The sequence below is a fragment of the Perissodus microlepis genome, chromosome 22, assembly GCF_051167445.1.
Source record: "Perissodus microlepis isolate ML-2025 ecotype Zambia chromosome 22, ASM5116744v1, whole genome shotgun sequence".
NCBI classification, from domain to species: domain Eukaryota; kingdom Metazoa; phylum Chordata; class Actinopteri; order Cichliformes; family Cichlidae; genus Perissodus; species Perissodus microlepis.
The window spans coordinates 33,850,252-33,920,184 of NC_140481.1; the positions used below are offsets into that span (position 1 = coordinate 33,850,252).

Sequence of the window (69,933 nt, forward strand, 5' to 3'; positions counted from 1 at the left end):
CCCTCAGGATGAAGGCTTAGAAGTGTGAAATCCAGAGCATCCACACTCAACAACTCCATCTTCCCCACTGCTATCAGACTCCTGAACAACTGACCTATTTTAACAGTCATTTTTACATATCAGGTCATCTTGCATATCAAGCTCATAGCTCCTTTGCAAATACATCTACCTCACACTTCATTTTGGTCTCCATTCATTTATTTATTCATTTTTATTTATCTGATTATTCATGACACTGATTACATCTGAAACCATCAACAGTAACATGTAGTTCTCCTTCATCTTCAGCTCTGTGTTTCATTATCTGTCATGATGTGACAGATGGAAACATATGATGAGTTCAAGCATGTGATGACAAAGGCCTTCCACTGTGGTAAGGCACTTCATCATGTTTAGGTGCACGATCATCCAGCCACATATCTGATTGTTCAATGCAATATTAGTATTGTTGCTTTGTCATTGTTAGGCATTAGGTTCAATGAAATCATTACAAACCGTTTTTGTCAGATTTCTTTCCCTCCACTATGTGACTGTGTCAGCTTGTCAGCATCAATATGGGGTAAATGAAAAGTACCAATAACAGCAGGAGAGGTTCTTATATTACAGAAGAAGGGATTGTTTTAAAAAACTATCTCAATGCCATGAATGATTTAGGAACCCGACAGAGGACGTGGTAAAATAAGACGTTCTAAAAATTTCTGTCAGGGTCCTGGGTCTGAGCAACCCAGGGTCCCTGTGCAGTTATGGACTTGTCTTGTATGTTGTTTACCCTGCCAAACCGTGACAGAATGATCCCGCCAAGCATGGACCCAGCGGTCTCTGAGGAGAGGCTCAGGAGGGAGGCGATGGACAAAGTTTACCGTCTAAGTGAGTTGTGGAAGGAGAAGCCCGGGGAGGTGTTGCGTCGCGCCGTGGAGAGGCAGCTGCAGGAAACGCTTTGTAAATTCCCCTGGCTGGTGGACTCCCTCAACCCAGTCGTCCTGGACTTTCTGCTTTCTACCCTCCACCTCCACTCTCCTACTCAGGCTGCTCATCAGCCCAGACAGCTGGTGGATTCACAGCCTGACACGCTGGCCCCGACGTCTACACGGAAACGACGTTCGCTCTGCCGGCGTTCCTCACCGCAGCCGAATTCCCGGACGTCTCAAGAGCCGGCTGTAAGAATAAAAATAAGAAGAACTTTATTTTTCCCGAGGGAAATTCTTTTGTCATGTACATGCTCAAAGCAGCAGGAGAGACAGCGGAAACAGATAAATAACATATACAATATATACAATAAGAATAGTAGTATACAGTAATATACAGTAGTAGGATAGTGCAAGATACAGTATCAAATAACTCTAATGAAGTAATATAAATGACTGTATCCTGGAGAATAAATAATTTAACTATCAGTGCAGGCGATTCTAGAAAGTGACAAAGTATTGTGCAATAGAATAAAGGGAGTAGCAGCGTATGATGGGGGGATGAAGCAAATATTCAATAAGGTACTGTTGGGTAATATTGCACAGTCTGAAAAGGAACAGAATAACATTGGTAATAGTCTCAGGAAAATCACCTACAGAGTGAGGAAGAGTTGTACAGTCTTATTGCCACCGGCACAAAGGATTTACTGTGGCGGTCAGTTCTGCATTTTGGGGCAATGAGTCTTTGCTGCATTTTCTCCGATGGTCCACCATGGGGGCGTGCATGGGGTGACAGGGGTTGTCCATGATAGAAAGAAGCTTTTTTAGCATTCTCCTCTCAGACACCTCCTCCAGGTTCTCAAGTCTGACACCCAGGACAGAACCAGCCTTTTTAATCAGTTTGTTCAGCCTGTTGGCATCAGCTGTCTTCACCCTACTTCCCCACCACGCAGCTGCAAAGAACACGACGCTCTCCAACACCGAGTGATAGAACATGGTCAGCATTTTCCTACCAACATTGAAGGACCTGAGTCGCCTCAGTAGGAAAAGCCGACTCTGCCCTTTTTTGAAGATAGCATTGGTGTTCTTGGTCCAGTCCAGTTTACAGTCCAAGTGTACCCCCAGGTACCGGTAGTCCTCAACGATCTCCACATCAGCCCATCTGATGGTGACAGGGTTAGGAGGAGGAGCATGCTTCCTAAAGTCCATAATCAGTTATTTTGTCTTTGTGATGTTAAGTTGTAGGTGGTTTAGCTCACACCACTCGACAAAGCTGTCCACCACACTCCTGTACTCCTCCTGTGCATCCCTGATACAGCCCATGATGGCAGAGTCATCCGAGAATTTCTGCAGATGACATGACTGAGACTTGTACCTTAAGTCAGATGTGTAGAGGGTGAAGAGGAAGGGTGATAGTACCATCCCCTGCGGCGCCCCTGTGCTGTTCAGGAAGTTATCTGAGTGGCAGCTCTTCAGTCGGACATACTGTGGTTGACTTGTTAAATAGTCCGTAATCCAACCTACCAGTGGGGCGTCCACCTGCATTTCCGTGAGCTTATTCCCCAGCAGTGATGGTCTGATTGTGTTAAAAGCGCTAGAGAGGTCAAAGAACACGACCCTCACAGTGCTCCCAACAATGTCCAGATGAGAATAAACCTGGTCCAGCAGGTAAATGATGGCATCCTCCACGCCGATACGAGGTTGATAAGCAAACTGCAGGGGGTCCAGCCAGGGCTCCACGAGCAGACGCAGAGTGGTGAGTAATACGGACAATTTTTCATTTCCCTCACCATCTGTTTTTGTGTCTGCAGTGGATGATGATGCAGCTGACGCTGCTATAAGTCAGCCGTCAGTGCATGTAGCATCACCTCGGTCAGAGGTCTCCACACCACTCGCTGCTTCACCATCTGTAGCAGTGCCACTGCCATCTCATCTGCCTGCAGCCACCTTTCTGCCATCCTCTTCACCACCTGCTACGACGCCACCCGGACCTGCTCAGCCTGAGCCAGAGGAGCTCGTGCAGCCCGAGCTGGAGCTCATCGAGCCGGAGGAGCCACCGCTGCTGCCGGAGGAGCTCAGCGAGCCGGAGCAGCCAGCGCTGCTGCCGGAGGAGCTCAGTGAGCCGGAGCAGCCAGCGCTGCCACCGGAGGAGCTCAGCGAGCCGGAGCAGGAGCTCAGTGAACCGGAGCAGGAGCTGGAGCTCAGCGAGCCGGAGGAGCCACCGCTGCCGCCGGAGGAGCTCAGCGAGCCGGAGCAGCCAGCGCTGCTGCCGGAGGAGCTCAGTGAGCTGGAGCAGCCAGCGCTGCCACCGGAGGAGCTCAGTGAACCGGAGCAGGAGCTGGAGCTCAGCGAGCCGGAGCAGGAGCTCGTCGAGCGGGAGGAGCGTGTGTCGCTAGCCGGTGAGCTCGGCGAGCGGGACGAGCCCACATTGCCCGCGGAAGACTTCGGCAAGGCGGTGGGACCAGCACGACCAGCAGGGCCGCCATGTCCGCAACCAGCACGTTCTCGTCCAGCACTGCCGGCACGTCTGGGATCATGTGCCACATCTCGCTGTTGCTCACTGGAGCAGCAGCGCCGCAACCGCCGGACCAGGGGCAAGCAGCCGGAGGAGCTACAGCGCCGCCACCACTGGAGGTGTGGCAAGCCGCCGGAGGGGCAGCCACTGGATCAGTAGCGAGGCCACCAGAACCGTTTCGCCGCTGCTGCCGGATCTGTGGCCACCCGCCGGAGCTGCTGCGTTTCCATCAAGGGGTTAGAGGTAGGCCACTTGAACTGTTTTGCCGCCACTGCCTAACCCACAGCAGGTCCCGCTTGTTTTGCCGTCCTGCGGGTCGGCGGCCAGAACTGTGTTTGCTGCCACTGGACCGGCGGTTGGACTATTGAACTGGGTTTTTCTTTTGTTGTTTTGTTGTGGCTATTTCGCGGAAAGGTTTTGGGGCCCTCCACCCTGGACCCCCCACTGCCCGCCCTGGGTTGGTTGTACTGTGATTTTTGATTTTTGTGTTTTTGTTTTAGGGTCGTCGGGAGCCGACCTTTAGAGGGGGGGTACTGTCAGGGTCCTGGGTCTGAGCGACCTAGGGTCCCTCAGCAGCTATGGACTTGTCTTGTATTGTATGTATACTTGGTGTTGCTGTCCCTCTTCTCACTGTTTGCGGATGTGTGTATGTGTTTCTGCGAGCGCCGGTTTGAAGGAGCCTTCATGCCTGGTGGGTGTGGCCACACACCTGCTGTTGATCAGGGCTCGTCGGGGGAGCTATTTAAGAGACCGATGGAGCTCCCACCAACACGGGATCATTGCGTGAGACTCCACGTTAGTCATGCAGTTTAGGTTTAGTCTTTGAGTGCATGCCTGCTATAGTTAAGTGTCCTGACAGCTGCCGCTATTATTTCCTGCAGGAGGAGCGTGGGAAGCCTGAAGAGCAGCAAGCACAGGGAGTGCAGACACACGGGAGCAGAGAGTACAAGGAGGACACGACACGGGGGTCTGGGGAAAGCACGGGGATTTATTGTTGTTTGGTTCCATACACTGTTAATAAACACACTGTTTACACACAGAGCACCGCGCCTGGGTCCTCCTTCCCTACACCCCCACGGTTTGCCCTGCCAAACCGTGACAATTTCACCCTGTGATGGGCCAAGCTGCGACTATCAGGGATGGTGATGTAGGTACAGAGCATGTGAGAGTGTGGTCAAGGAAATGTCTCTTCCAAAACTAGATGAAGGCACAAGGGGGTCAATGTCAAGGCGTAGAGATTCGAGATCTTCAGCCTTCAGTGGAGACTCCATTTCCGGCACCAAAACACCTGGGTTGGTATGATGGCCCTGAGCTCTCCCAATCAATGCCCTCAATTTGGATTTCCTGACATCAAGAAGCATCTGTAAATGATTTTTGTTATGTATTTAGTAAAATCAGTTTATAGTTTTGTGGTACTACTTTCTGTGTAAAGTAGAGAACACCAAGTGTGGTGTATGTGCGCATTGATATGCCTGTGCCTTCCCATAACATGGTTATTAAAGTAAGTTACTAACAACCAAAAAGGTGTTGTTACTTTACCAGTTAAGTTATGAGAGCGAACATAACAATTTTCAAAACATATAAGAGTCAAGAAAAGAAAATCCTGAGGATTATCGGAGGGCCGGTCAACAGTTTCTCCACCAGATTGTTGTGTAATCTTTATATTAGTCATTAGTCCTGTTGTAGTACAGCTGGTGTGTATCACTCACTTTGTGAGGCTGCCCTGTGCCATTCATGATGTGACTTTGACTGTGATTTAAATACTTTCTGATTTAAATCTCAATGTTGGAGTTATTTGACAACATGTATTCCACCAGTGTTGATTTAACTCTTAATAGAGAACATTCTAAATACTGTAACTCTGCACAGAAGCTGGTTAAAAATGTTAACTCTGTCATCAGTTAATTTAATAACTTTAACTCTGTATAGAGTTCAATTGTAACTCCAGTTAAGCCCAGCCCTGCCAGACACCCCCAATGCGGCATTTTACTTCGTCGGTTGAAGCCTCATGGAAGAACGGCACTGATTTTGCACCTGCATGCACTTCTACAGGGTAAGTGGAATTAAGTCAAACTTACTAAGATAGTTAGAGACCGGTGCTATAAAATGTATTTCAGGGTTCTAGAGTGCGACCAATTTGGTCGCAAATGCGAATGGGACTGGGGTCAGACTAAAATAAATTTATTCTCCTCAGATAGGTGTTCTTCAGTAAACTGGACTACCCGACAGAAGGACCCGAGGCCCTGCTGCACTTGTTCGGTAAGTTAAACGTGTTTGTAAGTTATTAAACCCCGATCCTTTTATCCCCATGATAGAACAGAGAAAACCGACTCATAGTGTGTTAAAACATTTATATTTCTTTTTATTCAATCATCTTCCGGAAGAGAGAGACCCCTGCACAGCTCAAACGTCAGTTGCAAGAGCTCTAACATCAGAATCATAAACTGTGCCTCATATAGGTTTTATTTTGGTACTTTACACATCACACAGTTTCATTACCAGCGAAACTCCTATTCAGTTCCTCTTTTCTGTGTCTGATTTATTAATATGCCTGTGCACTAAAACTTCCTGTTTTTCAGTCTGGCTGAGCACTTAGTTTGTGAGTCAAAGGTGGCCTTGCTCTACAAGCCTTCATTATTAAAGTACATAAAACAATATAATAAAAAATAAGGATACTAAGGATATTGATTTCCTGACAAAGCTAATCCGTAACTACCGTCCTTAGCTAGGTCCTGAGACCTAGCTAGCTAAAATGAGCAATCGGCTGTCAGGGTTCGTTTAGCTAATCTGTGCAGGTGAATGGATTTACTAAAGAAATCAAGAGAAACGCCCCGGCTGCTCAGTCACTAATTACTGTTACTGTACTTTTATTACAAGTATTATACTGTAAAAGCAACAGGCTGCACTCTGCTTCAGCTCCTGTGCAGAGCTGAATATTAAATATGTGCAAACAACAGCATGTTTTCAGTCTCTTGCCACATCTGTAAAGACAGTAACACTTTTTAAAAGCTTGTACTTCAGTCACTCATTAATCAGGAACTGTGGATTAAAGTACTGTAGTGTACTGTAATACTGAAAACAAATGTAAGAGAAGAACTTCAGATCCTGAGTGTGTGAGGACAGAAGGATCAGCTTTATTTCAATATTGAGGGATAAAATTTATATCTGAGTTTGATGGTTCTGTTGTCTTTGTGATTACAGGAGCTGCCCTCAGATTCAGACCTCAGCACCACCCAGTGACAGCAGACAGATCATCCAACGTGTTCATATGTTAACTGCAAAATGAACTGATGAAAACAGTGCAAAGGTTAAAGTACCACACGTGCTGTAGTGAAAGCTGCAGTTTTATTGATAAAGTTAAAGATAAAAAAAACAAAAGGATTAATCACTCATGTAACTGTGTCACTATATATCAGCATTAACAGGACCTCAGTTTGGTGTTTCAGAGAGCTGCTGATCTCAGACCTGCACAGCTTCCGTTTTAAACACTTGATGTACTCAGCTGCATGAAGAGCATATGAGATTTTCTCTGACACAATTAAATAAAACCTGATGAAGGTCAAAGGTCATCACTTGTATGTTGAACTACAAACTTGTCATCTGGAATTTTTTCACAGTTTTTTTTTTACACATAGTGTGTTATTTACCATAAAGTGATTCAGAGTTATTCATACCAGAGTAACCAGAGAGGATCACATATTTTTAAATATATAACTTTCTACAGGACTGAATATAATATCTTTATGTAAAAGTCTGGAGCCTCTGGGGAGTATCCGAGTATTTATAACATTACACAAACCAAAGGTCTCCATCACAGTGTTCATGAAATGCTGGGTTTATCCATCTCCTGGGGCGGGCCTACAGAGGAGTGCTGAAGATTCAGAAAATGGTTCAGATACCGAAGACAAAACCTTGGGGGGGAGACAGGTCTCCTCAAAGAGTACTGCCGGAGGAATACGGGTCTCCTCAGAGAGTTCAGCAGTCCTGATAATGGTGGCTGACTTGGCATTGAAGAATGCTGACAAGACAATAAATGCCTTGCCATATCCCCACGCCGTATGATTATAATCTTACAGACAGGGCAGTGAAAGTGTCCTGTTGTCCTACAAGGCAGCCTGCACCGGCATATAATTTTATCTGTAAGAGAAAAAAACAAACAAACAAACAAACAAACAAACAAACAAACAAACAGATGTAATTTAAATGTAGTTGTATAGAATGCAATCAATTTATCTAACAATCAGATTGTACATGTTAACAAAAACATCCAAGCCAACCTCAATAATGAAAGCAAAATGGTATGGATCACAAACGTTATGTCAAGAAAAGTGGTGAAAAGTAAATAAAAATATATTTTATAAAAACACTATTTTTGTTGCAGATGAATGCACTGAACTGTACAATATCAACAGCAACTTTTAAGTCAACAAAGATACTGCAGAAGTGCTTTAAAAAGTGCATATTTATAACTATAAAGTATATTTAATACAAACATACCGTTGAAATGCAAAGCATTTTTTATATGCACACTTAGATGCTCCTCAATCTTTGCCCTGACAGTAGGGCTGAAAGTGGGGCACAGAGGGCAGTGAAAGAGTCCTCTGCAACACGTGTTGCATTCCTGCAATTCTGGCTTTAAGCCCGAATTCCAGATTGATATGTGCATCTAAAACAGAGAGAGAAACAGATAAACACCATATACACATTTAAGTTAAGGTTTTAGCAGAAATAACAATTTACAGTTGGCATGTAATAGATTTGGGAAGAAAATTCTTGAAAAAAACAAACAAATATTTTACAAGACACTTTAATTTGTGGGATATGTTTCTATTGACATATAACAGTCAATTGAACAGGGGCTAACTAAAATCTGGGCAATAAAAAAGCTGTACAGAATAGAATAACAAATAGAAGTATTGATAAATATATAAATCTGTTTGTGACGAAATTTACAGTGTTGACCAAAGGTGTCACAAGTACACACGTTCCTTACTACAGTTTAGATACCTCTGTTTAAAAAGCACCGACTCGACTTTTTAGTCAAGTGGAAATAAGAAGTACAGGGTCTAAAATATAATTTATGTACAAAATTTGGAAGTAATCTTGCGTCCAAAGCACGCGTGCGGGGGACTGATTTACAAATGTACGGATTACAAAGTACAGATACGCGTGCTAAAATGTGAGAAGTAGAAGTATAAAGAAGTATACAGTAGGCACAAAAAAGTACAGCAGTAAAGTAAAGATACCAGAAAATTCTACTCAAGTACAGTATTGAAGTATTCGTTATTTTGCATCTCTGATGCCAACAATAAATCATATTCTAATGCAAAATGTGTTTTTTTTTCTTCTTCTCGCCCACAGAAGCCGTTAATCCAGCTCTCTTACTTAAACCAGGCCCAGGAAAAAGCATATCCGTGTGTTTCTCTGCCATGGAGCACGATGAAAAAACATTAAAATAAGAAGGAATGTTGTTGTAACGCAAAAAAAATTGGCAACATGATCATTGTAAGAAAAATAGACGATTCCTAGAATTATGAAATTACTAACGGCAAATTTATTTAATAAAGACTCGGTCCCAACCTTTGCGATCCACTTGCAAGACTTCCACGGTATCCATGCGTGTTTCTGGCTACTGTGGCGGTCATGTGTGTCCGGTTACTGTGGAGCTCCACAGTGGCTGCAGCCAGACCCTTCTCCTCTGAATTGGGACACAGCCAAAGTGTCGGCTCTCTGAACACGGTGCAAGATTGCCATCTGCAGGACAAAACTAGTTTTTCTCGTCCTCCTCGTCGACGTCAAGATGATGTCATCGTACAGCAAAACGTGCAGATCAGGTGACATGACTGTCTGAGAGGCGGAGTTAAACTGTGGCAGGTAAGCATGTGGAGGAGGAGCAACAACATGACGCTGGAACATCATCATTGCATTATACAGTTTCCTCTCTAACTGGATGATGCTGTGAACAAGAACAGCTTTGGAACCAGGGTCCTGAGTGTCATCTATTGATGAATGCAGGTCAGTGTGTTGCTGGTGATGAATCACAGTGTCCATCTCACAGTGGAGTCAGAGCTTTTCTTCAGCTGCTCTGCTCTTCAAATGTTAGGCATCGACGGCTCTCCTTTTCAGCTCCGTAGGAACATCACCTTCTTCTGTCTGAGAAATGTTCATGAAACAAACCTGACAAAACAAAAACAGCAGTAGTAACAGTAAATTGTACTTATAAACTCACTGAAAACCCACATTTGAACTCTACCTACTTGTTCATCAAGGCATGAGTACAAGGGCAAGGAGACGTCACAGACATGTTGAAATTGTCCTTGTGATGTGAAGACGGTGGACTGTGGTGGCCACTGCAGACTGTTGGACTCTGTTACAATCTTCTTCAGTCTCTGTTACAGACGTGGGTTTGTTTGGACAGCCTGATAGCGACTCCCTGTCCGTCTGGAACAAAGCATTTACATTAAAAAAGACATTTACAGAAAATACAAACACCAAGATCACATGATATTTTATTATTTATTAAATTATATATTATTATCATCTATTCATATTTATTTTTCAGTGAAGATGAACAACCAACTGCAGCTTGAATCATTGAATTTACACCAAGCACTGCAGATATATTTGAAGACTTGTACGTTTTATAAATAATGAAAAAAAAATGCTTTGTGTTGTCAATAGACACACATTAAACAAACTTTGCTCGATGACAATAAGCACAGTTAAATCAGTACAATAAGTGTGGAGCCCTTCCTTCAGAACGTGTCTGCGTAGGTTCTCAGTCATCCAGGTCATGATAGTCTAAGAAGCAACCACACCTGCCCTGCACAACATTTTGCAAAGTGAAATTTGTTTATTGTACCATGTCTGTGAAGGTTCTCAGTCATCCAGGTCATCGTAGTCAAAGGAGCTTGCAAAGAAAAGCGTCTGGACTTCTTTAAGTTGCTTGAAGACGTTTCACCTCTCATCCAAGAAGCTTCTTCAGTTCTAAGGTCAAATGGTGGAGAGTCCCAGATATAAACCTAGTGGGAGTTTCCCCCCACAGAGGGACAAAAGGACCTCCTGATGATCCTCTAATCGCCTGAGCCAAGGTGTGAAAACGGGTGTGGGTCACAATCAGCCAGGGTTTCGGGTGAGCTCATTGTGAAACCTGGCCCCACCCTATCATGTGATTTCCTGAGGTCAGATGGCCCAGGATGTGAGTGGGCGTTAAGGCGTCTGGGGAGGGAACTCAAAACTGGATTATAGATGGCACACAGTTGGTGTCGTAAACCACCGCCTCTGTTCAAAGATGGTCGCTCACAGTGGACGTAAATGGCTTCTTTCACTCCTCTTTCAAACCATCTGTCCTCTCTACAACTGTTTATTGTACCATCAACAGTTTACCTGCAGAATCTTCTTTGCAGGAGTACAAATATCTTTACTGTGAGGAAGTGAGGCAGAAAATACAACGTTTCCTCTCTGTGACAATGAAACAGTGCTTGTTAATATCAAAACGCAAATCGTTATAATGGCCATAATGAATATAAATAACAACAAACAAAACAAGCACCAGGAGATTTTCTTTTGAGATTGAGTAGAGCGATCCTTCCTACTTCTTCATTTCGTGCTCGCAGAATCAGTGTCACGGTCTACGGGACCAACCGTGGGGGTGTAGGGAAGATAGGACCAAAAACGCAGGACTCTTCACCACAATGGTGCGTTTATTTACAGTGCAGGAAAAAGAACAATAAATCCCCGTGTGCTCCCTTGACTCCCGTGCAGTGTCTTCTCCCAAAATCCGTGTCTTTGTGCTCTCCGCTCCTGTGTTTTCGCAATCCCCGTGCTCACTGCCCTCCTGTTTCCACGCTCCTCTTGGGGGAAAGAATACCAGAGGCAGCCGTCAAGAAACACGCTCTTGCAGGGATGCACACACTGATTTAAACCTTAGTCTAGACACTGACGTGGAGTCTTACGCAACAATCCAGCATCTAGAAGCGCTCAGCCAAACTGTTAAATAGCTCTCCAGCTTGATCGACTTCAGGTGTGTGCGCTTCTCCTCAGGTTTGGCCAGGCTCCTGACCGCCACGCCCACCAGGGCTGAAGAACAGGTGTTCTGCCACACCCACACACACCCACCTACACACAAACATAAGGAAACAGAGGACAGAAGCACCAAAAATACACATGTCCATGCTTATTCAAAGACCGTGGGTCCTTCAGACCCAGGTCCGTGACAATCAGCTGACCTCTGACTTCCTGGTCAAGGTCTCTCAGCGTTGACTGGAAAATCAAATCGGACTCACACCATCTTCTTGTAATGTGGTTGTGTCTGCCAGTTGTTTGAAGAGCATCTCTGGCCTAAACACAACAGGAAGAACAAACACCCTAGATTAGATGAAGGGCACCATTATTGGAAATAGTAACATTAACACGTTAACTTCCTGTGTTTGGTCTGCAGTGGGTGACTCATGATTCAGGGATCTACATTTAAAACGCACATGTAAAACTGACAGCAAGGTTTTACCATCATATAGTCGACATAACTAAGCACAGCTGTTAACCTGTATGTTTGCTAACATTTGAACTCTTACCATTGGAAATTCTATCAACAAAACACTAAATATAGTTTAATGCATGAAGCTGTTGCAGGACCTTAAATAGAAATGTGTCTTACCTGAGCTGGTTGAATTTAACCAGTTTCATAACATACTTCCTCTTTCATCTGGGAACAGAATCTAAAGACAGGAAGTATCCACTGTGAGCTTCCTGAGTACCCAATAAGAAACAAATCTGGCCAAATCAACAAACCTTTGGGTCTCGTTTTCAAAAGTGCATGTTTGGCAGCTTCTGTCTCTCTTTCCATCCACTGTTGTTTTTCTTGTTCTGAAATAGTCACTTGGACAAACATGGAAGAAAAAAATAAAAAAAATTCACTTGCGAATATAAACATACATTCCATTAAAGTCGGGTTATTTGGGGATTCTTTCAGGATGGCAGAAATGTCCTCCTCAGCAGACTGGTGATCTTCTCCTCTTTGTCCCATCTCTGAAGGAGCTGCACTTCTATAAGTAGGAACTGTCAGCTCTCTCAGTTTGAATCTAAATGAGTCATTTTAACTACTAATACAGAAATATGTAGACCTAGATCCGATGACTTCCTCCTCCCATAATGCAATAATGCATCAGTCAGAAGGTCCAGTCGATGGAGTCATCTGTTTGTGACTCGTGCAGATCTTCTGAGGAAGGAGCAGAACCTCTCCATGCCTTCTCCATCTGTCAGCCCAAACCCAGGAAGCCTCCGTGTGCTCGATCTGTGATTAACACATATTTGCTGACTACTATACAAGTGTTTATCAAAGAATGGACTGAATAGTGTGTGCATGTGCTTAGGATGACATGTGTGTCAGTTTGTGTACAACTTTTAGATTTCACTTATCACAAGTGAAATCCAAGCAACTCAGCAGGAGACTGTTTAAGACCATATTCCAAAGCTCAGCGTCTTGATCCATCTTATCAGCTTCATAAATACTTGTGTTTAATGTGTATTGATGATGGAAATCAATAGATAACACCTCACAGACTGACCACCAACCCACTCCAGTGGACAGAAAAGTAGAAAATATGATCTAGTGTCAACATTGAAGGACTGTTCAGCCTGAAACATTTTTACATACAGAAATGTGTCAAATGCTGTTAAACTGTATGATCTGCATTGTGTTACACTAAGGAATGACACTCTAGTGTCCTCAGTTGTTGATGAAATACTGAGATGTGAACTGCTCTTTTGAAGCTTTATGGCTAAAGAATTATTGTAAATGAATGAAGACAACAATGATTTTTATTGATCAGCTACAGAAACATGAGTTTATATCAATCCCTGATACAGCAGCATAACAGAATTGCTCATTTTTGATATTGTTAAGAAATCAGGTTGGAAAATGTTGAACTTAAAGTATTACATATTAAGCAAATATGTAATATTAATGTAAGACTGCTTTCTTCCATTTGCGCAACATCTCTAAAGTTAGAAATATCCTGTCTGTAAGTGACACTGAAAAACTAGTTCATGCATTTATTACTTCCAGGCTGGACGACTGTAATTCATTATTATCAGGAAGTCCTAAAAACTCCCTGAAAAGCCTTCAGTTAATCCAAAATGCTGCAGCAAGAGTCCTGACAGGGACTAGAAGGAGAGAGCATATTTCTCCTGTTTTGGCTTCCCTTCATTGGCTTCCTGTTAAATCCAGAATTCAAAATCCTGCTCCTCACATACAAGGTCTTAAATAATCAGGCCCCATCTTATCTTAATGACCTTGTAGTACCATATCACCCTATTAGGTCTGTGAAGGTTCTCAGTCATCCAGGTCATCGTAGTCAAAGGATCTTGGAAAGAAAAGTGTCTGGACTTCTTTAAGTTGCTTGAAGACGTTTCACCTCTCATCCGAGAAACTTCTTCAGTTCTAAGGTCAAATGGTGGAGAGTCCCAGATTTAAACCTAGTGGGAGTTTCCCCCCACAGAGGGACAAAAGGACCCCCTGATGATCCTCTAATCACATGAGCCAAGGTGTGAAACTGGGTGTGGGTCCCAATCAGCCAGAGTTTCGGGTGAGCTCATTGTGAAACCTGGCCCCACCCTATCATGTGATTTCCCGAGGTCAGATGGCCCAGGATGTGAGTGGGTGTTAAGGCGTCTGGGAAGGGAACTCAAAACTGGATTATAGATGGCAGACAGTTGGTGTCGTAAACCACCGCCTCTGTTCAAAGATGGTTGCTCACAGTGGACATAGATGGCTTCTTTCACTCCTCTTTCAAACCATCTGTCCTCTCTGTCCAAAATGTGAACATTGGCATCCTCAAAGAGTGACCTTTGACCTTTAGATGCAGATGGACTGCTGAGTCTTGTCCTGTGGAGGTGGCTCTTCTATGTTGTGCCATGCGCTTGTGAAGTGGCTGTTTGGTCTCTCCAATGTAGAGGTCTGGGCATTCCTCGCTGCACTGTACAGCAAACACCACATTGTTAAGTCTGTGTTTTGGAGTTTTGTCTTTCGGGTGAACCAGTTTGTGTCTGAGCGTGTTGCTGGGTCTGAAATGCACCGGGATGTCATGCTTGGAGAAAACTCTCCTGAGTTTCTCTGATACATAGGGGATGACAATGTTGTTGCGTCTGTCCTTCTTATCCTCCCTCACTGGTGTCTGATCTTCTTTTCTGTGCCTCTTTGCTGACTTTAAGAACGCCCAGTTAGGATAGCCGCATGTTTTGAGTGCTTCCTTTACATGTGTGTGTTCCTTCTTTTTCCCTTCAGGCTTAGAGGGAACACGTTCTGCCCGGTGGTGTAGGGTCCTAATTACTCCAAGTTTGTGTTCCAGAGGGTGATGGGAGTCAAAGAGGAGGTACTGGTCCGTGTGTGTGGGCTTCCGGTAAACTTCGATGTTGAGGTTGCCGTTCTCTTCAATGTGCAAACATCGAAGTTTACCGGAAGCCGGTAAGATTTAAACTAGGTTTAAATCTGGGACTCTCCACCATTTGACTTTAGAACTGAAGAAGCTTCTCGGATGAGAGGTGAAACGTCTTCAAGTAACTTAAAGAAGTCCAGACGCTTTTCTTTGCAAGCTCCTTTGATCACCCTATTAGAGCACTTCGCTCTCACACTGCAGACCTACTTGTTGTTCCTAGAGTATTTAAAAGTAGAATGGGAGGCAGAGCCTTCAGTTTTCAGGCCCCTCTTCTGTGAAATCAGCTTCCAGTTTGGATTCGGGAGACAGAAACTATCTCTATTTTTAAGATTAGGCTTAAAACTTTCCTTTTTGCTAAAGCATATAGTTAGGGCTGGACCAGGTGACCCTGAATCCTCCCTTAGTTATGCTGCAATAGACGTAGGCTGCCGGGGGATTCCCATGATGCATTGAGTTTTTCCTTTCCAGTCACCTTTCTCACTCACTGTGTGTTAACAGACCTCTCTGCATTGAATCATATCTGTTATTAACCTCTGTCTCTCTTCCACAGCATGTCTTTATCCTGTCTTCCTTCTCTCACCCCAACCTGTCGCAGCAGATGGCCCCGCCCCTCCCTGAGCCTGGTTCTGCCGGAGGTTTCTTCCTGTTAAAAGGGAGTTTTTTTCTCCTCTGTATCTATTATTATAGGATATACTGTACAATATAAAGCGCCTTGAGGCAACTTTTGTTGTGACGCTATTTGTTTTTGCGCTATATGAATAAAATTGAATTGAATTGAATGAATTAAAAATTATATATCAGAGCAGCTACAGAGTGTAGTCTGTTGGACTGACAATCTTTTGTTTTTTGTCAGTGGAAGATATTTGATAGAGATACTTTTGAACTTCTGATATCAGCTGTCTTTATAGTGTTACTCATTGCTCTCATGGACCTCGTAAAATGTTCCAATCGACTGCCACTGAACCTTTATTAGTTATTAACCTCTATTATTATAAGCTTTTTAAACCTTAATAATATTTAAACAAATCAGTGAGAGCAAAATCTTTTGTATGGGGCTGTTATTATGTTTATTTTTTCATTACTGTACTTCATCCCAAAGGTGTTCTTCCACACCAAACTCCCTCCTCTGAGTCTTTACGGACTTTGCTGTCTTCCCTGGTAATTAACATCTGTCCTCCAGCTACAGGAGCAGTCAGCTGACTGTGACTCAGTGTGTAAGTGATGATGTTTGATTTTCAGGCTGATAAAAGCGTTTGAATTTAAAATGGTTGTAATGTTGGAGCTCTGAGCTGAAATAAATCCAGTCTGCAGTGTGGAAACAATCAGCTGCAGTTTGTTCATTGGCTCCTTTTCTGCAGATGGAGGTCGTGTCAGTTAACATCAGTCCATCTCATCCTTCTACAGCTCACAATACATGACATGCTCTTATTGTGAAAATCTTCCTCCTTCTTCATCAGAGGTGGAGCCCTGACTCCTTCATGTGTGTCAATGCAGCAGGTTTGGACTTCTTGGTCTGAAGCTGAAGTTTAGTAAGGAGCTCAGACTTGTGAGAACAAGAGGACTCACTTGGAACTTATATATAACAAATTGGAACTTATATTATATTGGAACTTATTATATCTAAATGAATGTGTAAAATCAGCTCCAAACAAATCATTAAAGCAGAGCAGTTATTAGCTGTAGTGAGACAGGAAATCAAAGTTTCCAGTTAAAACAAGTAGAAGAAGAAACATGGAGCTGATGAAGTGGGACACGAGTTTGTCATGAAGAGGCTTCCTGCTCTGCAGCAAACTGTTCACTGCAGATTGGATTAAGGACACAGCTCAGCTAAAAACACATTTCACTAACACACTGAGGCTGTATTAGGGTCTGCAGCCTTAAAGGCCGCATTTTAAGGCCAATTATGTCACAGCGACGCAATGCGGCTCTCAAATGCGTCTTTCAATTCCCTGAATTTTAAGTGTAGTGGGATTTCTCTTTAATGTATTATATTGATGAAGATGCTTTTGATGTCTCTTAGTTTTAGTGTGTTTGAGAAACAGATGGTGGGAGCCTGGTGAGTGTCTCCTGGGAAAGGGAAGTTCACACGGGAAAGTTTGACCCCAGAGTGGGGGAGCTTCTCACAGGTGATGGAGGTTTTTCTGTTTAGAGCCAAGGTGTGAACTACAACTGTAAAAGCCTTTTGTTCCGTGACTGTGTTTAAAAGGGACCTGAACTGTTCATTCTCAGTGCCCCCTGACTGACGTCTCTCCTCATGCATGGGAAATAAAGTGTTGAGTTTTAACTGCTCATCATGTCTGCAGGCTTTATTAATAAATTTCCACAACATAAGGATGTGGCATCAAGAACAGGATGATCCAGTGTTCTCACTGAAGGACGGCTCCGGGACAGCTGATCACCCCGAGGTATTAAAACGCTTCAGTCCTGCCGGCTGATTAAAGCAAAGAGAAAGGCAGAGTCACGGAGCCCTTGCTTCAGCGACCACTGAGATCATCTTGACGAATCAAGGGGAAACTCCTGCAGAACGGTGACCTGTATCTACCATTTATACAAGTCACGAGAGTTTTTTGTCTGGCTGAGTGGTGAAGTGTCTGCTGATTTCTGGAGTTCGAGTCTCCGGAAGGAAAATCCTGGGGTTCGAGTCCCCAGGCTTGTGTTCGGTTCCGGTGTTGTGCAAGGAAAAGCAATTATTTGCCAGAAAGTAATTGCAAAAACACTGTTCCATCACAGGGAACGGTGGTTCGAGTCCACCGTTGATAATCACTTCTGCACAACACAGTGCGTGAGTGACGGTATTTTAGCACTTTTCTGCCGAGAAGGGAAGAAGGCCATTGCAGCGGACGCTCTGAATCTAAACATGAGATCTAGAGCCATCAGATCGGCAGACGTTTCACCCAGCGGCCAGGGACAAAACTAAATATTTGACTGTATGGTTAAGAAATGGGAAATTGGGTGTATGAAATATGTTGTTAAGTGGCAAAAAGTAAACAGGTTTCCTGAAAAGGGATCACTGAGTGTTAACAAGTTAAAGAAAGTAGAGGAACAGTTGCGGGAGGAAGAAGCGAAACTGTTGAAGGTAGGGAAAGTTAGGACTATAGATTTGCGTAGGGTAAGTGATGAGAAGGAATGTTTGAAAATGTGGATGGGGGTAGCAGAAAGGAGAGAAAAGAAAGCAGCTCTGAAATAATTGCCTAGAGAAGTGCATGGAAGGGAGGCTGACGCAGAATCTGCCTCAGTGCCTCTTCCACCTCCATATAACACGGAGAACAAAACATCATTTCCCTGTTCACGCACTGTTTGTGCTTCTCCTTGTGCCCCAGTACAGGCTGTTTTGCAGGGCCTGAAAGCTGATGCCGACCTGGACTCCTTTCCCTCCTGATCCCGCTCTGCACCACAAGACCCACCGCCAGAAGACGGCAGCGCCAGTTCAGCGGCTGGAGAGCGGCAGCTCCGCCAAGAGGAAGCTTAAGAATTGACATTCAAACTGGGCAGGGGGCCGAGAGGGGCCCTCCAAGCGCTTAGCCACACACAAAGAGCGCCGCGGACTAATGGATATTACGTCCAGCCCTTTGCCACTAATCAGAACCTGAGGAAAATATCACCGCACTGGCCTGACCCTACACTGGGGGTAAGACACCTGACCTACGAGCATGGAGCAAACCATTGATATTGTCAGACTTGCAGCGAAGAGAGGACGAATCTGTGGATTATTTCATACATTGTATGATAAATGTGTTTGAAGCCAATGGTGGAATACCGAAGGATAACATGACAGGTGTCACTGCCTCCACATGTGAGCACCATCTCTGCGGCCATATATTACGGGGACTAGGATCACATGTGGGAGCCGAAGTAAGGTGTTCGCATGTGGGGAGGGAAAATGAACCTCAGGTAATGGAACTACGACGCCATGCTCAAACCCACCTTGACGAAAGACAAAGCAAGGAAGAGGAAAAACAGAGGGCCCACCTCCGCAACGCAGCCTTAACGCTGTACAAGGCTGCAGCGAACCCACAGGGTGGCTTCCACTGTAAAGGCAGCTGACGTGGCCGAGGCTGGGGGGGAAGACGTGATCGAGGACGCGATCAACGACAACAACAGTGGGGAGGAGACCCAGATGCCTGTTTTGTCAGTGGTAAGCATGGACACTGGAAGCAGAATTGCCCTAACCGAGGCTATCCGATTCGCAAACATCATCAACACTAAAACGACCAAGCGCAGAGCCGGTGATGGGTGCAGGCGGACCGGGACCGGAGGGAAAGGACGCCAGAGTACGCTTCAAGCTGTGGTTTGCCGACCTCATCAGAACACACACATATACACACACCCACTGATGTAGAAAGTGTTTTACACACAGACACACACACTTTAATGCATCACATTTTTGAGCATGTAGAACACGTTTCTGTGTCACCAGCTGGTACATATGTACATTTAAATAGCGCGCCTCATCATCACTGCCCTCGTATAAAATGTTAGTTTGTAATCAGGAAGTAGAATTTCTTGTAGATTCCGGGGCCACCCACTCTGTACTACGCTCAGATTCTCTCTCACCCCAGCCCGTGCTGAGTGAGAGGCTCACTCATTCTGTGTCTGCATCAGGAACCATACAGAGAGAAACTTTCACCATACCCCTGTGTTGTGCAGACGGACAGGGTAAAAAATTCACACACTGGTTTGTGTGGTGAGATCTGTGCCTGGTCAATTTGCTTGCCAGAGATTTTATGTGCAAGCTGAAAATAAGTTTAATTTCCTGCTATAATGGTATTACAATCACGCAATTTGACTATGATTATATGACCCCGTGACCCCGGCTTTCGCTTACGGGCGGAAGCTGGAGGAGCGGCCGCTTGTTACAGAATTCATACAAGCGACTTGCAACTGCATGCCTCCAGATGTCTGTTTTATGGCTCCTGGAGAGTTGAGTTGCATGTCTCACTTTTCTCTGCATGGCCCTGATGACAGTTATGAGGAAGAATGGTACAGAACCGGGAATGATTTACTAACTGTGACGTGTATGTTTTGGAGCTCCACATTTGCTGCGCTTGCGATTTCTCTCACTGATGATCAAAGAAAGATGTTTGCTATGGATGCCATCCCACATGTTTCCCTGGCAAAAGCTCACAGCTGCCAGTGGGAAGACATGAGAGAATTTATGCACCGGTGCTACCGCGGTTGCGATTGGGAGACTACAGAGGATCCCACAGTATTGTTTTCTCAAGAAATGATAGCATATAAGTAGGCCATGACATGTACAGTTGATTGTGTCCGCTCAGTAGAGCTGGTGGACATCGCTGTCTCACAATGTCTGCTTCAAATGGCACCTCCTTTAAACTCCTCACACCCCCTGCTGACAGAGGTACCTGCTGGCTTGTGGGCCTCCTCTAAGTATGATGTAGGCCTAATTAAAGATTGTGAACCAGTGGTAATCACTCCAAAGTCCTCTTTTAGACCATGCCAAAGACAATATCCTCTGAAACAGGAAGCCATAGAGGGGATCACTCCTGTGTTTTAATCACTGCTAAGGGCCGGAGTAATTATCCCATGCCCCACCTCTCTGGTTCGCACTCCACTATTCCCACAACAGCAGTGCCTTGCAGACTCCCTCGCATTACTGACACATTTGCATCACAAGGGCCACAAAGCTAGTAAGTCAAAACTACAGTTTTGTAAAGAGCAAGTCACATTCTTAGGGCATGTGATTTCTTATAACTCTCACCAGATTTCCTCCAAGAAGGTGGAAGCTGTGATGACCATTGCAAAGCCTCTCACCAAAAAACAGATGATGTCATTCCTAGGAACAATATCATACTGTCGCACTTTCATTCCACACTACTCCTCTGTGGAAGCCCCACTTACTGCACTCATACATGGTACGAGCCTGTCAGCCAATGATCGCATTTCTTGGACACCAGAGGCTGAAGCTGCCTTCACTACTGTAATATTCTGTTCTCAAACTTATGAATAACACATTCTTAATCTGCTTCGTGAGCCAACATTTTCTTTATTGCCGCTCGTTCAGTCCAACATAACACACACCCACTTACGTAAACAAACACGCCCCGCTGCCACTACGGCAAACTACAAGGGACAATAAGCACGGAGTGCAAACATTATAAACAATACAACAACTACCTTGAAGAAGCTGCTGCAAACAGCGCCTGAACTGTTCATTGTCAGAGACAACTCTCAGTGCCCTCTGACTGACATCTCTCCTCGTGCATGGCAAATAAAGTGTTGGGTTTTAACTGCTCATCGTGTCTGCAGGCTTTATAGAGATTGACAGACCACATGACTTTCGCGCATTGCTTTGTGGGTACCCGTGGCAACAGATTCAAAACACTGCATCAAGCGCTAGTATTTCCAGCATCGGTAATCATTAATTCTGCGGTTTTAATCCCTACTTGCATTTTATTTGCCCCAAAAACAGATGTGTACAAAACGACGGAGAACACGACAAGTCCGTACAAAGACAGACGTGATGAAAAGGCAAAAAAAAAAGGAGGAGGAAAAAATCAAAGGACTGAAAGGGTCAGACCCATACGAGCATACAGAGTGAAGTAATGATGTTAGCGTGCTGCCCATCTTTAATCACGCACATATTTATTATTATATGGTCTTAAGTTTTAGTGCATACACTCACAAAATGTTTAGTAACTTCAGATCCCTGCAACAAGCCCAGGTCCAGTTTACTTTGGTGATTTGGACTATTCCATTTCACAGCTGTTGTTACATTTTTTTCCCTTTATCTCCTGTACAGGCAAAAGCATCTATTTGTCGTTTCAGGTTGTAGTGTTACACAACATTTTCAGATCTATTAGAAATAAAATGAGTGTTTCGTAATTCATTGAATTTATTGTCTTTATTTATAACTGGCATTATTGTTTCATTCTATTATAGAATCTTACAAGAAAGAAGCAAAATTATATTCCATTATGCTTTATTAGCTGCTTTGGTGAAAAACAAATCAACAATGCAAAAAACAAAAACAAAAAAACATTGCAAAACAACATACTGGAAAACAGTTATTCATCACTTGCTTGCTTCAATACAACACTTGGGCACATATATGCGGACGTTTCGTGGCTGTTTTGATATTGCTCTCTCTCTTCACCGATCAAATCTGGCTGTGGTAGCAGCTTTACACTCGATGTGACCCAGGCTGATAGAGGGGCCCAGCCTGGATCGCATTCCAGCATTTTGTAGGCTGGTTTTCCTACAAAACACAACAAACATTAGCCCGCAAAGCCACAGTGAACAAAGCAGCATAGCACAACAAATTCAATTCAAATCAATATGAGACTTATTTGTAACCTACATCAACTATTATGTTATGATAAATTACGCAATAACTACAACAGAAGACTGACCTTTGTGGAAATGCTTGGAGCAGACTAACCTGTGAGCTGGAGTGTTCTGGGACGTTATATTTGGTCTGGCTGCAATCCAGGCCATCCGTCGGCTCTTTGTTACTTCGGAAATGTGGCTTAAACACTTTCTCTTCCACGACGTAATCCGATAAAAAAAACAATCTCTTTACCCGTCGGCTTCCCGTGGCTGTCATGCGACCAGCTATTGCAGTTAATAATACAGCAGCTTCTTGCCATTTTTTGTGTTTCTTTTTATCGCTGTGTGACTGTTTTCATGTGAAAGCCTGCGTGCACTAGTACCGCTTGCCACTCGTTCCCAGAATCCTTTGCGGTTTTACCCCTGAATGACGTCACATTTTCAATCTCTATTAATAAATTTCCACAACATAAGGATGTGGTGGTGTAGACTTCGTGGCCCAACATATCCCAGAATGCATAGCGTGGCGGTAGGTGTGGATAGCTTTACTGGAAAAAGACGTAGGAAGAGGAAGCCCGAAGAGTAAACTTTTAAAAGTAAGTACTGAATAATATGTAACTCATTTATGTGCAATTTTTCAATAACAAAGAAGGTTAAAACATTACTGTTGGGCACATGTTGGCAAAGTTATGTGACATTAGCAATGTTTGTACCAACTTGGTTTTAAAGCCTTTACTTTAAAATATACTCCGTTCCATAGTTGAGCTTAATCTTACAGAGAATGTGATGATTTTATGGATATTTAAAGCCAGCACTGAGAGAAATTTAATAATGCCAACATATTAAAAGAACAATATTTGTCTCTCATATATATAACACAGTTATATATACAGTGTCAAAGAAACCTGTCTTTGAGTGAAGATTTAAGGTGATAGGAAATATAAATAACTGCAACTTGAATCTATACTGAAGCTCAGTATTTGAAACAGAGTTCATTCACTGCTGTAATAACTAATAATAATTAATATAGTAATAATATTGACCATATTATATTTACATCACCAAAGTGATATGACTTTAGTCTCATGAACAACATTAGCTAATTTTTATTTACTAACTAATCTTAAAATGACTGTTTAGTGCAGAAGTGAAGCCCAACAGTCCTGTGGTCTCAGCCTCAGATACTTATCAAATCAAAGCTCATGTAGAAACAAACAAACAAACAAATGAACAAAATATATTCTCCTTCATTTCTGTCAAACAAAGCTGTATGAAATGTTTCCAGCTGTTAGTGTCATGGTTGCTAGGCAACCTGGGCAGCGCGACGGAGGCTAGACACTTCCGGCCTTAGCGGTCTTTGAGTACGCGGCCCTTGTGGACCGTTAAGGCTGCAGACCCTGAATTGGGATACAGCCTGAGTGTCAAGGTTGGCAGGACGTGGGGAATAAGTACCCAAATGCAGGACTCTGGTGATGATGACAGAGTCCTGCATTTGGGTCCTGCAGGACTCTGTCATCATTATTTATTTGCAGTGCAGACATAAAAGATAACCAATAAATCCCCATGTGTTCCCAACTCCCATTCCGTGTTTCCTCGTGGTGCCTGTGCTCCGTGTCTCCGCTCCCTGTGTACCATCCACCCTCTGCTTCCTCGTTCCCAGAAATCCTCCTGGGGAAACACACACAAAGAATTTAGAATACTCCCCAATCGTGGCAGACTAGCACTTACTGGCTTGCTGGGAAACTAACAGGTAGTCGTGCATAACGATCCCACACTGTGGATGTAGGTCCCTGACGGCGTTAGATTAGCTCCAGGTGTGTGTGATCATCCAGCTGTCAGGGCAACACCCACAAGGCCTGAAGGTGCCTGTAACAGCCCCACCCCCCACACATGCGCATGCACACACGCACACATGCACACACATGCCTATAAATAGAAACAAAGGACAGCAGCCCAATACAAGGACACAGTAACCAATAAATTAGAGAAGTCCATTACTGCTCGCGGGCCCTGGAATGCCCAGACCCAGGTCCCTGACACTGAGTGTTTCTGTGATCTGCAGTAGAACCAGTTTAAAGTGTCACTACAATAGAAACTACAATAGAAACATCATTTTAATGCTGCGCTCAGTAACAGCACAGAAAGCCTCCAACAAACATTTCTACATGTTTCTAAATCCCAGACACATTTCTGCTTTTGTTTAATCCAAACTTCCTCACAAGGTTTCAGTTCTCTGTCCTGAACTCAGCGTCACATGATCACATGAACACATGATCACACGATCACACGATAGTCTCCAGTAGAAACATCAGAAATCTGCTGCTCCATAGTTCGCAGTAACGGACTCACAGCTGGACCAACAAAGAGAGGTTAGATTTAAAGGTGAGGATGCTCAGTGGTGTTTGATAAACTGCAGATTTAAAGCTCAGTCCTCATGTTGTTAATCAGATATCAGGTCTGTACGTGTGACATTATGTTGTTTTCATACTGTGAAACCTGCTGCTAAACAAACTGAGGCAGACTAACTGTGTTATTCACACAGACAGCATGTTTCTGCTTCAGAAGCTTTTATTCTGAAAGCGTTTGATGATGTTCTTCTACATCTGGATTCACTCTGTGAACTCTTTCTCTTTATGGATGTGTTGGGTAATGATGGTCTTCCTCCTGGAGAGTCTTCCTCACATGGCTGATGTTGTGATGAAGGCTTTTTCTTTAGCATGAAAGGATCCTGGATCATCCACACGTGTCTTCTTTGGACATCCAGGCCTTTCTCTGGTCCTTTCTTCTGTGAATGGACCAAACTGTTGATGTGTCCTCTCCTGATGTTCCTGCTCTCTCTCTGATGATCTGATTGGCTGTTTCATTCAGAGCAACTTTCACAGGAGGTCAGAGAGTCACAGAAATAGCTTTAACTGCACAACACACTTTAAATCATCTCCACTGCTCTTTATGAGCTTTACTTATACAAAGAAGTGTCCTACATCTGTCTGTGACACAGCTGTGATAGAAATGTCTGACAACCTCAAGTCTGTTGAAAAGGTGGGATGAGAAAAAAGCTAATGTATTAAAAAATGTCTAAAAATAAATAACATGGAGAAATGAGACCAAAGTACTGATGATTTCTAACAAAGTCACATAGCAACAAACATCAGTGTGACATTACACTCGCTCAAAAAGAAAGTGCTCTTAATGTGAAAATCTGCTTCCTCCCCCCTCCCACCTGTGCTGAGTTTCAGGTGGAGTTCCGCTGTTCTGGGAATCCATCCTACCTGGCAAACCATCCTACCCGTAGTTTCTGCGCATGCGCACAACACGAAATTCAGTGGCAAACCGTCCTACCTTTGTGAATATTAGCTAGAAAAATACTCTGATGGGTAAAATTAACTGCCAAACCATCCTACCTTTGTGAATGTCACCTACAAGCATACTTTAACAGCTAAAATTCAGTGGCAAATCATCCTACCTTTGTTAATAACAGCTAGACACATACTCTGACGGGTAAAATTAAGTGCCAAACCATGCTACCTTTGTCAATGATACCTACAAGCATACTTTAACGGGTAAAATGAAGTGGCAAACCATCCTGGCTGTATGAATATGAGCTACAAGCACACTCTGATGGGCAAAGTTAAGTGGCAAACCGTCATACCTACTTACATTGGTGCTGGAATTACTCTGTGACAGCAGAAACGTGCATAAACTACTTACGGTAGGACCTTTTGCCAAAGTAGGATGGTTTGTCAGAACACCGCCTCCTTCCAGGAAGCAGCTCACCTGTGTGTCCGTGTTTAGTGTCCAGGTGTGGAGTGGAGCTTATTGTTGGTGTGTGAAGAAACAGTAAGTTTTCTTTGTTTCCTCCTTTAACAGTTTGTCTTTAGGAACTTTACTGTTTGTTCAGCTCAAGTTTGATTTCTTCACACAACAAACTCTGTTTGTATTTCCGGTCTCTCCATTAATGTTTTCCGACGAGGCCGAGTGTGTCCGCCATTTTCTGTCAGCGTCTGTGATCAAGGTCTAAATGAGAGCAGCAGCAGAACTAAGAGTCATTTTCACTTCCTGATAACTGAAGGCAGCTTTTCCTGCCTCATTCAGTCTAGGGAGGAGGCGGAGAGGAGCCGCTGCTCTCCCGCTCAGTGAGACACTGAATGCGGCCTTAGCTCGGCCAGAGAGCCGCTGGAGAGACTCTGAGCTTCAGGTCTTCATATTCACAAACTCACAGAGAGGTCACAGTTGGTTTTATAGATTATTATTTATCAGTTTAAATGCAGATTAAACACGTAAAAGTCAAATTTAAAACAAACAAACAAAAAAAAGTCACAAAGAGTTGGCTCTGCTCCAACAGAAAGGGATGTTTCCACTCACAGACAGTCATGTGATTCAGACATTTTCCTCCAGCATACGGTTGGCTGCCAACTGCGAAAAGTAGATCTCTGAATTTAGGTCGTAGTTGCTAACCAGTGTAGAAACACAGACCCGTAACATCACAGCAACAGGACCATTTGGTTTATGAGGACAGCTGCTGCTCACAGTTCACCTCTTAGAGTGATTACACATCTGTCTGTGAACCACTCAGATACTTAAAGATGATCACAGTGGTCCCTCACGATTCTCCTTTCGTGACCTTACCGTTTCGCAGATTACAAAAAAATTGCATGTTTTTTTTTCTTCTTCTGATTGGCTGCAGACCATTGTCAATCAATCTCCTCCGTCGCGTGAACTTTGAGACTGTTTAAACATCTGAGAAAGTGTGAAAACTTTCATGCCTGTATGAGAAGAGTGTATAAAGTGTGTAGTGAGGGCTTTTACAGCCTTAAAACATCTACAGTCATTATAAAAAACAGTAAAATAAGAGCTGGCTACTTCGTGGATTTCGTCTACTGGAGGTTATTTTTAGAACCTAACTCCCGCAATAAACGAGGGTCATGTGTTGACTGGTTTAAAACTCGTTAATTCATGATGAGCGCAGTGTTCTGAACTATGGTGACTCTTGAGTTTTTCTCCCCGTGGTCTTAAAACATATGTACTTGTTTTTTTATAAACAGAGTAGATCCACTGTGTCTGATCATTTCTAAATATTGTGATGCTGTACAGCAGATTAATGGCACAGCAGTGCAAAACCTCTGGTTTAAATGTGTCTTTAACTAATGTGACCATATTTTGATTTTCAAAGGAGAGACACTTGGCCAAGTCATGAAGAACTTTAATAATACTGTTTGTTTAAAGAAAACGTAGTAGTGGTGTGTAGCCAGGATGAATGGTTACAATGACCATCACACTTTACTGTGCAGTATTAAGCACTGTTCAGCTTGTGCACTTTTATTTTCTTTGTTTTAAAACCGTGAGTGAGGAGTAGATTTTCAGACTTCTATTCTAATCGTTCTATTTATTTTGTTTTTGACTTTTAACATGTTTGTTGTGTTTGTATTGCAGTGACTGAGGATAAACCAGTGGATGTGGAACCTTGCTGGTTGTTTTCCAGTGTGTTGTCCGGCACTTTGGGTATAAAGTTCTTTCTGTTTTCAGCTACAGGTAAGTCCTGCTCAGTAATATTGTGTTATTTCATGAAGGACGTTATTACAGCTGATGGGCAGAGCCACAGTCAGCCTTGACTGTGACTCAGGCTGCACTTTGCTTATCATTCAGTTTTAAAAATATATTTAATGAAGTTATTTTTTTAACAGAAAGTTAAGTCACAGAATAGACAATATACACAATATAAAAGGTTAAAAGTAAATAAAAATGTACAATTTAAAAAGCGTTGATCAACAGATTTAAACAGTAAAGTTTTTAACTGCTTTTTAAAGGATTCCACAGAGTCAGCCAAACGTAGTTGTAGAGGTAGACTGTTTCACAGCCCTGGTGCCACAGACTGAAAGGCTCCGCCCCTTTGGTCTTCAGACGTGTACGGGGAACAGACAACAGACTCTGAGTCTGTGAGCGGTGACGGAAAACAGCAGTGTATTTTATAAGAAGCTTGGATAAATAATATGGGGGCCTGCCCATTTAGTGCTCTGTATGTTAAAACAAGAATTTTGAAAAAGATTTCTAAAATCAAATGGGAGCCAATGTACAGAATATAAGACGGGAGTAATGTGAACATGCTTGCTAGAACGTGTTAGTAGTCTGGCTGCTGCATTTCGTATAGCTTGGAGGCAAGAAGGAGAGGATTTATCCAAGCTGCTAAACGGGTCATTACAATAATCTAAACGCGATGACACAAATGCATGGACAATTTTTTCCAGTTCAGCTAAGGAGACCATATGTCGCAGTTTAGAAATGTTCCGTAAATGAAAGAAATGAGACAGATTGTACATGCGAGTCCAGGCCCAGAGAAGAATCAAATATTTCTCCAAGATTTTAATATTTGACTTAGGAGAGGAACAGAAAGGGGCAAGAACCTGACTGATTTTACAATGTAGTTCAGGAGGAGCTATGATCATGGTCTCTGTCTTATTCGTGTTTAATACAAGGTAGTTGCTAGAAAGCCAATCAGAAACCTGAGTTAAGCACTGGACTAGGGTGAACAACCTATCCAGCTGATGAGGCTTAAAGGAAATATACAGCTGAATGTCATTGGCATAGAAATGATAAGACAGGTCACTAAAAGATTGAACAATGCCAGCTAAAGGAAGCATGTAAAAGCATGTAAAAATTATAAAGGACCCAAAACTGAACCCTGTGGCATTGCCACATTGCCAACCTAACGGCAGGTTAGTGCAGCAATGTTAGAGGTAAACCTGTCAGTCCTAGCAGAAAAGATCCTATGTGATAAGTAGGAGGAAAACCAGTCTAAGGCAGATCCAGATATACCAGCCAGAACCTTCAGCCTGTTAAGTAGGATTTTGTGGTCGATGGTATCAAAGGCTGCACTAAGATCAAGCAAAATGATCACAGAACAACTCCCTGCATCAGAAGCCATGAATAAATCATTATAGACCCTCAAGAGAACGGTTTCAGTGGAGTGCTGCTTTTGAAAGCCAGACTGAAAAGGGTCAAAAATCTGTATAGTAAGGACAATTAATACAATTTTTTCCAGTAATTTACTTATTATTGACAATTTTCAAATAGGACGATAATTACTAGTGGAGGTAGGATCTAGATTCTGTTTTTTTAACAGAGGAGTTACCTCAGCATGTTTAAATTAGGACGGAACACCGCCTCTCCTCAGTGAACTGTTCATGATTGATAACAATGAGGACCAATGATGGTGAGAGTATCAGACAGGATAGAGGGAGGCAATATATCCAAGGAGCACGATAAGGATTTCATTTTACCTATCACTGTGATTAAATCATTAAGTGTGATTGGAGAAAAGGAAGTAAATACCCAGGAGACCGAGGGGCATCTTCATAAGGGGAGGCACTTGAGGAGATTTTGGATCTCAGGTCCATCACCTTATTTACAAAGTGATGGAGAAAAGCTTTTCTCAGCAGAACAAGTCATTTAAGATATAAGACTTATTGGCAGTTGAGCGGGCATTAATTAACATCATGTTAATGTTGAGACCCACCGGGACAGGTGTAGAGTAGCCTGGAACAGAGACTGCACAGTGCGGTAAGGCGCAGAGCAAATCCACATTCCTGCTGCGATCAGCCATGGCTTTCCATGCTTGCAGGTGACAGCTTTGGTGGTTGTGGGGTTTAATACAGCTCCGACAAGTAGAGCAGGGCGATATGACAAAAAATATTTAGCACAATATACATTTGAAAATTTGCGATAACGATATAACTGACGATATAATTGACACTAGACAAAATACTTTACAACTCCACAACTTTATTAGTGCAAAAAAACCCCATCAATGTATTTTCACTTAAACAAGCAGCTGTTTTTTATCCGCATTAAAGTTATATAAAAATGTAACAGTGCAAATTCCTTGCTGACAGTTTAACCAAAAGGCATTTCCAGTGGAAATTGGCCAACATATCCTCAGCGTAACCATGTATAACATCCACAAAACTTAAAAAGAGGTTATACACACACAATACGGTAATATTATGTTGAAGCACAGTACGTATCACTCCGCGAGGCTCCTGCCTACGATAGCCGTAATGCTCCGACAATCCATCAAGCAGTCCGGGTTTGTAGCTTAGCAAAGTCGTACTAAAACATTTGACAGATTTTCGAGCGCAGTGTACATAAAATCGTTTCGAGGTCAGTAAACACAACCAGAATTCATACATAAGGCACACGGGATTATAAGGGGCACTGTCGATGTTCAGAAAAATCAAATGAAAACAAAGGCACTGCGCATGCGCGTTTTACCCATATTCTATCACGATATTTCATTTTTCTATCGTTGCCCAACATTATACCGGTATTACCGTGAACAGTATGATATGGCCCAGCCCTACCGACAAGTCTCAGGCGTATCTTACCAGCAGCAGCCCAGGAATAAAGCCCCCGAAGAGCCACTTCTCTGTGAACCCGACGAAGCCGCCCAAGAAAGCCTGCTCTCTTTCCCCGCTTCCTGCGATGCGGCCTTTGAAGCAAAAGCGAGCTGATCGGTGGGAATGTAGGTAAACCGGGTGCTGCGTCATGCTCAAGTGGCAGTCGGAAAGCAGCCTTGTTATGTTGACTCTGAAAATTATCCATGGCAGATTTGATCGCCAGTAACGCATGTGTAGCACTTACGTGGACTTATATACAGTACCAATGGATAATTACCAAGGTAATGAGTAATTTGGGCTAGTATCAGAAGATTAAGAACGACTCTTAGAGCTCTGGTATATGAATGGCAGAGAAACCAGACAAAACACAGTTGTGTGGCTTAAAAGTACTTTAGTGATGTTAAGCCTTTTAAAAGAATTTTGTAACCACACAGTATTACAACAGGTTTAACAGAACTTCAAGTATAAAAATTTCCCCCAAAGTAGCAAAAAAATAGAATAAATACCTTGTCCTTGGATTCGTCCCATATAAAAACCTGACTTATAAACAATGAAACCTTTATCCTTTAAGGATAACTCTCACAAATTAAACTAAAGTAGTGTCACAGTGCAGTAACTACTATTCAGTCAATTCAATCATCATCAGTTCAGTCATGTTGTACAACAATAAAATATTAAGGTTCAAAGTTCAAAGTTTCAATATCCAAAATTCATAGCTGTAACCTGCAGTAATATTAAAGATTATCATACTTTGTGAAAAATATCAGTTTAGATGGTAATTTTTTAACTCGTTAGAGATTAATTTCTCCAGCTTACCGATAACAAAGTTTTAGTCCGCCTGCTCTGTTCGGCTGTAGAAGCAAGGGACTGAAAACTTGGGAGCTGGCACTAAGGAGGGACAAGAGCTGCCTACAGCTTCACCAATTGGCTGACATGCGAGGAGCTCTCATCAGAGCTCATCAACCCTCTGAGAAAACTTAACCCTTGTTTAACCACAACAAATATATAAATCTGTGTCCCTTTATTGTTTAAATAAATATATTGATCTCGTTTCACTTACATCAAACTAGGACAGTAAGAACAGGAACAATGAACAATGTTGAAATTTAAATGTTTTACTTTTTCTTTCATGATTTTAGGAACTGGGTTACACATGACGATCATAAATGCAGAGGGAGGTGATGCTGGACAAAACTGTAGCAAAAATACGTACACAATATGTAAAGTAAACAAACACACGGGCAAAGGCAGCGGAACAGCCAGACACAGGAACCATCTTGCCATGTTAACCCCAATGACCACCATGTTCTCAGTGTTTCAGGATTCAGGGACTTTTGGAGACTTGTGATCACTTCCTGTTTGACATAACAGACATTTGATTACACTCAGACAAAAAGCAGCTTCACTGCATTTGGTTCATGTTTGTCTGTTTAGATACAATCACTGCCGTGTTTTGGCGTCTCTGCTGGAACTGCATAAAACTCTTTCATTCACCATCCCAAAACTCAGAGGATGTTAGAGACACAGGGACACCTTCACCTTTAACATTAGCTAGCAGAGCACCTAGCAGTTAGAGTATGAACTGTCTGTAAGCAGTCAGCTTGGTCCTGGACATTGTTGACATTGACATAAAGCTGCTCTCTGCAGCCATGTTTGACCTGCTGCTTTGTAGGACTACAGTAATGGAGGATTTGGAGGCTGAACTCGGCTCTGTAACACGTTTTGTAGTGAACTGATGAAAGCTGTGTCTCAGATGGATGTTAGTCCAACACATCAGACACGACCTCTGCAGCTCTCAGTTGATGTGCACATGAATGATTTGTGTTTCCTCTGCAGGTGAAGGAAGAAAGTGTGTGTGAGCTGATGTGAATTGAGCAGCATGGATCAGTGTGAGGACAGAGAGGAGGGAGTCCCTCCCTCTAAAACCACTCTGTGTGGGGAACATGAGAGCCAGACCAAAGCGCAGAGGTGAGATGACCATCTCTAACTGTCCATGACTCTTCTCCATGTCACAGCTCAGCTCTCACATCACTGCTCCATCATTATTCACAGGAAGAAACGAGGAACTAAACGCAAACATGAACCTGAACCCAGCTGTGTGTCCCTAAGGAGTGATGGGTCTAAAGGCGCAGTAATTAATTTTAAAGCCCAGCCTCTGTCTGCTGCAGAGAGGTGAGCTGTTAGTAACATGAACCCTTTGATTTAACTGCTTGATGTTGTTGGATATACAGTGGGGTGCAAGGTTTGGACAACCTTGTTAATAGTCATTATTTTCCTGTGTAAATCATTGGTTGTTACAATAAAAAATGTCAGTTAAATATATCATATAGGACAGCGGTCCCCAACCTTTTTTGCGCCACGGACCGGTTTATGCCCGACATTATTTTCACGGACCGGCCTTAAGGTGTCGCGGATAAATACAACAAAACAAAACTAGTACCGGTACCGAAAAAAAAGATTTATTCATAACACACGTGAAAAGAGCAAGGAAAACCGAGTAAACGATAAAAACGATAACAAAATAACGCTGAAAACCGATAAAAACCCTGAAAACCATACATTTCACCCCTGAGCCTCAACTCTCGCGGCCCGGTACCAAACGACTCACGGACCGGTACCGGTCCGAGGCCCGGGGGTTGGGGACCGATGATATAAGAGACACACACAGTGATATTTGAGAAGTGAAATGAAGTTTATTGAATTTACAGAAAGTGTAAATCAATTGTTTAAACAAAATTTAAAAAAAAAAAAACATGTTTGTGAATGTTGGGAGGAACTTCCACTCAGGTGTTTCAGGTGTTGCTGGATGGAGGAGGACAAATAGTTTAGTGAGCATGACTCCACGTGGATGCTGCTTTGATAGTGTTGTGAAAGTTTCAAATAACCTTTTCAAAGTGGGTTTAATCACATCCTGTAGCACAGAGAGAGTGCTCTTGTTAAAGTGGTCTTTAAAGAGGGCTGTTGCCCATTCATGTCTTATATATGAAGTGACAAAATTCAGAGAAAAAGAAAAATTCCACAGCACATCATGTAGCCCTGTACCTCCCAGCTCAGGGTTGAAAGATGCGCTCAGCTCATCCTTCAACCCTTTCCTTCAAACAGAGGAGCCTTTCTTTTACCTCCCTAATCCTCCCTCCTTCCTCCTCCCTGATAAAAGAAAGAGTCTCACCTAGGGCTGGGCCATATTATACCATTCATGGTAATACCGGTACAACGTTAGGCAACGATAAGAAAATGAAATATCGCGATTATGGGTAAAACACGCATGTGCAGTGCCTTTGTTTTCATACGCACATGGCCGAAAAAGCACGGAGAATGAGAAGGGAGAAAGCGGGTCGTTGAGTGAAACGGGTGAACCAGAATTGGTTTGTAAAAATGCAACTTCAGTGATGTGAAACTGGGTTGGTGTTTGTCCGTCAGATACACACCAAAGCACATTCTTTTGTAGAACATGCAAGCGGGCCGTCGTTATTGCCGTATTTGTCGGACTAAGGGGCTTGTAAATCTGGGATTAATCTGGATTCTAAACTCCGTCTCTTTAGGTCCCAAAGTCAAACAAAATCTGCGGCATCGCTGAGAGTTAAAAACTGTAAAACTGTCTAAATTCTTTCATCTTTAATAAAATGTTAAGCGTTGCTGCTTTACCAGGTGTAACAATGAAGTTTAACATCCAGGCATCCATGAAAACAGAATTTATTAAATTTAACGGAGTTACAAGTTAACAGGAAGTGAGCTCGCTAGTTTCCACCTAAACATGACATACCATGTTCTGACTGAGAGATTTTTGAAACTAATTAAAATGTACAGCTCTGCTGTCACTTCCAACATAAATGAAGACAGAAAACTAAACAGCAGTGGCGTTTGTAGGGTTACTGAAGTTGGACTACTTGGTATATAATGATGTGCTACGTGATTGCTAGCGACACAGCTATGTTAGCATAACATTAGCACAGTGAAGCTGGAGGATGAACGCTAACTTTTTTCCACTCGATAAAAGTTAACGTGAAGGTTCCTGATGGTTAGAGACAAATGCAATCGAATGGCAGGATGCTGTAAACGGACCAAACTTCAGTCAGGAGAACAACTGAGATAATCCATCCACAATACGAGGTTAGTTATTAATATACTGCAACAACATGGGAATAGAGCAGCTGTGATAGAATACAGCATTAATGAATCAATGGTACAGAAGTGGAGGAAGCAAGAACAATGAGTTGAATAAAGTTTGATTTATCTGACTGCTTTGTTTCGCTTAATGTGCCTTATAATCCCGTGCAGCTTGTGGTCTGAAAAATAGTGTTTGACTTTTTTTATTTGGCACACTGCAGTTTAATGTAGCAAAGCACCTCTTTTTAACTTCAGTGGATATTATACATGGTTATGCTCAGGATATGTCAGCCCATTTCTACTGGAAATGCCTTTTGGTTAAACTTTCAGCAAGGAATTTGCATTTGCACTGTTAAATGTTTATATAGCTTTAATGCACATAAAAAATTATATCACATCAATTATATCGTCAGTTATATCGTTATCGCAAATTTTCAAATGTATATCGTGACAAATATTTTTGGCCATATCGCCCTGCTCTAGTCTCACCATCTGTTTAACATCTCCCATGAACGTAGAATGACCCGCTGTGTGTGTAGAACACCTGCAATAAAGCATACCGACACGTGTGGTGCTGTCCTATGTGTCTATAACTAAGTGACAAAGTGATGTTGTTAAAACAAGTGATTAGTACATAAGGAAAATACATTTCCATCACAATCACTATCTTAAATTCTTGATCAGTTTCATGAACTGTGATCATTCCCTGGAGTTTTTTTTTTTTTTTTTTTTTTTGTGCTGCTTTTTTCAGAGAGCTGATTGGCTGTTGACAGTGTTTGATCAGTCTTACACGATTTCTTCAGCATTCAACCGAAGCTAAAGGAGAATAAGAGTGTTATTAGGAGTGATTCATGTGAATACAGAGAACAGTCTTTTTATTTTTAGGAACTGTTGATGTCTAAGTTCCCTGACAGTTTCGCCAAATTGGCTTGTGGTGAACAAGAAAACATAAATCAGTCATATTCAGCTGTGTGGGGCTCAGACACACACTGTGTATGTGTACTTTATGGATGTATTTCACTTTGTTTTTACCTCTTATTGCACTTCATACACTACTGTGAAGCATGATGCCTTGTATTTAATCTTGGTCTGTAATGTCCTTATTTGTAGTTGCACTAAAACATCCTGTGAATCTTAAATATAAAGTCATTCAAAGATGAAGTATGTTTATGTACCAAATCAAGGAGCAATAATTCATTAAGACTTCAACTGTGAACTGGTTCATGCATTAGGTAAGACATCGATCCCAGAACATGCTGTGAAATACTTTAAAAATCAGTAAAACGGTTTTAAAATGACATAAAAATTGATAAAACGTCCAGTTTAAAGACTATAAAACAGTCCTAATATGTTCTCTAGCAAGCACTCAGAGTTCTAAATAATATTTAAATATTATAACATTTATAACACACTTGTGTAAATCCCATGGCAGAGCATAGTTGTAGTCGAGCCTGGGCATTAGTTCCTTTGAGTTACTCAGCGTAACACAGTTACAGATGGAAATATATTAAAACACAGACTGACACAACAAACATCACTTTGGAGCAGTTTTAGTATCAGAGCAACACAAACAGTTTATACAAGAGGCCAAGCAATGAAAATAATTTACACCAATACCAGACAGGTTGATGTCTTTTGTGACATCGTACTAGAAATGTAAAACATTTAAATTTATCAGTCTTCTCTGACATGGTGTTTTCTAGCATGTGTTGACTGTTGGGTCTGTGTTTCCACAAGCCCCGCTAGTTTTTAGACTTATTCATCATGAGCAAAACAAGACGTAACAGAACATCTTCAACCCGCTAGCGAGGGAAGTTTTGGTCAAGAACCAGCTCTTGGAGCTCACGCTCCTCACCTGACTCCAGCCCAAAGTCCTTCAAAGAGCAGCTTCCCTCGCAGCTATTTATTGACAAACTGTTACAATACACATCACAGCAAAAGCACCTCCAACCGTAAAACCCCCCAATGGTTCTAAGACAAGGCACTATATGTGTGTATGTGTAAGCACGTATATGCATGTGCAAAAATGTGTGTGTGTGTGTGTGTGTGTCTCTCTGTATGCATGTGTCTCTGTATGCATGACTTCCTGCTCACCAAAAGGATCATAAAAGCAGGAAGCTTACAACACAAGAAACAGATCTTTATCTACAATAAAAAATAAATAAATAAATAAATAAAAAATATATCTACCTCCCCAAGCACAGAGTGGCTGGAGAGGTGGTCAGGATCAACGGAATGGCTTTGATCCTACTGCTTGAACCAAGACTGTACAAATTTAAGAAACCCAATGACAACATTCACCAATTAGACTTAACATTGACCTCTATTTAATTCCATCAGTCACACCAGCAATATTTTAATCATTATTTCACAATTAGTGACTGAACTATGTGAAACCTGTAATTTGAGTGAAGACCATTTCCCAGGGTTCTTGCTTCATGGGTTCAGGGGAGAGCTGTGGACCCTGACTTGTCTTGACTGATTTTTTTTTTTAAATGAATCTGAGTCTTAATATCTAAAACAGATTTAAAACTTGTGTTCCAAAGTATTTAAGTGCTGTTCAAATATGTACATATGTTTTTATAACAGTACGTTTTAAAAAGATTTTCACACAACAGAGCAAGGAAACAAAAATTGATGGTCAGATTTTATTCTGGGGGTTTGGATGGAGACCATGAGCTGTGTGTTGTTTTTGTTAAGATAATAAGAGCACTGGTGAGAATAGAGGAAGCTACTAACATGTCTTGGTTTCATAAACCACAAAGAACCTTCTGAGAGCCAGGTGGGAGTGGTTTTTGTAGGACATCTGGTTTTACTCATCTGTCATTAGTCATATTCCTCATTGTTCCTCCACAGAGTGGACCAGCAGAGCTCAGAGGTTCCCAGTGGTCAGTCTCCCCAGCAGCATCAAACACAGCTGGACTCCATATTTATGGTCTGTACATGTACAACTACTTTCTCTACTAAATTGTGGTTTGAGAAGCAGAGCCAGCTGTCCTAAAAACAAAAGTTAGAGGTCTGCCTTATGTGAGATTTATAGCTGATCCTTTTGGCCCTCAGAGGTAATGGTCCATATGAAACTACTACTTTTCTAGTACTGTTGGTGGGACAAATTGGAAGCACAACTCAACACTGTGTAAAACAAACTATAAAAATTGCAGCTGTGCAGGACAAAACAATGTTGGACAATGCTGTTTTATCTGTACCAGTGACTAATTTTACATGTTATCTATCAACTGATGCACGTGTTGGAAGTAAATTATGTGTGCTACGATGATAACTGGAAAACACTGAAAACGTGATCTTTTGAAATGGCATCTGTCTCACTTTGGACAGGTGCAGTGCTGATATCGATATGTTTCTGATGTTTTTATTTGTTTGTTTGTTTTTTTACATTTATTTTTTTATATAGCCCAGTGTTTACATTTCACTGAAGGATTGTGGGTACAGTTTAATCAATGCCCATGATCATAGCTCTGTCGAGAGTTACAATAAAGTCTGTTATATGGTATAAAATCAATTTTTCTCGAGTAAACTGACGCATCGCCTTGACAAGACCTGGATATCAGAAATCATAGTACCTACTTATCCTAACTGAGCTCTTCGCTCTCATACTGTAGGCTTACTTATGGTTCCTAAATTTTTCAAAAGTAGAATTGAGGCAGAACCCACAGATACTAGAATCCTCTCCTTTGGAACCAGCTCCATGTTTGGATTCAGGAAAAAGACATGATCTCTAACTTTAGGATTAGTCTTCAAATTTCCAGCTTCCCATTAATAATTAGGGCAGCTGATTTAAAACCATTTCCTATTTAGGTTATTCTTTATAAGCTAAAGCTGCTGATGGATTCCCCATGATGCACTGAGGTTTTCCTCTCCATTATCTTCTTTTTAATACACACATGTATCTCTGTCCAGAGTTTTTTTTTTTCTTTGATCCTGGTTTCTTGTGTTCTGCTTTGTTTTGGTTTTTTTTTCCTATGTTCTTTCACTTTTTAACCAATGAATGTTTATAGGTGACTAAGGTACTCATATACTATTCTGTTCCAGATGCTGGAGGACATCATCATCACTTTTGTGAAAATTGAACTTAAGAACATCCAGAAGCTTCTAACCTATGATTATCCAGAACAGTTAGAGAGTCCAAAGAGGGGTGAGGAGAGGAGCAGCAGAGAGGCTTTTGTGGACATTACACAAGACTTTCTAAGGAAAATGAAGCACGATGAACTCGCTGACCTTCTAAAGAGCAGTAAGATTTATGTGAGGATTTAAGATGCTGACTAAATTTGAATTTCTTTGTAACAGACCAACTTGTAATTAAAACATGCATTTGATGTTTCCATGAATGACTATTTCTATCCGTTGTTATTTTAGAAACTTTCATTACGGACTCCCATTGGAGCCAAAATGAACTTAAATCTACTCTGAAGAAGAAGTTCCAGTATGTGTTTGAGGGGATCGCTAAAGCAGGAAACCCAACCCTTCTGAATCAGATCTACACAGAGCTCTACATCACAGAGGGAGGGACTGCAGAGGTCAATGATGAACATGAGGTCAGACAGATTGAAACAGCATCCAGGAAACCACACAGACCAGAAACAACAATCAGACAAGAAGACGTCTTTAAAGCCTCACCTGGAAGAGATGAACCAATCAGAACAGTGCTGACAAAGGGAGTGGCTGGCATTGGGAAAACAGTCTTAACACAGAAATACACCCTGGACTGGGCTGAAGACAAAGCCAACCAGGACATCCAGTTCATATTTCCATTCACTTTCAGAGAGCTGAATGTGCTGAAAGAAGAAAAGTTCAGCTTGGTGGAACTTGTTCATCACTTCTTTACTGAAACCAAAAAAGCAGGAATCTGCAGCTTTGAAGACTTCCAGGTTGTGTTCATCTTTGATGGTCTGGATGAGTGTCGACTTCCTCTGGACTTCCACAAAACTACAATCCTAACTGACCCTAGAAAGTCCACCTCAGTGGATGTGCTGCTGATAAACCTCATCAGGGGGAAACTGCTTCCCTCTGCTCGCCTCTGGATAACCACACGACCTGCAGCAGCCAATCAGATCCCTCCTTGCTGGGTTAACATGGTGACAGAGATCAGAGGGTTCACTGACCCACAGAAGGAGGAGTATTTCTGGACAAGATTCAGAGATAAGATGCAGGCCAGCAGGATCATCTCCCACATCAAGACATCACGAAGCCTCCACATCATGTGTCACATCCCAGTCTTCTGCTGGATCACTGCTACAGTTCTTGAGGATGTGCTGGAAACCAGAGAGGGAGGACAGCTGCCCAAGACCCTGACTGAGATGTACATCCACTTCCTGGTGGTTCAGACCAAAGTGAAGAAGGTCAAGTATGATGGAGGAGCTGAGACAGATGCACACTGGAGTCCAGAGAGCAGGAAGATGATGGAGTCTCTGGGAAAACTGGCTTTTGATCAGCTGCAGAAAGGAAACCTGATCTTCTATGAATCAGACCTGACAGAGTGTGGCATCGATATCAGAGCAGCCTCAGTGTACTCAGGAGTGTTCACACAGATCTTTAAAGAGGAGAGAGGACTGTACCAGGACAAGGTGTTCTGCTTCATCCATCTGAGTGTTCAGGAGTTTCTGGCTGCTCTTCATGTCCATCTGACCTTCATCAACTCTGGACTCAATCTGCTGGAAGAACAACAATCAACCTCCAAGAAATCTAAATTATTTAACAAACTAAAACTCCAATCAATCCACCAGAGTGCTGTGAACAAGACCTTACAGAGTCCAAATGGACACCTGGACTTGTTCCTCCGCTTCCTCCTGGGTCTTTCACTGCAGACCAATCAGACTCTCCTACGAGGTCTGCTGACACTGACAGGAAGTAGCTCACAGACCAATCAGGAAACAGTCCAGTACATCAAGGAGAAGCTCAGTGAGAATCTGTCTGCAGAGAAAAGCATCAATCTGTTCCACTGTCTGAATGAACTGAATGATTGTTCTCTAGTGAAGAAGATCCAACAGTCCCTGAGATCAGGAAGTCTCTCCACAGATGAACTGTCTCCTGCTCAGTGGTCAGCTCTGGTCTTCATCTTACTGTCATCAGAAGAAGATCTGGATGTGTTTGACCTGAAGAAATACTCTGCTTCAGAGGAGGCTCTTCTGAGGCTGCTGCCAGTGGTCAAAGCCTCCAACAAAGCTCTGTAAGTAAATATTTTGCCTATACTGTAATTTATTTAAATGCTGATTCAAATTGACAACACACTAGGACAAAACAATTAAAGATAGATAAAGTAATTAATTAAAAGATAAATGATACATTAGGTTTGTGTCAGGGTAGGTGTAGAAAAGAGGACTCTATGCAGGACTCCTTTGGGAGAAGACAGTGGATTTATTTACAGTGCGGTAAAGGTGCAACAGTTCAATTACATATATATAGTGATGGGTGCCCAGGTGTGGTCTCCTCCTTTTCCTCCTAGCAGTGCTCGTGGCCGTGAAGTGAAAACACACGTAGCAACTCCTTCCAAACAGTAATCCCAAGTGGCAGTCCAGCTCCCGTGATCTCTCTCTCTCTCCGTTTCCGTCCTGGTGGCAAACACACAAACACACACGGAGTAACTAAACAATCCTCAGATCAACGTAACTGCCACAAAAACCATCCGCGCTGCTCTACCGTGCTTCACACAATGATCCAGCGCAGACCGAAGCTCGATCGCCCTGTTAACCCATTAAGACCTACCATAGAACCAAGTCCGCCAGAGCTTACTTTATATTTTTACATGCTGTAGTGCCATTTTTGGGAGCATTTCAAGTTCCTATACATCAATACAACTGTTATAGCCCATATTTTAATAATATTTATGCATTAAGTCCATAGTAACGACATAAATTGCAAAAAAGTGCAATAAACTACAAAAAAATTAAAAATCGTTTTTGTTTTTTTTACATAAATTTCTACTTGAAGAAATTTAAGAGGTTTATCCCTCAAAACTTTAAATACAAAAAAGTTGCAAAAAATAGTTTACAACAACAGGAAATTTATTTTGAGTGTCTAGTTTTATTTTTGAGATACACCAATTTTTATATACTGCAGGAAAAACGAAAAACAATCCTATGATGCAAATTTGCAAAGAAAACAGCAGGTGCATCAAAATAAACTATTTCCAGCAGTGCAATTTGAGTTCTAATCATCCCAGCAACTATTCAGAAAAGCATAAAGTCAAACATGACTTATAAAAACACCAGTAAAGGCTTTTAAGGCCTACAAATAAAAAACTACCACTATCTTTGTTCCAGGAAGCACATGGCACTGGTCTTTCTGGGAATTTTATCCTTCTACATAGTTAAGCATGCTACATCAGATCCTTCACCTAAGAAACAAAATGCTATACAAAATTCTACAGTGGAAATTCTAAGCACTTAATTCTAAACATAAGAATAAACTAGAAGTTTCCATCACACTGGACAGGCATTTGCACCTTCTCCCCTGCTCTTCTCCATGTATACCAACAGCCGTATTTCCAGCCCCTGTCTGTCAACCTCCCAAAGTTTGCAGATGACAACACCCTCACCCCTTACCTGCACCAAGATAACAGCCTGGAGCTCGGTGCTGTCAAAACTATGGAGATTGTTAACTGTTACGTTCTTTGTCTAGACGTGTATCGAACGCAACAAGAAATTGGCCCACTCCCGCTCCACCAAAGCAAGAACCCAAACAATAGTATCTTCTAAAATGCTAAGCAGCCATTTATTTTCTTCAGCAGTGAGCAGTGCCAAAAATAACAAACAAAACTCCCTAATGGTCCCTACGCTTTCCTACACAAAATGAAAACCAAACAAAAGACAATTGACTTACCTAACTTTCTACATGAAAAACAGGAGAAAACTTAATCAACAAAAATGGCTTCTCATGCCTACTAGGCTGCTGCAGTGAACAATATATACAAGGTGAACAAAAATACTCAATTGCTACTTTACAAATCTATTTACAGCTATTTACAAAACTAAGATACCAACACCAGACACATACACACACGGTTATACTTGCAACTCACTCTGCACAGACACTCTATCAAAAAAAAACAAATCAAAAGCTCATGCTATTTGTTGGATGGTGGAGGCTAGTAGAGAGGGGGCCAGGTGGCTGTCATCTGGTAGCTAAATACTGGAGGTGATTAGCCAATTATCCGATCCAAGGACAGGAAGAGACTCCACCCAACTACTCAGCAGGCACGCCCAGGTGTCCAACTCCTAAAAGAGAAAGGGGAAAAAACCCACAGCTATCCTCTGGTGGGAGGAGTCACGCATAAAACAAAACACTGACAACATTGGATCGTAACATTTCCCCCCACCCAAAAATCAAACATTTAACCCCAAATGAAATGTTTGATTCATGACCTAGAGAGGACATCAGCCATGACGTTCTCTAAGCCCTTTTTGTACCGGATGTCAATGTTGAAGTCCTGGAGGAGTAAGGACCAGCGCATAAGGCACTGGTTGCTGTTCTGCAGGCGACGCTGATGGCTGGACGGGCCCCTCGAGCCCTCCAGCCGGAGCAGGCTGCTGAAGCGGTCCCTCTGACCCTCCAGCGAAGACAGACGAAGGCTGGACGGGCCCCTCGGACCCTCCAGCTGAAACGGAAGGCTGAACCGGTCCCTTGGACCCTCCAGCGAAGACGGAAGGCTGAACCGGTCCCTCGGACCCTCCAGCGAAGACGGAAGGCTGAAGCGGTCCCTCGGACCCTCCAGCGAAAACGGAAGGCTGAAGCGGTCCCTCGGACCCTCCAGCGAAGACGGAATGCTGAAGCGGTCCCTCGGACCCTCCAGCGAAGACAGACGAAGGCCGGACGGGCCCCTCGGACCCTCTAGCTGAATGGAAGGCTGAAGCGGTCCCTCGGACCCTCCAGCTGAGACGGAAGGCTGAAGCGGTCCCTCGGACCCTCCAGCGAAGACAGACGAACTAACCAAGAACACAGGTAACCCACCAGCGACAACGGCAACGAATAAAGAATAAAGAGCGAAAGAGCCTACACTCCAAGCCAACCCAATGAAAAAAAAAAAGGATGGACGAGCCCCCATTTATGTTACGTTCTTTGTCTAGACGTGTATCGAACGCAACAAGAAATTGGCCCACTCCCGCTCCACCAAAGCAAGAACCCAAACAATAGTATCTTCTAAAATGCTAAGCAGCCATTTATTTTCTTCAGCAGTGAGCAGTGCCAAAAATAACAAACAAAACTCCCTAATGGTCCCTGGGGTTCGTCCGGGATTTGAACCCGAAGACGGAAGGCTGAAGCGGGAAATGTTACGATCCAATGTTGTCAGTGTTTTGTTTTATGCGTGACTCCTCCCACCAGAGGATGGCTGTGGGTTTTTTCCCCTTTCTCTTTTAGGAGTTGGACACCTGGGCGTGCCTGCTGAGTAGTTGGGTGGAGTCTCTTCCTGTCCTTGGATTGGATAATTGGCTAATCACCTCCAGTATTTAGCTACCAGATGACAGCCACCTGGCCCCCTCTCTACTAGCCTCCACCATCCAACAAATAGCATGAGCTTTTGATTTGTTTTTTTTTGATAGAGTGTCTGTGCAGAGTGAGTTGCAAGTATAACCGTGTGTGTATGTGTCTGGTGTTGGTATCTTAGTTTTGTAAATAGCTGTAAATAGATTTGTAAAGTAGCAATTGAGTATTTTTGTTCACCTTGTATATATTGTTCACTGCAGCAGCCTAGTAGGCATGAGAAGCCATTTTTGTTGATTAAGTTTTCTCCTGTTTTTCATGTAGAAAGTTAGGTAAGTCAATTGTCTTTTGTTTGGTTTTCATTTTGTGTAGGAAAGCGTAGGGACCATTAGGGAGTTTTGTTTGTTATTTTTGGCACTGCTCACTGCTGAAGAAAATAAATGGCTGCTTAGCATTTTAGAAGATACTATTGTTTGGGTTCTTGCTTTGGTGGAGCGGGAGTGGGCCAATTTCTTGTTGCGTTCGATACACGTCTAGACAAAGAACGTAACATAACTTCAGAATGAAAGCACCCCCAGCAGACTTCATCTTCCTGTTGTCTTTTATCAAGAAAGTCCAGCAGAGGATGTACTTTCTGTTGCAACTGAAGACATTCAACCAGCTAAAATCATCTATAGTGCACTCCTACTCCTCTTCTCTTCTCCTCTATGACTAACTGGCATGGTGCTGTGACTGCCAAGAATATGGACACATTGCAGCATGCGAATTCTTCTGCTGAGAAGGTGATTGGGTGCAGTCCACCTTCCCTCTAAGAGCTGAACACCTCCAGAACACTGATATGGGCAAAGAAGAGAATTGTGGACCCGTTCCACCCCAAACATAATCTCTTTGTGTCAGTCCCTTTTGGCAGTATGCTGGGGTCTATCACAGACTTCATGCAACAAAAATATCTTCCTTCCTTTTGTAGTTGGACTATTTGAGTATGATCAACCTTGTAACCTGATTGGTGACCAGTGATGGGAGTAACGGCGTTATTAATGGCGTTACTTTTTTCAGTAATGAGTAATCTAACTAATTACTATTCCTATCATTACAACGCCATTACAGTTACTAACAAGAAAACGCGGTCCGTTACTATTTTTAAACAAACAGACGGTTGAAGCTGTGTTCAGCTTACCACATCTTATATCAGCTGCAGGAAGTAGCTGTAAGTAATCTGGACGCTACAGCTTTAAGCAGCTGCGCGCTCCCGCGGACGGTAATCACGATCACTGTCACAAACACCTGGAGCTTAGGGGGCAAAACAATCGCATGAGTGCTGCTGTTTGACTGAGGAAAAATAAAGTAGTTGTGGTAAGCCAATCACATGACCACTTGACAAAGCAACTAGGTGATATATACCCGGAGGGGCTATGCGCTTACCTGCTGCTCTCTGGCAGGTAGCTCCATGTCCTCCTGGGTTTTAAATGCACCTTAGAACACACATGCATCAACACTACATATGAGCGGGCGGAGGGAGGTTTGGAGTCTTCACACACCCCCGTTCTCTGCGACCTGCTGGAGCGGTGGGCCAGGAGGAGGAGTTGGCCATCCAACTGGGGTCTGGAGTGTGGGGCGTCCCTGCTGCTGCGGAGTCGGGGCGGTCTGCTTCTCCCCACCGCAGGGAAAAGGGTAACACCACCTGGGTCTGGGTGCAGTTTCCCCCTCCAGGGGCAAGGGTACCTAGACCCGGTTCTTAGAGTACGCTTGGGGAGTGTGATTGTGTGTACAGTGTCTCTCTATGTCTGTCTCCACGTTGGTTGAGTGTGGAGTAAGTGCTTATGAGAGCATGAAGGTGGGAATGGATGTTTGTATCTGTGTGTGCCTGTATGTCTGTGTCTATATGTCAGGTTGGGTATCAGACGCCACCTCTCTGGGGACATCTCAGGCCCTCTAAGGTATGGAGGCCTATCTCCCCCACCACTTCCCCTGCCAGTGGCAGACGCCCTCAGACATCGGTGCGTTGGTGGTTCTTTGTGTCCGGGGATGGGCGTCCAGGTACACACCGGCTCACTCCTTGGTGGCTTCTTGTCGGGGCCTGGAGCCTGGGGCTCGCTCGGGCCACTTCGGGGATGGGGTGCCCTCGGCCTCTCGGCCTGGGGCTCGGTCACTCTGGCGCAGCTGGCTGCCGGCGGAGCTCACAGGCACGTCACTGCAACCCCCCCTGGCTTCTGCTCCGCGGCTGCTGAGTGAGCCCTCATCTGGGACTCTCCTCAGCTCTTTCTGGGATAGTGGCGCGGCTGCCCCTCTGTTGGTCTTCCTTGGTCTCTTGTGTTCTGAGGGTCTCTGGATGTCTGGATTCTTGATCTCCTCCATACCTGCTTCATGCCCTGGTGGACGGGGCTGTGGCCCCCCACACCCTCTAGCAGATCATTACATGAAGGAACCTTTTAAAAACAAGCGCGTTCATGCTCACAGGTGTACACACGGGTGCTCACACACACAAACTACACCCTTTTTGGCTCCTACCTCAAAGCACACTGTGCGCTGTCGGTCTTATGTGCTGCACAATAATGTTTAATATTTAGTATTTACTGTTATATTCCCATAGATCATTGTGATGTTGTTTATTGTATTGCTCTCGTTTTCTTCTGCTTGTTTTCTTTTTTCTTTCTCAACAGGTGATCCAGGTGATTGATAGATGTATTTTTTTGTCTGCTTATTTAGTTGGTTTTTGGTTTTTTTGCCCTTTATTCCCGTCCCTCCTCTTCGCTGTTTTTTCCCCCTCTTCCTTTCTCCCTTTTCTTTTCCTGATTCAAGTCTGTCCCATATCTAGCACGTGAAAATAAAAATAAATAAAATAAACAATAAAAGGTGGATCAAATAGACCATTACGGCAAGGCTGGGATGGTTCACTTTGTTGTTTGCAAAACTTGTACATAGGATTTTAAAACTGACAATTTATATTTGCATTTAAAGTTATGAAATATGATTCATTAAACATGTTTGTGGTTGTTACAGTAAAAAATATAACTTTTTCTACTCTGATTTTATGTTTTTTGTCTGATTTTAGATCAATTGTGTTAATACAGTATGTCAAAATGAAAACATAACTGTAAATTCAGACACGTGAGGTTGTGCTGAAAAGGATATATTTGGTATAAGGACATACCAAACAAGGCAAAGTAAACAGTTTTTAAAGGTAAAATGTGGAGGGAAAATCAAAAGTAGTTAAAAATGGGAATTTATACCCTGGACCGCAGAGAAACGTTTTTTTAAAGTAACGCAATAGTTACTTTTCAAGTAATTAATTACTTTTAGAATATTGTAACTCAGTTACTAACTCAGTTACTTTTTTGAAGAAGTAACTAGTAACTATAATGAATTACTTTTTCAAAGTAACTTGCCCAACACTGTTGGTGACCCCACAATCAATTATGTTATGATAACACACCTGCGATATATTTAAAAAATGCACACTGGATTCCTTTCCAAGTACTTTGCACATCATGTTATCATTTTGCTCTTCTCCTAATTTTAAGGTTATTCTAATATCTGTAAGTAGTGGTTATAGTTATATTATTACTTTTTATGCTGTAAATAAACTGTTTGAAACTTACTGGTTCAGAACACTAAATCCAAGACCGTGAGCCACAACAAACATGTCATGAATGTAATATTTCAAGAATCGAGGCTCAGCTCACAAGTACTGAATATTTCCCTGCACAATGCTTCCTGAAACTGGCAAATTAAAGAAAGTGGGCCATTATGGAGGGTGGCTTCAAAGTGGAGCCAACCTCTGAAACAAGCCATTTTAGCTCATGATGGGAACATGATATTATATTTTCTTGTGTGTCTGTGTTTAATGACTAAAGCGATTTATTTTGATTAAAAAAAATACTGTCTTTCAGACTGGGTGGCTGTAACCTGACAAACAGAAGTTGTCGAACTCTGTCCTCACTTCTTAGCTCTCAATGTTCCACACTGAGAGAGCTGGACCTGAGTAACAATGACCTTAAGGATTCAGGAGTGAAGCTTTTCTCTGCAGGACTGGAAAGTCCTCGTTGTAGACTGGAAATTCTCAGGTCAGTGTTCAGACACTTATTTTTTTTAATAATGAAAATAATAATAATGGATTGGTTTTATATAGCGCTTTTCAAGGCACCCAAAGCGCTTTACAATGCCACTATTCATTCACTCTCACATTCACACACTGGTGGAGGCAGCTACAGTTGTAGCCACAGCTGCCCTGGGGCAGACTGACAGAAGCGAGGCTGCCATATCGCGCAATCTGGCCAACACCAGTAGGCGGTAGGGTAAAGTGTCTTGCCCAAGGACACAACGACCAGAACAGAGAGCCCAGGGATCGAACCAGCGACCTTCCGGTTACAGATACACTTCCCAAACCCCTGAGCCATGGTCGCCCCAATCATTATTATACACACAGCTAATCTTTATATAGTTTGCAATTAATGTGTTATTTAATTTTTTTCATTATTATTTCATATTCAGATTTGTGGGTAAAAACAAAAAAAACATTTCATATCCTGGTCAGTTCTGAGATTTAGGGTTCAACAGTGCTAATGAATTTTTCACCAATGATGAAAAAAGCTTCAATAACTGTTGATATTACAAACCTACTTCAAATAGATGGCACCTTTTTAAATATTCCATTGGATACAAGCAAAAATAATTAATTCCTTTCTGAATTTGTAAGTCTGTTTAAATATTTGTAAATCAGCAAATTTTATTTTTATAGCGGTTTCATTTTCACAGAGATGGAATATTAACCAAAAATGCAGAAAAAAAAACACGTCATAGAAGTCATAACTTTATTTACATTTCATCAAGGGAAACAAGTGTGTGATCCCAAATCAAAACATGACTTAGTACTTTGTTGAGAAACGTTTGTGGGCAAACACTTTTTATGATGTCTCTTGTTACCATTTTTGCACACAACTCAGGAGAGAAACTGGCTCACTCTGTTAGGCTGAACGAACTGACTCTATGGCAGAACGCACAGAAGCACAGGGAATGCAGAAAGTGCTCTTTAGTTACAGTGTCTGGATTATTTACACAGTGTGGGAGATTGTGTACAATGATAAATAAACAGAGGGAAACCAGGGAAGGGGGCTGACACACACTCTGTGTGTCGGGCGAGAATCTCCGGGATGCGAAGGTAAAGATGAGATTGATCTCTGTAGTGATCCCGGAAACACAGCTTCACGAGCAGCTGACAGGCAAGCGGGTGATGGATCCGGCTAAGGATACAGGACAACAGGTAAGCAGGCAAAATCCAAAACATGGGTTGGCCAAAGTGCACATCGCAGAGATTAACAAACACGTTACCACTCAGGGAGGCGACAATACTCCGACAGTAACGCGTTACGAGTTACTGTAATCCGATTACTTTTTTAAAGTAACGAGTAAAGTAAGGGATTACTATTGCAGAAACTGTAATTAGATTACCGTTAATTTTCTGTAGCAACGCTGCGTTACTGCGTTACTAAAACCGTGATTTCTTTTTTTTGCGAGAATGTCTCATGACAGTGACGTAAGCGAGTGCGACGTTCGTGACAACAGCTGTGTGCAGATCAACAATGGATCATATATCGAGTGCGGGAGAGAGTATGAGCGTGCAGCATTTGAAGCGTGGAAGTACTGACCTTACTTTGAGTTTGATTCCATAAAAAGTGACAAAAACATTAGTGTCCGTTGTGTGTGGGAAGAAAACTTCTTTTTACAGCGAAAAACCCCCCCCCTAAACTTCGAAGCAAGCACCGAGTAGCTACGACGTAATGGGAAATTCACAGAGAAACTCGCGGATTCTTCAACTGACCGCTGCGGCACACCTGCATCAGGGCAAACCTCCGCCTACCCCACTCCTGCTTGACAAAGGTAAAATAGAGCAACAGGACTGCTAGTCTTTGATTTTATTTATTTTCTGCTGTGTTTTACTTGCATCTATTTGAAAGAGTGAGTATAAACAAAAATATATATATATATTTTATTTTATGTCCCTCAATCCTTGAGGTTTTCTACCTGCTGTTTGTAACTCAAAGCATCAACTGGAGAATGGCTAGGCCACTCCATGGCTTTATATGCTTCATATTTATCCTCTCTATGTTTCTTTGGAGGTATGTTTGGGTCAATGTCATACTGGAAGACCCATCCCCAACCAATCTTCATTTTCTCGCTGTGGTTCTCATTCATGATTTTATGTTACTAACAAAGCCTTTTGCAGTGGCACATATTGTTGTGGTGGACTACCTGTACAATCCTTGGGTCTAGATAGCGCCTCATGATACCAGAAGTGACACTGACCATAACCCAGTGGTTCCCAAACTTTTTTTTAGCTAGGCCCCCCTTTGTTTTACAAGAAAAATGTTCGCACTATCTTCAGGTTTTACACGCTTATATATACACATGCAGTTACTGGCAGAGGCATAACGGTGTAATTATTTTACAAGTAGTTGTTTTTTTCCTGTGTAATAATATTGAACATTGCTATCAATACATTTTTCAAAACATGCCTCTTTGTGCAAAATGGGTTTAAAAACATAAACAACTGTGAAATACTGTTTGTCCCTGTCCTGTGTCCAGCCAGTTAATGTGAGACAAATCCAGCTGCTCATTAAAGCTTTCTGGTTTGATTACAAAAGAAAACATTGTTTCATAGACCTGAAAGTCCCAAAAACACATTGTGAATTCTGTCTCGAGTCTACGGATGTATCCGTGTATTTCCGCGCTGCTGATGCTGCACTGACAGAAAGCTCCTGAAGCATTTGAAGTGTCAGAATGTGGAAATTTCAAAACCACTTGATAAAGCTGCCAGCTAGCAACGTCCCTCTTACCGGTAGGGTGAAGTTATTTTTAGCCAATAACAAATGAATCTGGTAGTTGGGGTTGTTAGATAAGATACCGTCATTAAGAAGCGGCACAACTAATGTGTCTATGCAACCTAATTTGCGATGTGCACCGCTGGCCTTGCCATTTATTTTTTAATGCATCTTCTCAGATTAATTCACTGCGCGTCGTGCCCAGGGCTTGACTGGGACAAAAAAAAAATCGGCCTGGGCATTTTGACTAGAGACCGGCCCCCCAGGTATTACAGGAAAAGCCATAAAGCCTTTGAATGAAAACAAACGCTGTTGTGACAGTGATGTGCACTGTCTTGTTGGTATATGTACAATTTCTATACATTTTATATCAGATAAAAACTTTGCTTGTAAGACACAGATAATTATTTATCAAAAGCAAGATATTTTAAATCAGAATAAGAAAGAAAGGTATTTCTTTGTGCCCTCTTTTCCCTGTTAACGCCTTACCTGGCCTCCTGGCAAAACTTTGCTAGACCCACCCCTGCACAGTTTCCAGCTGTCCGCTACATAAAAAAAGGATCCTGGTGTTATTTGTCTCTCAGAAGCAGTTCATAACTTTAACCCTTTAGAGCCGATCGGAGCGGGCACGCTCCGTTTTGCGTAACTATTTTTAAATCCCTGTAGAACCAGAACCATGTAAGCTAGCACAATAATTTTTTTTGCATATGAAACCAGAGGACTTGTACTTACATCTTATGCCATCAGCTTGTCCTAAGTCACAGTTTCCTTCCACATAAAGCTTTGCAAAAATTGCATAAAAAGCGCTTGCAGGAACAAAAACATAATATTCCAGAAACACACTTTGCCGATCCGATCAGCTGTTCGTAACACTTCCCACATTGAAAGAGACGTCAGCGCAAACGATCGCATGTCCGCCATTACCTGCCCGAAACCGGAAGTGACGTCATTTTTCGCGGATAATGTCGTTTTTTACTTGTAGGCCTTAAAAGCCTTTACTGGTGTTTTTATAAGTCATGTTTGACTTTATGCTTTTCTGAATAGTTGCTGGGATGCTTAGAACTCAAATTGCACTGCTTAAAATAGTTTATTTTAATGCACATGCTGTTTTCTTTGCAAATTTGCATCATAGGATTGTTTTTCGTTTTTTCTGCAGTATATAAAAATTGGTGTATCTCAAAAAAAAAAAAAATGAAGATACTGCAACTTTTTTGTATTTAAAGTTTTGAGGGATAAGCCTCTTAAATTTCTCCAAGTAGAAATATATGTAAAAAAACAAAAACGATTTTCAATTTTTTTGTAGTTTATTGCACTTTTTTGCAATTTATGTAGTTACTATGGACTTAATGCATACATATTATTAAAATATGGGCTATAACAGCTGTATTGATGTATAGCAACTTGAAATGCTCCCAAAAATGGCACTACAGCATGTAAAAAAATAAAGTAAGCTCTGGCGGCCTTGGTTCTATGGTAGGTCTTAAAGGGTTAACTCATTCATGTCACCTAAAAGGTAAACCTGTTTCTCCATCACCCGTTTAGCTCTGATGATTCAGTAAGGACATCTCCAGGTTTCATCTTCATGTTTCCCTCTCACCACATATCCAAACCGATATCATGACCAGCAGCTTTTACAGCTGTGGCTCCAGCAAACATCAGCTGATATTAGAAAGTTATATTAAATGCCGTGCTAAACAAGAGCTGATCAAGCTTAAACGTACTGCTATTGTTTAGCATGGCATCAGCTTGTTTCCTCTTTCTGGCGCAAAGTGGGAGATAAACAAGAGAGGAAAGCCGATCAGCTGATCATTTATCAGTTTCATGATTCAAGTAGCAAAAGGAGAGAGAGGGGAGAGAATGAGAGAAGAACAGGTAGCTGACAGCGTAAAGACAGAGAATAACTTCAGCTTGGTGTCTTTTTCCATCCTAGCTGAAGTACGGGACAAACTGTGCTCCTTTTCAGCTCAATACGAAACGCGTAATATTTTCTCTGAATACGAGACGATTCCGTTTTTTACTAAATAGTTGGCAACTCTACTAACTAATCTTATGAATAAAATAAAGTTCACTATCAGTAACATAGCACCCACCCAGCTGTATAGAAACTTCGTCATGCTAGCTAGTACGCAGTACGAGTTATTGTAACTGACGGTAAAAAGTCAGAACAACGAAAATAAACTCCACCTAAACTTGGTTTAGATCTGACCCAGATAGACTGCAGGTCATAACTTCTTACCTGAAGTTCAGTTCAAGTTCACCTGACACTCGGACTGGCGGTCGCCTCGGGTCTCGGCTCCTCCTGCCTTCCCTTTCTCTCATCCACATGCTGGCCTCTGTGGAAGCTCCGCCATTGCCACCACCAAACAACTGAGTTATTTTTACACATCGGCCAGCATCTAGCCAGTCCACCACCTTTTATTGTTTATAACGCTACAAAAACAAAACACGAGCAAAAAAACAAAAACAACAACAAAAAAATGGCCCATAAAAACCAATGAAAAATCGCCCCGGTATGCCAGATGGCCAGTCCAGCTATGGTTGTGCCATCAGTTAACCCAGCTGGCACACGTGCCCAGATTTACTTACCTGGATTACTGAGCATGCATTACGTGGTTGCTTTCATTCATTTATTTGAGCAGTATGTACAAATACAGCCATGTAGAATTGCTACTGCCAGACATCTCTTTAGATCCATAGCGCTCATTATACATGCTAAAACTTTGGGCCATAAAATTTTTATGCAAATTGGAGCTAGTTGAGCAGAAAATGTTCTAAACATTAGCTATTTTGAGATGAAATGACCTAGACGTGTATTATTAAAGTTCACACAAGTGGCATTATCAGGTGTGTGCTGTCACTTTTTTTAAGTTAAAATGAAGTGTTTAACACATGGATTGTGTCTGCAGTCTGTCAGGCTGTCTGATCACAGAGGAAGGCTGTACTTCTCTGGCCTCAGCTCTGAGCTCCAACCCCTCCCATCTGAGAGAGCTGGACCTGAGCTACAATCATCCAGGAGACTTAGGAATGAAGCTGCTGTCGGCTGGACTGAAGGATCCAGGCTGGAGACTGGACATTCTCAGGTATGAAGAATGTCTGATAGAGGAGGAAGAGCTGGAAACATTTCCTGTTTCCTTCACTGAGCTAATAATCAACATTATGTTAACCATTTTTCATTAATTTTGAATAAGAACGGTAAATAGTTAAAAGAAATGATCAAACATAACAAAATTAATTAATTAATAAATAATTAGTTATTTATTATTATTATTAAAAATGGTAAATGGCCTGTAATTGTATAGCGCTTTATTTAGTCCCTAAGGACCCCAAAGCGCTTTACACGTTCAGTCATCCGCCCGGAACCGGCAACCTTCCTTTATTTATCCAGGTAAAAAATGTCATTGAGATTAAAAATCTCATTTCCAAGAGAGACCTGGCATCATGGCAAAAAAAAAAGTCAAAATATAAATTTATTTTGGTGTACTGCAGTAACTTTTCTACGAGTAATGATAAATGTATTTTCTTTCACTATTTTGGTAGATATCTTTATAATTGTGCAGAGAGTTTTAACAAATTATATTTCTTTAAGAAAGGTACTATCTTCATCACACCTTTCTGCTTCCTCCAGAAAGGTGTGATGAAGAAAGAGGGGCGTAAGAAATATAAACCTGACAAATTCCAACAAATTACAGCCATACAGTTACAGTTACTACATATATATATAGTTATACAGTTAAATACAGTTAACCACCTGAATAGTTATACCAGAGAAACAGATGCCGGGAGAATAAACCAGCTGTCCTTAACTGAACCATCCAATGTGTTCACTCAGTGGCAGGAGATATTTTTGCTATGTAACTTTGCACTGTCCACTTTCTGCTGTAACAAAAAAATTTTCCCACTTGTGGTACTAATAAAGGTTATCTTATATTAATAAGTAACCTCGTATTGTGGATGGATTATCTCCGTTGTTCTCCCGACTGAAGTTTGGTCCATTTACAGCATCTTTGCACATGATTGCATTTGTCAAAAACCATCGAGAACTTTGATTGAGTGGAAAAAAGTTAGGGTTCATCCTCCAGCTTCACTGTGTTTATGCTATGCTAACATAGCTGTGTCGCTAGTGATTGATTGATTGATTGAATCTTTATTTTGAACATGTTGAAAAAGTACAACAAAATAGAATTAAAAGAGACAAATGAACAAAGCAAAACAAAAGGAAAACGAGCAACCACAACTCCAAATAACTTTCATGTTCAAAAGGAGCAGGAAGAAGCATAAGCTTATTTAATCCCACCCCTTTTCCACTATCTAGTAATCAATAGACCAGCGGTCCCCAACCTTTTTTGCGCCACGGACCGGTTTATGCCCGACAATATTTTCATGGACCGGCCTTTAAGGTGTCGCGGATAAATACAACGAAATAAAACTAGTACCGGTACCGAAAAAAAGAAAATTTATTCATAACACACGTGAAAAGACCAAGGAAAACCGAGTAAACGATAAAAACGATAACAAAATAACGCTGAAAACCGATAAAAACCCTGAAAACTATACATTTCACCCCTGAGCCTCAACTCTCACGGCCCGGTACCAAACGACTCACGTACCGGTCCGAGGCCCGGGGGTTGGGGACCGCTGCAATAGACTACAGAAATACCTCCTTGCAATTACATTATATGTCATGTGTATTTTTTTTTTTTTTTTTAAATTATTCATTTTTTTTTATATATATACATATATGTTTCTATCTATCCATACATACGTATATACACATACGCACATATACACATTTTCAATAACCCCATTAACACCTCAAAGGATACACAACCTACAAATATATATATATACCCATACCAACATACCAGTGCACCCGCACACACATGAAAATATTAGACAAGAACACCCTATCAAATCTCTACCTTTTCCCTGTACCCTGTAAAAACCACATCCTTAAACCGCTTTTTAAACTGCGCCATGCTCGGACATTGCTTCATATCTTTACTTAGTCTGTTCCACAGCTTCACTCCACACACAGAGATGCAAAAACTTTTTAATGTTGTACGGATACGAGGATGTTTTAAATTTAATTCCCCCCTCAAATTGTATCACCATTCCCTTTTAGAAAACATTTTTAGAATATTGTCAGGAAGCAGGTTATTTATTGCTTTATATATAATTTGTGCAGTGAGAAAATGAACCAGATCTGTGAATTTTAGAATTTTTGATTTTAAGAATAGTGGATTTGTATGATCTCTGTAACCAGTTTTATGGATTATCCTTATGGCCCTTTTTTGTAATATAAAGATTGATGATAGCGAACATTTGTAAGTAGAAACCAGCTAGTCCAACTTCAGTAACCCTACAAACAGCACTGCTGTGTAGGTTTCTGTTTTCATTTATGTTGGAAGTGATAGCAGAGCTGTACGTTTGATATTTTTCCAGAAATCTCTGTCAACATGGTTGTTACACCTGGTAAAGCAGCAACGCTGATCATTTTATTAAAGATGAAAGAATTTACACAATTTTTAACTCTCAGTGATGTCGCAGTGTTTGTTTCACTTTGGGACCTGAAGCAGATGGAGTTTTGAACCCAGATTATTCCGCCAGGCTCCTGACTACGGTAGCCGTAATGCTCTGACAATCCATCAAGCGGTGTGGCTTCGTAGCTTACCAAAGTTGTAGTAATCATGGACAGAAAATATACTCTTAATTTAAAATGGTCTTCTTATTTTGAATAAACTGAAGCACTAAAATAGTGGAGCCATGCTTTGAATGTAAGAATTTATTGTCACGTCCAACAAATTATTCAAAGAACAAATAGATCAGCAGTTTGATCCAAGTATGGATTGAAGTGTGTTTGTAAAAATATTGGACTGTTCCTTTATCAGTGTGTAACAGTGTGTGTATGAGAGCCATGTAATGTCCATGTGTGCATGCTGACTGTGCTGCTCTGACCCCCCTCCTCCTTTCAGGGTGGAGCCTGCTGGAGTCCAATGGTTGAGACCAGGTCTGAGGAAGTGTAAGTGTGTTTTTAATGTGATTCATGAAAACAAAGCACACATTCAACCATCTTCATCATGTCAGGAGTCATCATCAAAGTGTCAATCAATGAACAGATGATGGCTCAATAACTGCAGCTGGATTGTGTTTGTTCTCTCCATCAGATTCCTGTCAACTCACAATCGACACAAACACAGTGTACACAAAGCTCCAACTGTCTGACAACAACAGGAAGGTGACACATGTGGGGGAGGTTCAGTCATATCCTGATCATCCAGACAGATTTAATGTTTATGAACAGCTGCTGTGTAGAAATGGTCTGACTGGTCGCTGTTACTGGGAGGTCGAGTGGAGAGGAGAGGTTACTATATCAGTGAGTTACAGAAGAATCAGAAGGAAAGGTGGCAGTAATGAATGTATGTTTGGACAAAATGATAATTCCTGGAGATTGTACTGCACTAACAATGGTCCTATTTGTGTCTGTTACGATAACAAATTCACATCCTCCTCCTCCTCCTCTGTCTCTAAAAGAGTAGCAGTATATGTGGACTGTCCTGCTGGCACTCTGTCCTTCTACAGAGTCTCCTCTGACACTCTGATCCACCTCCACACCTTCAACACCACATTCACTGAAACTCTATATCCTGGATTTAGACTCTGGTATGGTGCCTCAGTGTCCCTGTGCTGAGTGGAGTGTAAAGAGTGTCTCCTGTTAGAGAAACACTCTGACTGTTGAATAGATAGTTCAGTCTGTACATGTCTGTCTCTTTCACTCACAAACACGTTTTCAGATTCATGGATTCAATCAGTTAATCTTTTAAACTCTTCTAAATGATTCCTTGTAAACTTCTTCCTCTTCAGTCCTTTAAAGATGGAAACTCCCATTATTCCAGGATCCACATGTTGTTTTTCTGTCTTTTTCCACTCAAAGCTTCACAGTGAATCTCAGTATGTTGTGTTTCTCTGAAGCTCAGTTCACAACCAGCCCCTCTGCATTTTCAACAAGTCTGAGCTCATTAAAACGAATCCAAATGTTTGATTTCTCTTTCTTAATGGGATGTTTCGAAACTCTCCACATGCTCTTAGTGTTTCACTCATTGTTAGAAGCTCATCATTTGAACATGCATGTGTTCTAATAAACAGCAAATGCTTCAATCCTCATTTGAAACTAGTCTTGTGTTTTTCCCATGATGAACAAGAACACGGTGCATGATGTTGGTAACAGCTTGGTTATCAAACTCATAGAAACATGTAAATATGTGGCACTGCATATGTTGTGTATCACTTTTGTTTGTATGAAACATGATCACAAAGGGTCCTGGTGAAGAATCAGCTGGAATTTGGTGACAGACATTATATTTGCTTTAATGTCAATCTTTTAGAAGCTGTTTCATTGTTTTTCATGCAGCTCTAATTTGATAAAACGCTGCATCCCAAACAACGAGGAAGTGATGTCACATGTGTTCAAGTCCACAAAGCAGAATGAGCTCTATTGCTGACTGACAATTGCTGTGTCCGAATTCAGGGGAAGGATGCTCATAAAGACACTACCTACCTACGTCACAAGGTAGTGTCCTTAGACGGACGGGTAGTCAGGAAGTGAGCGGCTGTGGACAGCCCCCTTTTTTTCTCCATAGAAACTTTATTGAACAAACAATGAGCATCCAACATAACAGATGGGCTGTGAACAGCCTCCTAGCCTTCAACTCCACCCTTACTTGAGTGTTTTTCTGGTCGCTAGCACCACAGCGCGAAAACTTTAAAATGGACCCAGGCTTAAGCTCATCAGAGACAATCATATCCAGGTAAAATAATTTCCTTTAATCTACACACATTTAGAAATTACTTAGCTAATTACACGGATAATTGAATTATTGCCGGCGTTGTGCCAAAAAAGTGCTCGCCTGCCAAAACTGATTTCCAATGTTTCCGTGTGTAATATGTTTAATATCTGTATGTATGTTGGTAAATAGACTTCGGTGAACATGGTTTACAAAGGGGTTTTATATATACGATAATTACCTGTTGTTCAAGTATCTTCATAACTCTGGTTATAATGTAGGTACAATTGATATATTTGTTGCGCTGTCTGCTGTCCTCTTGACCAGATTACGCTTAAAAAATAAATTTCTAATGTCAACAAGATTGTTTTTGAACTGGATAAATAAAGGATATATAAAAGTCAGTGCCAAAAACTGATTGCAGCTTCTACCTTGTTACAGGAATGTTGCTGGTGGCTCAAGGTGACCTGATATCATTAATGAGGGAAACATTTAACATATGTTTCACGTATTATAGACCAACAAGTTATTTATAGCAGGTTAAATACGAGCAATCAGTTTAGGGCAAAAACCGGAAATCAGTTTTGGCAGACGATCATTTTTTGGCACAACATCGGTCATTCTTACACATGTACTGTATCATATAAAATATATAAACTAAATATCTTTGAAACGTATAGAATCTAATCTTTTGTTTTTTTTACATAGTACTTTATCAAACTGTTGTCTGCTACAGAGTTACAAGTATTATATTAATAATATAGCATCCACCATCTCCTGCTTGCATATTTCTGAAAACATCTTAGTGGTGTGGCAGCCACGAGTGAGCCCTGCAAACCCTGTGGATGGACGATGCAGTGGACAGTGGGAGGAAGCATCCTAAAGCTCTCTTTGCAGACCACCCTGTGTGATTCTCCACTCGCTGACCAGAAAAGACAAACCGCAGGTCTCAGTTGCTGCACCCCATCCACGTCTGATCTTGCTCAGGCAGATTCAGCAACACTGCCAGAGACTTCCTGTAATCTATTACAGTTGTAAAAGAAACCGTCCAGGAACAGGTCACTCAGGTTAATCCTGTGTGAACAACTGTAAATATTGTTTTTCCATCTTTACATACTGTGTATTTGAAATATTCTTGTTTAATTGTTATTGTTATTTATTTATTGCTATCAAATAAATATCCACGTAATACTGTTCAAAGTTAGCGTTATGTTCATACATGTTAAAAATGCCTGTAAATCAAATTGAGTTCAGTGACAATTACTGTTTGTTTGAATCAATTTATTAATAACATAAAACCTTTAAACTAATGCAACACATATAACAATGTAACAAATATATTCAAATAAATAAATGTCTCAATACATAACTCATTTGGGAACTAATCTTTCTAGAAGTGAACACAGTCTGTCCATCCTCTCCCTGCTCTCCTCTCCTCACCCTCTCTGCCTCATGTCCTCTCTGATGAGATCTAGCAGCTCATCATCTCTTTTCCTCTTCCTCCCTGTCGTAGGTGGCTGAGCCGCTTCGTCATCGCTGTCGTTTTGGTCACCCACTGCTGTGCTTGGCCCTGGAGTGTCCTCAGGAAGAAAGGAAATTAGGACAGGAGGCTTAGTGGAAGGCCTCTTTCCTATCACCTCATCCATGACAGCAAACCAGGGCCAAGTAGCAGCAGTGGGCTTCCCACTGACTCCCTCTCCTGAGCCTGGATACTTGCAATCCTAAAGGCAGAGGAAATCAAAAATGACAGCAGGCAAATAAAAACACCACAACAACTCTTAGTAGTTGCACATTTATTAACCTGTGTTCTTAAGAATTATCTTCTTGATAACACACATACGTACTTTGTGTTATTTAAACTTATCTCATGTCTTCTGGCCTGCAAGGGGGTGACTTTCCCCTGCAGGCCCATCTTCTCCAGAATTGTCCTGATCACACACAACAAATAAGAGAAGAAAGGAAACCATGGCAACTATGTTAATCCCTAAACCCAAAAGTTTTCACAGCAGAACACCAGAGGAACGCCGTCTGGACATCACAGGTTCTGTAAAGCAGCGGTCTGTGAGTCATTTGGTACCGGGCCACGAGAGTTGAGGCTCCGCTGTGAAACTTTTTTTCTTTAACTCGGTTTCCCTGGGTCTTTCCCTTGTTGTAGTTGTGTGTCTTATTTTGAAAGAAATATTTACACGTTACCATAGCGACCAGAAAGCATTAAGCGGCAGAGAGAAGGATGTTACTCTCAATTTGGCACATTTTCAGGAGGACGCTGCTAATCAAGTTACACAATTACACAGTACAGTCACGTTTACAAAATACCACAGTTTTTGTCTTGGTCGGATCATTTTATGTCATTTTATTTGTCAATACCTATCACTCTCTAACTTATTTACTGTATCTAAGTCCAGCTTCATTTAAATGATCCAACCCATGAAAATTACATCAGTCCTACAGAAATACTTGATGCTAACAGGAAGTCATTTATTAAGGTGGAATAACACAGAGAGACACACAACCACTCACAGTTAACCTGACCCCACTAACTGCATGTGTTTGGACTGTGGGAGGAAGCCGGAGTACCGAAGAGGACACACACAAACACGGGAGGGAGAACATGAACATGTTTAATCATCTAGTAATGTAACCCCCCCCCTCCTTCGCTGCATACTTGGTATTACCCAACTGGCTTTCTCTACCAAACCTTCACTGTTTGCTGTATGTTTGTTTGTTTGGTTCTTTTGCCACCAGAATTATTGTCTAAAGGCGAAGAAAGATGCCCAACAGATTTACTTTACCAAATGGACCATCCCAGCCTTGCCATAATGGTCTATTTGATTCACCTTTTATTGTTTATTTTATTTTCACGTGCAAAATACGGGACAGAATTGACTGGGGAAAAGAAAGGGGAGAAAGAAAGAGGGAAAGAAAAACAGCGGAGAAGAGGGATGGAGATAAAGGGTAAAAAACAAAGACCAACAAAATAAGCAGACAAAAAATACATATATCAATCACCTGGATCACCTGTTGAGAAAGAAAAAAGACAAGACTAATAGATTATAAATAGAATATAAAATATAACAGTAAATACTAAATATTAAACATTATTGTGCAGCACGTAAGATCGACAGCACACAGTGTGCTTTGAGGTAGGAGCCAAAAAGGGTGTAGTTTGTGTGTGTGAGCACCCGTGTGTACACCTGTGAGCATGAACGCGCTTGTTTTTAAAAGGTTCCTTCATGTAATGATCTGCTAGAGGGTATGGGGGGGGCCACAGCCCCGTCCTCCAGGGCATGAAGCAGGTATGGAGGAGATCAAAACTCCAGACATCCAGAGGCCCCCAGAACACAAGAGACCAAGGAAGACCAACAGAAGGGCAGCCGCGCCACTATCCCAGAAAGAGCTGAGAAGAGTCCCAGATGAGGGCTCACTCAGCAGCCGCGGAGCAGAAGCCAGGGGGGGTTGCAGTGACGTGCCCGTGAGCTGTGCCAGAGTGACCGAGCCCCAGGCCAAGAGGCCGAGGGCACCCCACTCCTGAAGTGGCCCGAGCGAGTCTAACTAAATGCTTGCTAACTGAACTGTGGAGACACATGAAAAGAGGCGGACAGGCGACACTATTTAATTGTTGGTCCAGACCAACCGCTTGTAAAAAGAAAAAAAGTCCGACCCAAAGGAGGTAAATACCTGTGTTGTTAAGTTAGCTGATGGTTTGTTGACTGGAGTTGGTTAGTTAGTTGTTTGATTGCCAGCCGAGCCTCCTGTGAGGAAAAGCCAGAGGCTGCCAGTGATGTAGCCGACTGTCTAGGATCAATGTCAGCTTCACTGAATTGTAACTTAAGGAGCTGTTTGCTACAATAGAGTCAAATGTGTTAGCATCATATAGCTATCTGCCATCCCTCCTGCTTAACTCTGTCATTGACAGCTAGCTGCTGATGGTTAGTTCAGAGCATAGACAGTAAGGTTCAGACTCCACTCATTTCCAGCACACACGCCTTCACACACAGATTCTCAATTTTCTTCAGTAGTCCATAGGTCTTCTTAAAAAACAAACAAAAGGAAAGGTCAGTGTTCTATGATTTCAAGTCTTTGTTGTCCACGTGTTTGCTTTGTGTGTATTGAAAAAAGGTGTATGTTGCATAATGGAGTGTAGAGCAAAGTGAGTGTCAGTGTAAATGTAGAGCAAGAGGTTCCAGAACTTGGTTCAGTTGGAGGCAAACATTTATTGTTTCCTCTAGATGGCTCCACCAGGAGACATATTTTGTTGATTGGCCTCTCCAGCTCTTAACTCGAACACGGCGAACTACTCCGTGTGCATTGGCCATGGTTTCAGTGATGCGGCCAATGGGCCAAGAATTTCTTGGTGCAGCTCCATCAACAATAAGCACAACATCACCAATGCAAAAGTTCCTACGAATCTTGTTCCATTTTTGTCGTTCCTGCAACATAGGAAGGTATTCTTTCACCCACCTTTTCCAGAATAGATCCACAATATACTGGGCTTGTTTCCATCGTCTTCGCAGATACAGATTCTCTTTTTTGAATAAACCTGGTGGCAGCACAGGTTTGCCTTTTAATTGGAGCAAGTGATTCGGAGTAAGAGCTTCTACATCACTGGGATCATCAGAAGAAGGTGTGATTGGGCGGTCATTCAGTATAGCCTCCACACAAAACTGTATGTAAGGTTTCATCATCTAGTACTTGCTGGTTTGTGATAGAGCATAATATTCTCTTTATCTCTTGCACCAAGCGCTCCCATACTCCACCATGATGGGCCCCATAAGGCGGGTTAAAGGTCCACTTTATGCCATCCTGTGCTAAACCTTTTTGGATTTTACTTTGGTTTAGCTCTAACATAGCTTGTTTTAACTCACGATTTGAGCTGAAAAGTTGGTTCCATTGTCTGACTGGATTTCTTTGACTTGTCCTCTGCGGCAGATGAATCTCCTGATGGCATTAATGCAGGAACCTGTATCAAGAGAATGTGCCACCTCAAGGTGAACTGCACGACAGGTTAGGCATGTGAAAAGAACTCCATACCTCTTAACAAGACTCCTGCCTCTCTTTACCTCTATTGGTCCAAAATAATCAACACCAACATAAGTAAATGGTGGAAGATCAGCTGAGATTCTGTCAATAGGAAGATCAGACATTTTCTGCTCACCAGGCTTTTGCCGTTGTCTTTGACACACTATACAGTCTTTGATTATTTTTCTAGCTGCTGAATTAGCATGAGGGATCCAGTATTGACGGCGAAGGGTTGAAAGCATGTGATTTCTTCCTCTGTGACAAACCATTTCATGAATATGCTGAAGAATAAGCTTTGAAACATGGCTTTCTTTTGGCAAAATTGCAGGATGTTTTGTTTCCTCAGGTAAATCTTTGCTCAGTCTTCCACCCACTCTCAAGACACCATTAGTAACTACAGGATCAAGCTTATACAGATGACTTGACTTCCTTACAGTGCCAGAGTTTATCAGAATACTTTATTAATCCCGAAGGAAATTAGGGTTACAGCAGGCAGCACGCTAATGGCGCATGCGCACTTACAAAGGAACCTTCTGACCAACTTTACACAAACATCACATTGGGGAGACATGTCAGAAAGGTAGGCTGATAGGAAAAAAACAACGAAAATACATAACATGAGGTAAGAGGAGGAGAGAAAAAAACCTCCACTCAGACTGAGCTCCTAGTGGGAGACCAGTTTGATAACAGAAAAAACACCTCAGCACAAAAAGCACATGACTATCAATACACCATAGAAACACAAGACAAGCAACAGGGGCGGGTAAAGGGTAAGAGACAGCCGGTGTAGACAGCGCATCCAGTCCTGCAGCATGTCTGCGCTGGTCCAGTCGAACGCCATCTTCCCCGGGAGGGCACAAGCATCGAAGGCGTTTGGAAAGGGAGGGGGGATCAGTGTGTGCATATCAGTGTATGTGTGTGTGTGTATGTCCAGAGTTCGGCTGAGACAGTGTCCTTCGCCCCGCCAGGCTAAATAAACAGTCTTCCAGCCAACCCAGGTGGCCTTGCATGGAATGGGGGGAACAGTCTAAACACAGTCGTTATCAGGGTGTTTTGTTCAGCTCCAGCCTTGAGGCCGCAGCTGGCGCCGAAGGGGTCTCCGCATGAAGTGATGGTGGTTTTTACTTTAGTGCGAACAGCTCATATGAATTTCAAAGCTGTTCTAACAGTCCAACACTGGTCTCTCAATCTCCCGTTGGAGAGCCGTGAGCTTTCTATGATGTTATCCAAACTTGCGTTCCGTGATGTTGTCATTCTTTTTGCTCAAAGAGCAGGTTCTGAGAACTCACGACCGCAGTGCACTTCCCAAGATGTGATCCAATTTGTGCTCAGAGGTGTTATTCCAAGCGAGCCCCTCCAGATGTAATCCAGTTTTTCACTCAGAGGTCTTGTTCTGAGTATTCATGGCAGCCGTGAGCGCCTCCAAGATCTTATCCGTGCTGCACTCAATGAGCCCATTTTGAGAAACTCACGCCTCATCCTATCATTTCAATCCCAGCGGGCAGCCTTGTGGGGGTTTGAACAGCCGGTTCCGCTTCCTTAATTCTTCGATAAGCCAGGGCCAAGCCAGCTCCAATCAGCCAGAACCCTGTTATCATGGTTCCGAATAGGTAGATATCTTCAGCACTCAGGCTCACCCGAGCCCAGACGTCTCGTTGAGAAAGGGGTGTCAATTGCATTCAGAGACCAGTTGATCAAATCCATAATTCCTCTTTTAGCTTTTAGAGAACAGACTGTGAGAGAGTGTTCCAGGGAAAAGTAAGTAAAAACACAAGACAAGACAAGGACATAAGACGCTAAGCAGGGAAGATAAGGGCAGGAGAGGAAAAAAGTGCAACCGCCTTCGCTGAGAGCCAAAAGAGGGCAGTCATTTCATCAGTATAATGTTTTCTCTGCACAAAGCTCACTATAGCTTCCTCAGCCATGGACAAATCATCGGTTTTGAGCAGAGTGTTCCATTTATCACCTTGTTTAGCACATATTTGACTTCCACAGTGCGTGTCCAGCAACTTCTGTCTTTTCTTTGTTTGCAGTTTAAGTCTTTCTTTTACTTTCAGGATCCATGCCACACACCTTTTTAATTTTGTCCAGCTGGAGAAGTACATCAGCAGCTTAGTAGTGGGACACACATCTTCTTTCAGCACAGCTGCACACATCAGGCCCTCCCCTTTTATTTCTGGGTCAGCTTCCAAATGGACAGATAAATAATTCTTGCCTACTGGCCAGTGAACAACAGGTTTACTGAGAAATTCTGGACCACTGATCCAGGTGGAAGATTTCAGGAAACAGCCAACCGCCATTCCTCGAGAGGCTGCATCAGCTGGATTCAGCTTTGAACTAATGTACCTCCACTGCTCAACTTTTGTCAAAGCATGAATGATGGAAACTCTGTTAGCTACATGTGTTTTGAACAGTGTGGTTGTGTTTGCAATGTACTGTAGCACAGTTGTGCTGTCAGACCAAAGGACTGATTCACTCAGATTAAGATTAAGTTCAACTGATAGCATTTTGTCCAAGCGCACAGCTAAAACTGCAGCAGCCAGCTCAAGACGTGCGATGGTGACTTGTTTTAATGGCGCCACCCTTGCTTTACCAATAATAAAGGAAACACACACTTCCTGCTTGCTATTAGATAGCCTAAGATATGATACAGCACCATACCCAGTTTCACTGGCATCACAAAAGTGATGCAGCTGTGCACCTTTTATCTCCCCAAATCCTTTGGGTGTGACACATCTACTAATACTAAACTTGTTAAGAAGAACTAAATCCTCAACCCATTTTTGCCAAGTTTGTGCCATTTCTGCTGGTATTGTCTCATCCCAGCCAAACCTCAGTTTACATAGATGTTGCAGAATTTGTTTTGCAGGCAGAATGACTGGAGCTAAGAAACCCAAAGGATCGTAAATGGAGCTGACATTGGACAGAATACCACGTCTTGTAAGTGGTTTGTCCTTGTTCACAATACTGAATGTGAAAACATCATGTTCAATATCCCATTGCACTCCGAGAGCTCTTTCTGTGGGTAGCTGATCCCGACTAAGGTCCAGCATCTTTACACCTGTGGCTCTATTTTCCTCCGGGATCTGACAGAGGACAGAGCGATCACTACATACCCACTTATTGAGCTTAAATCCCCCCTTGGCACACACCTCAGTAAGCTGCTGATAAAGTGAGACGGCCTGCTCAACAGACTGGGTAGATTTAAGACAGTCATCTACATAAAAACTGTGCCTGATTGTACGTATAACCTCCTCTGGGTACAGATGTTGGTTGTCATCAGCAGTCTTTAGTAGTGCATAGGTGGCGCAGCTGGGGGAGGATACTGCACCAAAAATGTGGACTAACATGCTATGTTCCACCAGCTGTTTTGTGATGTCACCATCGGGCCACCAGAGAAAACGTAAAAAGTTTACGTGTTCCTCAGCTACTCTGACCTGATGAAACATCCCTTTAATATCTGTCATAAGCGCTATTGGACCCTGCCGAAAGCGAATCAGCACACCTAATAAAGTGCTAGTCAGATCTGGGCCTTGTAATAGCTCTTTGTTCAGTGATGTTCCAGCAAATGTTGAAGCACAATCATACACAACACACAGTGTTTTCTTGCGGGGGTGGTAGACCCCATGATGAGGTATATACCACACCTTTCCTTCCTCATGCTTCAACTGTTCTTGTGGTATGATTTCTGAATGTCCCTCCATACTAACATTGTGCATGAACTCTTTGTATTCTTCAAAGAATAACTGATCCTTCTGAAACCGTTTTAGCAGATATTGCGCCCTCTGCTGAGCCACCTGCTTGTTGTTTGGCATTCTTACTTCAGGTTTACGAAAGGGTAATTTCAAGCAATAATGACGATCTTTAAGTACAGCTGAGTCTGACATTATGTTCATGAACTGTTTATCTTCTACAGACATTTCTGCACGCTCATTACACTGTTTCTCCACAAAATCTTGATTATACTGTTTAACCAGCATTTCTTCTAAACTACTTATAGAAATGCGGTTTACCTGGACAAAACTAGCATCATGCTCATCCTTGTCACTACCCTGATTGAGTGGCCCATTGACAACCCAACCAAGACGAGTTAGCACAGCATAGGGTCCATTACCCTCACTGTTAATGATTCTCCAAGGTTCCAGCGCTTTGGGAGAATTCACACCAATTAGCAGCCCAATGCCAGCATTTATCAGTGTTAACTCAACATCTTTTAAGTAAGGCTATTTTCTTAAGTCTTGTTCTTTAGAGATATTTTCTTTAGTGACAGGAATAGCCTTTTGAGTATACACGTCAGGCAACCTCAAATACTCATTCTGTTTTAAAACAGCTACTTCCATACCAAAAAGTTTATAGCTACTTACTGGCCTTTCCTGACCCATAGTCTTTAACATGATTTCCACTTTCTTTCCAGATGCATTTAACTGCATCATCAACGCCTCGGTGCAAAAAGTTGCAGAGCTGCCGGGATCAAGAAAGGCGTATGTCTCAACAACCTTCGTCCCATTTTCCAACTTCACTTTTACTGGAACAACTGACAAGGCACATTCATTAGACCCGACCCCAGCCCCAGTATGGCTACGAAAGTTCAAAGAAACAAGAGCATTTGAGACTGATGATTCTTTACAGTCAGCTTTAGCTGCTTGCCACTGCCGCTCTTTTGAGTGTATGTGGAGAACAGTAGAGTGTTTTTTATTACAGGTGTGGCACGTCAAATGATGTGGACAAGCTTTACTCATGTGGCCTCTCTGTAAGCAACCAAAGCATAAACCTTTACTCTTAAGGAATGTCACCTTTTCTTTGTTGGCTTTTAGTTTGAATGAGTCACATACGTCCAAAAAATGATTTTGGTTACAAAACAAGCACCGAGTTTGATCTAACCCTTTATCTCCATGGCTTTACTGAATCTGTTCCAGTTTGTATTTGTCTTTGTTCTGTTCTGAAACTACAGCAACAGAAGTAGCAAAGCTACTGCTTTTAGTTTTAAACGGTGTCTTTGATGGTTTTGAAGCCATCTTTTCTTTTGCAGCTCTTGTTTGCTTTTCAAGAAAATCAAGAAGATCTTTAAATCTTGCTCTGCGATTGCACTTTTCTGTTATATCAACAACTATTATTCGCCATTTATCACGAAGTATAAAAGGCAACCTTGAAACAATAATCCTCATATTGGTTGAATTTTCCAGCTCATCAAGAAACCCGACTTCATCCATTGTGTTGAAGCAGCTTCTTAGAAAGAATGTGTAAGCTCGAAATGCTGAATGCATTAATGCATTCAGCATTACGAGCTTCAGCATTACGTAATGCTTCTTGCTTTGGCTCTCGGAGGAGGCGGACGCACTTTTTTTCCTCTCCCTTATCTTCCCTGCTTAGTTCTTATGTCCTTGTCTAGTCTCGTGTTTTTTGTAGTACTTTCCCTGGAACACTCTCTCACAGTCTGTGTCTAAAACCTAAAGAGAATTATGAATTTGATCAACTGGTCTCTGAATGCTATTGACACCCTTTTCTCAACGAGAAGTCTGGGCTCGGGAGAGCCCGAGTGCCCTGGAGGGACTTTCCCTGCCGGATACACGATGGACGGGTGGCAGAAATGGAGGATCGTGTGCCTGGCGGGACTGTCGATCGAGGACGCTGAAGATATCTACCTATTCAGAACCACGATAACAGGGTTCTTGCTGATCGGAGCTGGCTTGGCCCTGGCTTATCGGAGAATTAAGAAAGCGGAACCGGCTGTTCAAACCCCCACAAGGCTGCCCGCTGGGATTGAAATGATGGGACGAGGCGCAACTTCTCAGAAAGGGCTCACTGAGTGCAGCATGGTAAAGAGCTTGGAGGCGCTTACGGATGCCGTGAATACTCAGAATAACACCTCTGAGCGGAAGCTGGATTACATCTTGGATCAGTTGAATGCGGTTGGGAGGTCTCAGAATCTGCTCTGTGAGCAAAAGAATGACAAGACCACAGAATTGAAGGTTAATAACATCATGGAGAAACTGGCGGCTATCCAACGGGAGATTGAGAGACCAGTTTCGGAGTGTTAAAAACAGCTTGAAATTCTCATGAGTTGTTTGCAAAAGAAAAATCACCATCATAATGCGGATACCCCTTCGGCGCCAGCTGTGGGCTCAAGGCCGGAGCTGAACAAAACACCCTGATAACGACTGTGTTGAGTCTGTTCCTTCCCGTTCCATGCAAGGCCACCTGGGTTGGCTGGAAGACTGTTTACTTAGCCTGGCAGGGCGAA

The 69,933-nt window shown here is 42.3% G+C and overlaps 1 protein-coding gene and 1 long non-coding RNA gene across 9 annotated transcripts; one reads left to right on the plus strand and one right to left on the minus strand.

The window, feature by feature from the left end:
* Window positions 1–6,748: 6,748 nt before the first annotated feature.
* On the minus strand, window positions 6,749–8,197 carry LOC146363646 (uncharacterized). The gene is made up of 2 exons (XR_014799186.1): window positions 7,918–8,197; window positions 6,749–7,557 (listed from the first exon to the last, which is right to left on the minus strand). It is a non-coding gene; the product is annotated as an uncharacterized LOC146363646 (long non-coding RNA).
* Window positions 8,198–24,428: 16,231 nt separating this feature from the next.
* On the plus strand, window positions 24,429–58,053 carry LOC146363647 (stonustoxin subunit beta-like). Of its 8 annotated transcripts, none has more exons than XM_084918753.1 (12): window positions 24,440–24,524; window positions 24,859–25,979; window positions 27,573–27,671; window positions 32,369–32,500; window positions 32,585–32,704; window positions 37,496–37,574; window positions 38,690–38,888; window positions 39,014–40,823; window positions 47,965–48,138; window positions 53,799–53,972; window positions 56,865–56,911; window positions 57,057–58,053. In XM_084918753.1, exons 4-12 carry the CDS (start codon window positions 32,412–32,414, stop codon window positions 57,578–57,580), a joined length of 3,216 nt encoding a protein of 1,071 aa, XP_084774879.1. In that variant the 5' UTR covers window positions 24,440–24,524; window positions 24,859–25,979; window positions 27,573–27,671; window positions 32,369–32,411; the 3' UTR covers window positions 57,581–58,053. The 8 variants fall into 8 exon arrangements, with proteins under 8 accessions (XP_084774882.1, XP_084774886.1, XP_084774879.1 ...); XM_084918754.1 differs by lacking the exon at window positions 24,440–24,524 and having other exon boundaries at window positions 24,537–25,027; window positions 25,379–25,979; XM_084918755.1 differs by lacking the exon at window positions 24,440–24,524 and having other exon boundaries at window positions 24,537–25,027; window positions 25,935–25,979.
* Window positions 58,054–69,933: the final 11,880 nt, after the last annotated feature.

Coding starts and splice junctions, on each gene's coding strand:
- LOC146363647 (XM_084918756.1), top strand. CDS start 32,412: ATGGATCAGTGTGAGGACAGAGAGGAGGGAGTCCCTCCCTCTAAAACC. Junction 38,889..39,013: donor CGCTGACCTTCTAAAGAGCA/GTAAGATTTATG, acceptor TTGTTATTTTAG/AAACTTTCATTACGGACTCC. Junction 48,139..53,798: donor TGTAGACTGGAAATTCTCAG/GTCAGTGTTCAG, acceptor TTGTGTCTGCAG/TCTGTCAGGCTGTCTGATCA.